Here is a 72,089-nt window from a genome sequence, read left to right on the forward strand (position 1 = left end):
CCCCCTAGTTTGAGTTCTAGCTCAGTTCCCGCTGAGTTCACTAGCAATAAAGTAGTTCCCGCTTGAACCTTCAAGTTGCTTGTCACCTCCTGGTTATTTGCCCAGCCGGACTGCAGCAATATTGGTATTTTCTAAATGTCTTCTGTATACACTAACCAATTAAAATATGGTGTCTTATAAAATTAAGTTACATGTTTTTTTTTTAATTTGCTTTCAAACATTATGTTATAGAGGAAATTTTAATTCAGAGAATTAAAAATGTGTTAAATTTGTCATATTTCTATCAAAAATAGTCAAATAAAATGAAAGTAAATTATTGATCCCACTCATTACAAATGCCAAATTGACAGTAAAAATGAAATGGATCACAGATCAGCATTTGTTCTTGTACTAAGAAATGGTGCATTCAAAATAATTTTGAATATTTTCATTATACAAATATAGAATAAATCATTATTTCTCAACCACAAGTGATATAGAATAATGAGAATCAGTATGTACAATCTTCTTGAGCAGCAGGATAGCAATTCATTGTTAACTAAATATATTAAAATAATGCAGAAGAGAAATTTGAAAATTGTCTAGTCATTCATATGACACATTTTAAGTGTCTTTATCAAAGCACATGACTTACAATAAAGTTTATTCTGTAAAATTAAATAATCAGGAGGAGGCCACTATCTTAAGATTGTCTCTGTATTTGTAGTTCCTTCATAATAAACTACAACTAATTTGTTAGTCATTTTTTTTATAACAAACAGCCAGATTTCAGTCAATCACAAACAGGGGGACTTCAGTGAATCACAGGTTGTTAACTGATCAAACCACACACAAAAGGGAAATGCCTTATCACAACTTGCTCAAAGTAGGTAAATATCTACTTGTAGTCAATCAGGAGATTTCTCTGTTTACTAGCCAGCCTCAGATAATGTGGGCTAATTTTCAGGTCACTGAAGTAAACAGAATATTATAACAAAATAAATCATTCGTTTATTTTTTCCAGTTTATATAAAAATCACATTTACACTATCCTCTAGCTTTTTAAATGTCCGATAGTATTGCATTAAAAATATACATACCTTAATTTAATATTTTTTTATTGCTAAAAACTCATCTGAGTTGTTGGAAACAGGTTGAGTTCTCTGAAGCTTTTCTGGATCTGAATGCTATGGAATCCACTAATTGTTCTTTGCTCCAACAATCCCTGTTAAATTGGATTTGTCTAAAGTTTTATATATTTATACATTATATATATGTATGTATATATATATATATACACACACACATACACACAAATTTAGTATATATATATATATATATATATATATATATATATATATATATATATCAAAGTACACAGCTTGAAGCATAGATATATGCATGCTGTTGTTAACTCACTTCAACAGTTTGAAAGAAGGTTATTCCTTTTTGATAACTCTTTCTTAATACTCTTAGTAAACACCAAGCTGGCAAGGAAGGAATGCGGGGTGCCCTCCACCCAACCATCAACAATAAACTGATTCCCTCAGCCAAACTGTTTACAAGGAACTGAATCCTGGCACCAGCTACCAAAATTTGCTTAGAACTAAATACTTTCTTTTTATTCACCCTTGAGATGACTCTATCCTTTGATAACACTATGATTGCTCCTGTGGAAGAGATGGCCAACATCTTTTTCACATGCTTATATGCATTTACACATATTTGGTGAAATATCCTCCAAATCTTTTTCCCACTTTTTTTCTTTTTCATAATTTTATTAAGGTATAATTGACAATAAATAATATATAGCTTTTAGCATACATGACCTGAAATTTCAAAATGCATATATATTGTGAAATAATCACCAAAAATTTTCATATAGCTTTACCTTACATTCATGTTTTTCTTCTTTTCTTATTATGCTGAGACTTGAGATATGCCATATTATAAACTTCAAGAATGTGGTATTACATTTGTACTCATACTGCTGAACATTAGGACTCCAGAGTGTATTTATACCGTGTGCCTAAAACTGTACACTTGTGTTATATCTATTCTTTTTCCCTCTACTCGTCTCTGACCACCACCACTTTATTTTATGCTACTATAAATTTAATTGTTTTAGATTCCACTTGTAAGTGAGATCAGGAAGCACTTATCTGTGTCTGTTTTTTTTTTTTTTTCTCATATTAGTAATAATAATGAACAGTGCTGGGTAATTGGATTGTACATAAACATTCTCTTTCAATTTGTTTTATTATGCAAAACTCTTTTTCCCTTTTATTTTCTTAATAACTCTATGGGATATTCCATTGCACTCCTTGTTTTAATTCCTTATTTGTGATTATTTAAATTTGATAATATTTTATAGTGCTATGCAAAATATAAAGAGATGTCAATGAAAGGTTTTAATAAAGATATTTCTTGACAGCTATACTTTCAGAAATCTCCAGAATTACCCAAAATTGATGTTTTGATTTCTAGTCCCTTATGAGCTTTCTACACATTCCTTTACCAATTTATTGAAATTGAGCTACATACAGGGCTGTGACATTATACTTGAAAGATCTTGCTTTAGGACATTAGAATGGGGGTGATCATAAAAATATTGTCCATGAAAACATCAGGGAAGCAAAATACTAAATAAGTATATGAGAGAACAAGTAAAACTCACAAGATATTTGGTTATGAGTGAAGAGTTAAGCTTTTTTCACACTTGCTGGTGATTATATTTGCAATAGTGTAACTATACATATACATATGCAAGGAGCCAAGACTCTTGAGCTCATATATGTAGATGATTCCTGAAGATGTTATCTGTGGTGGAGAACTTTGTTTACAGCCTAAGCAGGTTTTTTTAGCCATTTTATATTCCAGTTGGTATAATATAAAATAATTTAAAAGCAATAAATTCATGCTTCTTTTCCTGATTTTTTAACATTATGCAGCACAATTGGGTACACTTTGCTTTCCCACAGAGTTAAAGTTGATAGTACACTAGGTAAAACTTGTGTTGTTAGCTTTGGGAGAATTTCCACTTCATGTAATAATATACTGCTGCCTTTCCTTTCTTATATCTTTCTTCCAGACAATAGGGAGTTTTCTTCCTCCCAGCTCCTTTCTTGTATGTTTTTGGCTGCTCAGTTATTTTTTATTACTATTTCCAACACTAGCCTTATGAAGAGCAAATAGATGGCTAGATGACACACATAAGAAAAACTGAAATACATTCATTTTAATAAACATTCTCTTTCAATTTGTTTTTTGATTTTTTTTTTATAATCCAGAGTGTTTCAAACACACACACACACACACACACACACACACACACACACACACTACACATACATACAGAGATTTGTCAAATCTGCTTTGCTCTATAGTTGCAGAATCACTCAAAATTCTTATATGATAAATAGTCACACACTGCTGGAGTCCAATTTCCAGAAAAAGAAAACCAAGAACACACATGGTATGCACTGAAGATATCTTCTTTGTGATATGTGATATGAGATCCAAGTGTAGGATGGACAGGAAAATTCCTCACTTTCCAGCAAACTGGCAGAGGAAATGTAGAAAAGGCAAGTATAACACAATAGAGTGAAAGGTTGGTTGAAAAGTGACAAAATGATAGGATTTCATAAAATGTGAGATAAAATTTAAATAAGCAGGTGGGTGCTAAAAAGAAAAGGAACTCATTGTAAATACAGAGTTTCAACTTCATAAAGGTATAAAAAATTACAGAGTCACTTCGACGAAAGGCATTGAGTAACTAACAATGATTTGTCACATCTCCCAAACTTGCTTGTTTGTCTGTTTTCTATTTTTCCTATTTTTTTTTTTTTTTGGGGGGGGGGCTGGAATCCCATTTTCAACATGCTTAGTCTGCTAAATCTTTTTGTTGTTGTTCTTGTTTCTACAAATCCATAGTGAGTTATTTCTCTTACAATACTTCTTGACTACCCAGCTTACCTATCATTCCTTAAGCTTATACCTGTTTCAATCATGGTCCTTATTACAATAGGTTAAAACTGGCATTTTATTGTGTATTTATCTCCTTCAATATAAAGTGAGCTTGTGTTCTTTTTATCTTTATAATACTCATTTCAAGTTATGAGTATTGTCTCACATGTGATAAGATGTAACCAATGCTTGCCTTACCGTAGCATGACACAAGGTAACGAGCAATTAATTTTCATAGAACAATTCTTCTTGATGGACAAACTCACTAAAGATGCCAAAGAGACCTAGGTGAAAGTAATTTGGGATCCAAGAAAACCTTATTTCCTTAGGAAACATTGTTGTCAAATACTAATAGATTGTCCATCAGTCTTCATTACTGTGATTATTTGTTTGGTTAGTGTGAAATCATTCATAATTAAACATAAAACATTTTTTCTGATCAAGGTTGTAGACAAAAATAATATTAAATTCCTTGTTGGACTTCATTGTTCTCGTCTTTGTGCAGTTTGCTGTTTTTGCAACAATATTTTACATTTCAAGTAATGAAATGCACTTTTATCTTGTATTGCTGCTCAATGTAATTTGACATTAATCTTATGGATGAGATCTGGAGGTTGCTTTAGTAGACCCAGTAACATAATTACTTACTTTCTTTAATGTCAGGAAACTTCTTTTACACATGGTTAATCACATATGTTGTGTTGATTTTATTGCTTTAAATTTCAGATTATGTCCTTAAATTGTGATTATAAACCAAGAAATAAATTTTATTATGTAAGACACATGATGGTGAGATTGCATAGTTTTAACCTATTAAGTAGGATCAAGTGTAAAAAACATAAAAATATAATTTACATCTCATAGACTAAATACATATCCAGCACTACCATCTTTCATATCATTAACTTTTCAGCAACATTTAGCAACTCTTGATTATCAGCATGCCTACGTTTAATATTCCTGGCTAAGCAGACATATCTTTAATTTACAAAATGTTATTTGTTTACAGGATTGCTTTGATCAAATAAGATTAGTGTTTTGGCTTTTTCCTACACTCACTATATTTACATGTGTTCTGCTCTAGACTTTGGTTTTCTTGTTTTCTCTAGCATTTTTACCCCATGGACTTCAGTGATCCAAATCCAAACCATTTTTTTTTCCATGGGTCAATTTTAATTTCTGTCATTTCCAAAGTGGCTCCAATTGTGAAATGTCAACATGAAAAACAAATATTCAAAAACCAAGGGAGAATTATCCTAAAATATGATAAAATTTAATAGAGGTTGAATGTTCCTTAACTCTATTCAAAGCCATCATGAATACTTTAAAAATTAAGCTGTAAACAGAATGAGGATTTTTAAATGTATTTTATCATTAAAGAGTTGAGAATTCAACATTATTAAAGCAATCTGTATTGCTTATGGAAAATTTAGAAATCCAGATATTCAGAGGGTTAAAATGCCAGCCATATTTTACTTCAATGAGATAATCACTGTTGTGGTGCTTTTATCTAGTCTTATTGTTATTAATATTTTAAAACTAATGTTGATTTTATGTTGCACAAGACATTGCACCTGTAACAGAGAATTATGTAGGCCACTACATAATTATGAAGAATTGAATAATGTTTTATGTGAATTTGACAATGTAAATGAGAGACACAAATTTGAAAGGAAAGAGAAAGAAAGAAAGAAATAGAAACCAGATTTACATAATGCAAGATTTTCTACACATTGTATCAATAACCATTGGCCTCTAAGTAAATATAGATGAGAAATTTGTTTAGACATTTTCTTCAGATGGACTAATGTCCTATGCGCTTATCATTTAATAGGATTCTATATTAAACTGTATGTATTTATTGTAAAATATGCCCTCTACAGAAAAATATATGTGCATTTTATTTTTAAGACAATAAACAACAATCTGTTCTAATACTAGTGAAACACCCACCAGAGCACAATTATAAAAGTATATGTATGAATACAGCATGTAAATTTTTTAAAAAAAATATATGTAGCAATTTAAAGTTTTTTCAAGGCAATATTAGATTATATATAATTTGCATTTTATATAATTATTTTAGATTTTAAGCCTTGTATTTTTTATTTCTCAGCATAATAAAATTTATCCTGACACTGAATCAAAAATCATTCAATATATACTTTAAAGTTGCAGAAATTAGTCAAGTTCCCTTGCAACCAAATGTCCATACATCTTTTTCTCCAACTTAGCTTCTGTGAAGTAAGAGAAACAACCCCTCCGCCGGCCCAATAAAGACAGTAGAGCAGGAATAAATCTAATGCTTATCAAGAAAGTATAAATATTATTTAAGAATACCAAGGTCAAGTATATGGTCTCCAAGAGGAAGCTCTTATGTCCCTGAGTAAGGAAAGGCCTAGAAGAGGGAACAAGTTTTGTTTTTTATTTCTCAGCATAATACAATTTATACTGACTCCACTGTATTAATTTTTTGAATATATTATTTTATATGTATAAAATACTACAAAGTTTTAATAGATACTTAAAAATCATATTGTCTTTTTAAACATAAAGCATATTTTCTAACTGACTGATTTTCAAAATGAAATTGTTGATGCATTTTCTTCCAGTATGTATCATATATATTAATATCAACCTCTCCTTTTTTAAAATTCAGCCAGTAATTTTTCAGTTATCTACTAAGTCCTAAGTTCTATGTTAGGAACTGAATTCAAGGAGTGAACAAAAAAGACATGGTCTCAGACATCAAGAAATTAACAGTATATCATGTATTTGTATATTTTAAAATTATAATTTTGAGAACTTCTAGAGATTTTTACACAGATAGCATAGCAAGAATTTGATGAATGTAATACTTGTCAATGAATCAAAAAGTCATTCAATGTATATCTTAAAGTTGCAGAAATTAGTCAAGTTCCCACAACCAAATGTCCATATATCTTTTTCTGCAAATTAGCTTCTGAAAAGTAAGAGAAATAACCTCTCTGCTCGCCCAATAAAGACTGCAGAGCAGGAATAAATTTAATGCTTATCAAGAAAGTATAGATATTATTTAAGAATACCAAGGTTAAGTGTGTGGTCTCCAAGAGGAAGCTCTTATGTCCTTGTATAAGGAATGGCCTAGAAGAGGCAACAATCTTCTGATTTTTATTTCTCAGCATAATACAATTTATCCAGACTCTAAGGACCTTGCATTTTACAAGTTGGGTGTCTTACACCATGGAGGGGAAATAATTTCACTTATTATTTCTTAGTTTTCTCAAAATAAAACATTAGTCAATTATAAAGAAATTTATAAGTTTTACTGAAATAACGGTACTCTTTGAGGAGAAACTTTTGTGCACTCTTACTAATAAAAAGTAGTATTTATTTCCTTTAAAAACAGCCATTAATAAAAAAAAACCACTATCTGAGTAATTAGATTAATTTCTTAAAGAAGAGTAAATGGAAATCATGTGAACTTCACCAGCCTTTGAGTGCCAGCAAATACTATTCCTTACACAGAAGTGAAGATTTTGTTAAAAGCAAGTATAAGAGCCAGAAAATAATTGTCCCTTGGCAGTGACCACATGGAGTGGATGAAGAGAATACTCAAGAAGCAAAGAAAAAATGAATTTATAATTAAATTTGAGAAATGCAATGTATACAATACACGAGTAAATAATATGTCTTAATGTGCATTGCATACAAAATAGTTACAAATTTAAGAGAAAAAATAGGTATTATGACATACATAAACAAGAAATAAACAGTAAAGGGAATTTTAAGAGTTATAAATTAGGACCAAAATACTTCTCAAAAGAAGGTGAGAATCCTTTGCTTCCTATACTCATTGCCTGACCTAGAAAAGATATGACCCAAATCTGAAAAATTAGAATGTTTAGTCTTATATAAAAGTATCATTTGCTCCATCAAGCTCTCAGAAATAATATAAGATCATGCATCCCTATATCTATAGCAAGTATATACTGGTTGTATAACAGAACCACAGGCATCTAAATATTATTTAAATAATGTAGTACCAAGTCCTTTGCCTTTGCATGCTTTAAAATGTAAGTGAATCCACATATTAGGAAGGATTATTTTCTGAAATCCAGATAAACATAATTCAGTAAAAAATAATTGGTCTTTAGTTAAAAAATAAATTCTGATATTAAATCCAAAAGATATATAAATTATTTTGCTTTACCACTAACAAGTAACATATTATTACATTGTTAGAGATTTTTAAATATAATCTCTTTTTTTCTTTTACTTTTTGGTACTGGGGATTGAAACCAGGGGCACTTAACCACTGAGCCACATCCCCAGTCCTTTTTTGTTTAGAGCCTCACTAAACTGCTGAGCCTGCCTTTGAACTCAGGATCCTTCTGCCTCAGGTATGTGTCACCATGCCCAGCTAAAATAATCTTTAAATGATCACTATAATATTTTCTTCTTTTCTTTTTAAACATTGAAATTTACTTGAAAATGCAAAACTTTACAAGCAATATTAAAGAACATATATAGTTGAATTAAAGTACCTGAATATATTAGATTTATAGACATTGGAATAAAATGGAGAAATATCCACATAAAACAATATAGGCAAAATTAAGAAGGCAATTGAGAGTGTTTAAAGTATATGTTCAACCACAGTCTAACACCTGTGGTAATAATGTTCCTTCTCATTAAAATACAAACTATTAAGGAAAAAAAAAAAAAAAGCATGTTCTACTAAAGAAAAACCAACATAGTTTTTCTCTTTGAGTACTCACTTGTGCCTGAAAATTTTATTGGTTCTCCTTTTATGTCCACATGCCCTTGATAATTCCTTATGTAGGTTTTTATCTTCCTGCATTTATTTCCCTAGGGAAGCAGAGGTAGTTATATAGCTAATGTATCACTTATTATCAAACAATGTAGTGTAGTGATAGTTACATAAAGAATATATTTTGAGTTAAGAACACTAAATATTAGGAATAAATGCCTCAAATATATTTTCTAGTAGGTGAAATCATAATTGTTATTTTTAAATGCTAATGGAGATGACTTCTTTTCTCCATTAAATTAAACCCACTTTGGAATAGGTACAGACAAATTTAAAAAGAATAGAAAACTCATAAAGTGAAAAAAAAAACATTTCTGAACTTAAATTATGGACAAGAAAATGCACACTATATTTCTCAAATTCCACTATGCAAGCTCTGAGAATCACTGCTAAATGGCAAATGTCTGAAGGGCACGACTACTTGTGATTTTCTTCCTTTTCCAGCCACAAAACCTGTGCGAAGTCATGGGCTCATATACAAAACTGTGTACCATAATGTGCAGTCAGGAGATGCTCTGAGGATCTGTCTCCACTTTACAAGAGAAAGAGAGAGTCATTTCTCCTCTGGCTCAAGTTAGAGAGTGCAACTAGTTAAGAGGCACAAGCCAGGAAAGGTATTTTTGTTAATCTTCATTTATCAATCCTTCATTTGGTGTTTGAAAACACCAACCCTGACTAAAAAGTCCTAGAATTGTAAGCAGTAAAATAAAATTTTTTTAAAAAAAAGTCTTACCTCTATCTCTGTTGTGTTTATGACAGAAAATTGTTTTCCAGGAAATAATGGCAGGGATTTGTAGAGCTCAGTATCAGGAGGGCTTTTAAATGGCAATTACAGCGTAACTGCATGGGCTGACAGAGGCAATGCCACATTTACATCAACTGTTACAATGTCTTTACTGCAATTTTGTGTTTGTCTCCCAATGTCACCATCTGCTTCCTGAATTTAGATTTTTTTCATTCAATTTTATGCCATGAATTTAATGCTTAGTACATAATGCTAGACCTTGGCTTCCTAACAACTCTTCAATCTTTTCCAATAAAACTGTTGAAAAATAAATACCTAGCAATGTGTATCCCTTTGGCTAAGGTAGCCACAATGGAAGAAAAAGACCAAGTTGATGTATTTAAATCTGGTTCAACATCCTTAAATCCTAATAATTTTGAAAAGGTCTGAAAGGAAAATTAATCATAATGAACTGGGTAAATTATGTAAAACTCAACATATTGTATGTTGTTTTCAGTCCCTTGTAATTAATTGTAGAGTCAATCTTAACTTCATCATTTTTGTTTTGTGGAACTCAAAACTCTGAGGGCCTGTAGATAAGTAACAGGTGACTGGTGGCTCAAATCTATAGCTGGTTAAACTGAAGTTTTGAAATCTTGTTCAATTTTCCATTTGTTATCCTACCAAGAAGGAGCAAGCGTATACAAATGTTTTACATGGTTGATTCTTTATATATATGTACATAGAGAAATTGATATAGACCACAGAAATAGCCCATAAGGAAGTATCAGATATAAACATTTGTTCTATTTTGAAATCAACTGCACTACCTAGAATTTACTAGCAAAAACCAGGAAGGATTAAGTTGGATAATAATAGCATGGGATTAGCTCTCTTAAATTTTATTATTAATGATGAAGGATTTAATGCCAAAGCCCCTAACATTAATGCTGGAATGATAAAAGCTTTTATTTATACCCCATGTCCCCACTCTTGTTCCAGAAAGTAAGTTCACTTACCCAGTCAGTCACAGCTAAGGGGTGCATGGATACAACCCCTATCTCTACTTATGTACAGATAGGAAAATAAAATTTAAAAAAATGTAATAAATCTCTTAAAGTCAAAGTCCATTTTGTTAATAGGTTTCTAGATTAAGAATTCCTTCCTCCCTCCCTCCCTCCCTCCCTCCCTCTTTCTTTCCTTCCTTCCTTCCTTCCTTCCTTCCTTCCTTCTTTCTTTCTTTCTTTCTTTCTTTCTTTCTTTCTTTCTTTCTTTCTTTCTTTCTTTCTTTCTTTTCTTTCTTTCTTTCTTTTCTGTTTAAACCAGGGATTGAACACAAGGACACTTAAGCACTAAGCCATATCCCCAGCCCAGCCGTTTTTTTTTTTTTTTTTTTTTTTTGTATTTTGTTTTGAGTTGCTTAGAGCCTAGCTAAATTGCTGAAGCAAGCTTTGAACTCATGATCCTCCTGCCTCAGCCTCCCAAGTCACTGGGATTACACACATGCACCACAGTGCCCTGCAAGAATTTCTTTACCTTTGATAACACTAAATTCCTGATCCCTTCCCTGAAGATTATTTCCTGCTACTGATGATGCTAAATTTTTATTGTAAAATGCTCCTTTACCATAAGTTTCAGGGTTATTTTACTGACTCCTTAAACTTTAATGCACTTTGCACCATGCATAGTTGCAAGAGTTGGGGTCTAAGAGAGAACAATGAAGACAAATCTTCCATATCCACAGAGTTTCCCTGTGCATGACAAGTGAGGCAGAGAAAGAAGGAAATAAAACACATATTTATGTTGAGTCAGATCACACTACTTTTGTGAAGAAGAATAAATTTATAAAGGAGTCAAGATCTGATGGAGGGGGTTCGATTTGCATATGTTCCCTGATCCCCATTGGCCTGCTGTGCAGGGAAATGAGAACCTACATAACCGTAGTATTATAGGAGTATATTCCAGGCAGAGACAGAAAGAAGAAAGGAACATTGGGAAAGTGTAGTTTCAGAACAGTGAGGAGGTCAGTGGGGGTTGTATGTAACAGGTATTTGGGAGGAAATGAGTAACAGAAGTAAGGGCAAAATATTTATGATAAAATGTCATGTAGGATTAATTCCCCACTTAGGATCTCTATGAATTTCTTTCCACATGACCAGATCTTCTAAACTCTGCCTAATTTAAGTTTCTGGACTTAAAAGCTCATACTCTTAAGTTTTGCAAGTCAATGACAACTTTTCTTTGAAAGCGAAGGAATTTTAAGTTATACATTGAAATACACACACACATATATACATACATATATATGTATATGTATATATATATGTATATGTATGTGTGTGTATATATATATGTCTGGTTTCAGACAGTGATTTGCTCGTTTTTAATAAACTCTGAGGAGAAATGACCTACTCAAAATAGAAAAGGAATTAAAACAACAAAACTGAGGAATGAAATGAGAGATAGTTTAGAGTGCATATTTTGGAGATCTGCACTGAGAAAATAAGTCTGTTTTATATTTATATAAATGTTACAAAATAATGAGAAAGTAAGAAATAGGAAGTTGAATATGACTCTGTGATTATGATTCTTATGAGCTAGATAGAAGCATAATACATTTATTACAACAGACTTTGAAGAGGGTATCTATCATGCTAAAGTGATGAAGACAAGGTCAAGGGCCTGTAGCTTATCCACAGAATAGCTGAAACCAATATATTTTTTTTAATTTACTGATTATTGAATTGGCAGGTTTTATAAATAAATTTCCCCAATTTTTATAAATTTGTTTAATTTTCATAACTTGATTGAAAACTCAAGACTAACGCTACTTATTTGAAAGATGCAATTCATTAAGTTATAATATTTTAATATATTTGATGTTAAATATATAAGTATTGAATATAAAATATTCCTCAATTCTCATAGAATAATTAGGGTCTCTTCCTTTTTCATTTATTACCTTGTACTCATTGCATATTTCACACTGGGTTATACATAATTTAGAGAGAATGTGTACGTTTTCTTACAATATGATCTTTTTTAAAAAAGGTTTGTTTTGTATATGTATATATATATATATATATATATGTATATATATATATATATACATATATATATATATATATATAAATATATACATAGTAGATACGTTTATAACACACACAAGCATAAACCACATAGTTAGCATCTTATTTCATTCTAAGTGGTATCTCTTGATGGTTTCAAGTCACACAGAAATCTTTGTTGTCCCTTAATGCCCCACTTTCACACTGCACAAATAGATGCACATGCTGAGATTCACTTATTGTATTGCAAGCACTCAATAACAATTTGAGGTTTATGTGCATATCATGCAATACTATTATCATGTTGGTAACAGACTTTCATGGCATTAATATTTTATCAAACATAATTTAAGCCAGTTAATGCAAAAGCCAGTGAAGTAGAGGGGGTACTGAAAGGACTCCTGCATATTAATTAATCAAGCAGGGGCCAAGGACAAGGGTATGGACCACAATAGCCTTTAAGAAGCAAATATAGGAGAGCAAAAGTGAATATTCAGTAAGGTAAGAAAACATCAGGAGGTTTCATACCATAAAAGAACATTATAATTTGAATAGAAGAGAGCTATAGGATATAAGATGCATTGAGAGTCAAGGGAATGAAGTTTTCAATGCTATGAATGGGTAATTTGGAATGGGGAATTTTGTTGATATGTCTATAAACAAATATGTCAATTTTAAGAAAGGCCAGATAGTTTTACAGATTTGGGATTAAAATTGTTAATGTTTCCTAGAAACTTTTAAATTTCAGAAGAATTTAAATTTAAATAAGTATTAGTTTTAACTGAAAACATACAAACAGAATTCCAAATATTAATGGGGTATCATGTGATATTTTGATACACACACACACACACACACATATATATGTATATACATATGTGTATATATATATATATATATATATATATATATATATATATATATATATATGAACTTTAATTTTTTTCATGTGAAGTATACCAAGAGTGAAGACAGACCTAGAGGAATAGAGACTTGAGATGTAGTTGAGTTTTGAAATAGTAACTTGGATTTATGCATGTTGATTTTATATCCTGCCACTTTGCTGAATTCATTTATTAGCTCTAATAGTTTCTTTGTAGAGCCTTTTGGGTCTGCTAGGTATAGAATCATATCATCTGCAAATAGTGATAATTTAAGTTCTTCTTTTCCTATTTTTATGCCTTTAATTTCTTTCGTCTGTCTAATTGCTCTGGCCAGTGTTTCGAGAACTATGTTGAACAGAAGTGGAGAGAGAGGGCATCCCTGTCTTGTTCCAGATTTTAGAGGGAATGCCTTCAGTTTTTCTCCATTCAGAATGATGCTAGCCTTAGGCTTAGCATAGATTGCTTTTACAATATTGAGGTATGTTTCTGTTATCCCTAGTTTTTCTAGAGTTTTCAAAGGCATTCCTGTATATCAGCGACAAATCCTCTGAAATGGAAATGAGGACAACCACTCCATTCACAATATCTTCAAAAAAAAAAATAAAATACTTGGGAATCAACCTAACAAAAGAGGTGAAAGACTTATACAATGAAAACTACAGAACCCTAAGGAGAGAAATAGAAGAAGATCTTAGAAGATGGAAAAATATACCCTGTTCATGGATAGGCAGAACTAACATCATCAAAATGGTGATATTACCAAAAGTTCTCTATAGGTTTAATGCAATGCCAATCAAAATCCCAATAGCATTTCTTGTAGAAATAGAGAAAGCAATCATGAAATTCATATGGAAAAATAAAAGACCCAGAATAGCAAAAACAATGCTAAGCAGGAAGTGTGAATCAGGCGGTATAGCAATACCAGACTTCAAACTATACTACAGAGCAATAGTAACAAAAACAGCATGGTACTGGTACCAAAACAGGCGGGTGGACCAATGGTACAGAATAGAGGACACAGAAACCAATCCACAAAACTACAACTATCTTATATTTGATAAAGGGGCTAAAAGCATGCAATGGAGGAAGGATAGCATCTTCAACAAATGGTGCTGGGAAAACTGGAAATCCATATGCAACAAAATGAACCTGAATCCCTTTCTCTCGCCATGCACAAAAGTGAATTCAAAATGGATCAAGGAGCTTGATATCAAATCAGAGACACGCCGTCTGATAGAAGAAAAAGTTGGCTACGATCTACATACTGTGGGGTCGGGCTCCAAATTCCTCAATAGGACACCCATAGCACAAAAGTTAATAACTAGAATCAACAAATGGGACTTACTCAAACTAAAAAGTTTTTTCTCGGCAAAAGAAACTATAAGAGAGGTAAATAGGGAGCCTACACCCTGGGAACAAATCTTTACTCCTCACACTTCAGATAGAGCCCTAATATCCAGAGTATACAAAGAACTCAAAAAATTAGACAATAAGAGAACAAACAACCCAATCAACAAATGGGCCAAGGACCTGAACAGACACTTCTCAGAGGAGGACATACAGTCAATCAACAAGTACATGAAAAAATGCTCACCATCTCTAGCTGTCAGAGAAATGCAAATCAAAACCACCCAAAGATACCATCTCACTCCAGTAAGATTGGCAGCCATTAGGAAGTCAAACAACAACAAGTGCTGGCGAGGATGTGGGGAAAAGGGTACACTTGTACATTGCTGGTGGGACTGCAGATTGGTGCAGCCAATTTGAAAAGCAGTATGGATATTTCTTGGAAAGCTGGGAATGGAACCACCATTTGACCCAGCTATTCCTCTTCTTGGTCTATTCCCTAAAGACCTAAAAAGAGCATGCTACAGGGACACTGCTACATCGATGTTCATAGCAGCACAATTCACAATAGCAAGACTGTGGAACCAACCTAGATGCCCTTCAATAGATGAATGAATAAAAAAAAAATGTGGCATTTATACACAATGGAGTATTACTCTGCATTAAAAAATGACAAAATCATAGAATTTGCAGGGAAATGGATGGCATTAGAGCAGATTATGCTAAGTGAAGCTAGCCAATCCCTAAAAAACAAATGCCAAATGTCTTCTTTGATATAAGGAGAGTAACTAAGATCAGAGTAGGGACGAAGAGCAGGAGAAGAAGATTAACATTTAACAGGGATGAGAGGTGGGAGGGTAAGGGAGAGAGAAGGGAAATTGCATGGAAATGGAAGGAGACCCTCAGGGTTATACAGTGGAGGCGGTAGAGAGAGAGGAAGGGAGGGGAGGGGAGAGGTGGGGAGGGGGGAGGGTGGAGGATGGGAAAGGCAGGGGAGCACAACAGACACTAGTATGGCAATATGTAAATCAATGGATGTGTAACTGATGTGATTCTGCAATCTGTGTATGGGGTGAAGGTGGGAGTTCATTACCCACTTGAATCAAATATGATTCAAATATGGAATATGATATGTCAAGAAATTTGTAATGTTTTGAACAACCAACAATAAAAAATTAAAAAAAAAAGAAATAGTTACTTGGAAATCTGAAGATCATAATGCGAAAAAAACAAAAACTGTGCAACAATTTTGAAGATTCAGTGTAAATCTGCCAGTTATATGATGCTCTCTGGAAATGCTGAGCATCTTGGATTAGTTTTGAAAGGACTATGCATTATTGCAGGGAACATAGGGACCATAAGGGTCAATTCTATTGCTTATAACATAAGGCATAAAGATAGCACTTATGGTCATTTAATCCCTTATCATTGTCCCTAATGCAATTTTGCACTTGAATGATCTTGAGAGAATAGCTGCTCTTTCCACTAGAGTATGATGCTTTCCTAATGAACACCTGTGATGATATAATAAATGATTCATTGAATTGCCCACACCAGAAATCAAATTCTGATCTATGGGAACTATTTTGCAACCAACCAACCTCTACTAAAATATGCATTGTTGCCTGTCTTGTGGAACTAAAAGAAAACAAATAGTGATTTTTTTAGGGAATTAACTGGATTAGGAATATTAGTGTAATAGTATATTTGCCATTTTATTGCTTGTACTTTCTCTGATTGTCCCTGTGATCTGGGGCAAATTTTGATACATAATCAAGCACATATTTTTTATATATTCACTTTGCACATAGAAGTAGTAAAATGATGTAAAGATGCCAAAATGCAATCATGGTGGATTTATAAAATACTGTGAATCTTTCCCTTATTACGGAAATAGATCTTAATTTTTAATCTTTACAGAGATTCCCTTCTAAGCACATTAAAAATGGAGAGTTTGACCCAGGCAACAAAGGACAGAAACATATGTTTTAAATAATCACACCAGTTTACTCTGATGTGATTGGTGTAGAAATTATACTGTCAGAAATAATACCAAAGTGTTATTTAAAATATTTTATGATTCACCAAACTTTATTATTTGGGTTTTTTTCATGATATTTTAAACCTTATGTAGGTGAGCGAATAAGCCAGAAAGTACATCCAGAGTTATTAATTACTTCCTATAGCACTCCAAACTTATTTATTTATTTCTCAGATGAACAACAGTAATAATTGGATGCTGTATATCTACAGGAACACACATCAGTTCTATTGTTCCAAAGTAACTATATTCACACACACCCCTGCATGGTCTCTACTAAGGGAGAAACAGAAACCCATGCCAATTTATGCAGATAAGCAGAGGACCCAGTGGCCATCAAATGACTAATATATAACAGAAACATGAGGAAACAGGAGAAAGACCAAGGAAGGCATGACTAATTAGAGTGGTAAAAAATTCTTCTGTCATCATTGACCATTCAGACAAAAATAGTCAAGACTGAGAGATCTGCAAACTTTATCTTGCTATTAGGTACTTGGGGACAGAAGAAAGACTGGGAGGTTGTCTGAAAATGAAAAGCAAATCACCCCTCTTAGACAAAGTCCTGCACTATTAAATAATGACTTGGTATAGCATGAATAATTATCAGGAGAGGTACAAAATGAAAGAGAGAGTCAAAATAAAAGGGGAAGTGTTAAAGGTTGAGCAAGATCTCAATGAGTACAAGATACAACAAACACAAAATGAAGATAGCAAAAGATATTTCTAGAATTATGAGATGAGAAAAGCTGCCTTAGAATGAGTTAACCACTTTACTCTTCAAGTGTAGATAGGGCTCAGTGCATTTTAAATAGTAATAGAAAAAAAATCATAGCTTAATCCTATACTACTTACTTCAGGAAAAAAATGGAAATATGATTAGAAAACTGGCCCAAGAAGCATTGAATCAAACCAGATATCATGATCTCCCCAAACGAGAATATCGTAACAAATTATTATTATTATTATTTTTATTTTTTTAATTTTTTTAAAAATTTTTAGAGAGAGAGAGAAAGAGAGAAAATTTTAATATTTATTTTGTTTTAGTTTTCGGCAGACACAACATCTTTGTATGTGGTGCTGAGGATCAAACCTGGGCCGCACGCATGCCAGGCGAGCGCGCTACCGCTTGAGCCACGTCCCCAGCCCTGCTACAAATTATTATAATGATAAAAAAATTAAAACTATTAAAAAGAATACATATCAAAATTAGGAAAAAAAAAAGAAAAGAGAAAAAAATGAGAATTGAGGTGAAAATACACAGGGAAAAAAAAGGAAAACATTTAAAGACAGCTAGGAAACAATTATAAATAACCACAACCAAAGCCTACCATAAATGAAAAGAGGAATGAGGAAACAATTCAATGTAATAAGAAAAACATGACAAAGATGAGGTAAATATTGAACAAAATTATATATACAAAATAGATAAATATCATATATATAATTTTCTGAAGAACAGAAATGATTACCATGAGTGAAAACATAACATCAGCGTAATATAAGAAAAATAATTGAAATTTTAAAAAAAATGTATAATTAATAAAATTTTTGAAGAAAAAATGTTTGAAGGAATTTTTTGAAAGAAAAATCTAGTATATGAGAAAATGGAAATGTATATTGAAGAACAAAGTATACTGTAGTAAAATTACTGGTCTTAAGCAGAAATATGTAAACAATTTAAATAAACATCTAGGTAAAAAAAGCAAAAAATAAAGAAAATCTAATTCATTATTTTTTAATATTTTTTAAAGTTCTTAAATATTGTAAGATTTCTCAAATATCAAAATTATATCATTTAAAAATTTCATTTGGATTTTTTGTATTGTAATCAGTGTTTTCAAAACTTAGATTTCTTATTAAAAACCACCGAAGCATGCATTCATTATCATCTAAAAGATTTATTTTTATTATTGATGTGTTTAATATATAAGTGTCATATTTTAAATCTAAAAGTGATTTATTTTGAAATATTTATAGATATAGGAGTGAGAACCTTTTTCTCTATATTGACTATTTTCACTTAGTGTTTTGAGTTTAACACATTATTGTAAAACATCTCATGTAATGTTTCGACATTGGGAATATACATTTTTAAATATACTATCTAATATTTAAATTAATATCAGTAATATGTTTGTAAAATAACACAGCTTTGCCAAAGACTTTCTCAAATAACCACTCTAAGGAATATATGGTAGAATATGTGTCATTCATCCTTATAGGATTTCATGAGGTCTCTCTAAAATGTATAACAATGTTTAATACAAACATAAATTTAAATATTTTATAAGGGTTATAATTCAAGTGATTGTGACTTTTACTTCTTAAAATCTACATAGAAAAGAAAAAAATCTATTTCTGTTCACTAAAATATAAATATTTAACAGTGGTGGTAGTTGTAATAATTGAGGGAAATTAAAATCAGCAATGGTATGAATATTGATGAAAGTTACTCTTTGTTGGTCTTACTGTCATTGAGATGTTAAATGCAAACTATTGTTATTTTCTAGAATGATTTATATTAGTGAGGATATTGCTTACTTACATGTTACAGGAAACAAACATTTCTTTTGGTCTCTATCTCACTGTATTATGGGCATTAAAGATTATAAAATTTTACTTGGGAATATAAATTAAGATATTAGAATATTTGATGAATTTTTTAAGTGAAAAAAGATCAAAAGGTGATTTAACTGTTGTCTGAGTAGATAAATAACCACTGTGATATTATTTTTCAGGATTTATGTGCTTTTTGATATGAAATTTATTTCATAAGGTTTACATTTTTGAACCGGAGGGTACAAGTTCAGTTCCCACAACCCTCTCTCTTTGTCGTGGATAGTACCACCTTTTCTGAATTGTAGTATTTCTTGGCTTCTGTTGACTTTTCTTTGTAAAATGTAAAAGATAGAATGAAAGCCATTCCCAAATCTGAGTGCTCATGATTCCCTTCTTAAGCACTTCACTCAATATATTAAAATGCCCTTTAGGTTATAACGTTTCCAATGAGCTAGCATTACATCTCCTTCCCATGTCTACCTTTACTCAATATTCCTAATTGACTTTTTGGTTATAAAAATCTAGCCTTGTGCTCTGTCATCACTGTTTCTGGAAATTAGATTGGAAAAGATTTCCATAGCCCTTAAAGTGTACTTAAGAAAGTTAAAGAGCGGTTGTTCAGATGAATGGGATACAGGAGGCCCAAGTGAAGATGAATGTTTATAGGACCCTGATTGCAGACATATATAATATGCATCTTTACATTAGATTAGCAGCTGGTAGAATGGCTGCTTCAAAATATTTTTAAATAAATAAATAATTGGTTGAGGAGAACAGAACTTAATTTTGTCTTATGACATCTGCTAAAATTGTTATCTGGAAGATCGGTAAAGAAACAGTAAAATTGATGTACGGCAGCCTCCAATGTATATGGAAAATAAGCAAAGAAACAACTTATGAAAACAAGCGACTATTAAGAATGGTTAATAATAGGATGTTTTAGATAACTTTTATGTTGCTGTGATCAAAGTACCTGACAAAACAATTTAAAGGAGTGAAAGTTTATTTGGGGCCCACAATTTCAGATGTTCATAGACAGATAACTCCCTTGGTCTGGACCCAAAGTGTGGCCCAGGGAAGGAGCCAGTAGAGGAAAGGTAGGGTCTGGAAGGAGAGACAGAGAATCAAGCATGCCCCAATGACCCACTTCTTCCAGTCCCCTTACCTGCCTACAGAGACCACCCAGCCAGTCCATTCAAAGTAGGATAGACTGATTAGGTCACAATCTCATAATCCAATCATTTTACCTCTGAATATTCCTGCATTAAAGGGAGCTATGAGGGATACCTCATACTCAAATCATAACATAGGATTAAGGGAGGGAAACCCAACCTGGTAGAACATCAAAATGTGCTAAGAGCCAAGTATATGATGCATGGCATTTTTGGTCGAAAGGTGATGCCAGCTAGCCATTGAGATGATATGATTATGTTAAGATTTGCATTCATATGGATATTGGACTCCTGCTGTTCACCTAGGCTGGCTACGGGACTCCTGGAGAGTTCCCATTGGTTGGGGAAGTACAGTAGGAGGGAGTTCCGGGGGAGGAGCTCTCTCTCTGCGGGTCCAGGAGGAGGCCGCGTGGGTGGAAAAAATCTTCCAGGGCGGTACCGGACATTGGCGGCAGTTTCAAAAAATAAACTTTGGAGATGGCGGCGAGGGGAGTGCATTGCCCCCGTGTGCTGCTTCACTGTGTGGGAGTATGACAAGTCAGGACGGCTAAAGGATATCTTGTTAGGAATTTCCAGCAATAGTGGGGTGCTCCGGAACCTGGAGGAAGGATTTCCATCGCACGAGGATCAGCTACGGGAACTCAAACGCGAGAGGTTTGTCGCACGGAGGGTAACACTGCTTATTCAGCAAATCGCCCCTCGGCTAGAATCTGCAGCGTGCGCTGGGATAGAGACGCAGGGTTACAGCGCTGCAGTTTCTGCCAGCCGCGCAAGCACCGTACTCAGGGCTGAATTCTGGGTTCGAGACGGGGGAAGGAAGCGGTCCATCTCGGTTCTCCACACCGGTCAGACCACAGAGGAGGCCAGCAGCCACCATGTTGGTAAACTGACGTCACCACCCCTGTTTTCGACTTACTGCAGCTCATTCAGCCATAGAACAGGTAATTTCAGGCTGCAATTCGCCTGCGGCTTGCAGACAGATTGCTAGGGCTCAGCGCCTGGGTGCTTCTTAGAACCTGATCTTATCAGAGTGAATACCGAGCGCGGGGCGGCCGAGTTCCGGCTCCCAGAACTGAGCCCGCGGGGACTACTTCTTGGAGCTTACATTTATAGGAGCTTACACCGAGCACGGAGTGGCCGAGTTCCGGCTCCCGGAACTTCCCTGGCCCGGGGCTAGGAGCCCGCGGAAACTGCTTCTCGGTCCGGGTCCTGCTGAGGGCCGGTCAGGACTCACCCGGTGCTTTGGTTGCCCGGCAAGGGGAACGAAATGCTGCCATTCGCATAGGATACCAACATGGCAGAGATCTGACGTCTGCAGAAAGCGGCGGAGGAGGGAACTTCATCAATACCAGTGGTGACATAAGCAGTTGGTCTCCTGGTAGGGGGGGTGAGGCACAGTCACCCGAGTCTCCTCAATTTGTCGTCGAGCCAGAGGGAAGGAGCCGGGCCGCCGCCAGCGCCCGGAGCAGGCCCAGCGGCTCACCAGCATGGTGACCGCGTGACCCCAATTGGAGAGGGGGCGGAGCGGAGCCGCCACCCGCAACCGCAAGGTGGGCAGACCCGCGACCCAGTGGTACATGGGCGTGGTAGGAGGGGCAGGGCAGAGCCGCGGTTCGCGCTTGCAAGGTAAACAGACCTGTGTCAGCCTGGCGGGTCAGGCCCAGTGGCCTGCCAGTGTGGTACACACGTCACCCCAACTGGAGTAGGGGCAGAGCAGATCCTTCTCCCACGCCCGGATCAGGCCCTGCCGGTGTGGTGGTCACGTGACCCCAATTGGAGTGGGGGCGGAGCAGAACCGCCACCCGTGCCCGCAGGGTGAGCAGACCAGTGATCAACCTGCAGATCAGGCCAAGGGGTCCGCAGGCGTGGTAGGAGGGGCAGGGCAGATCTGCCGCCCGCGCCTCCAAGGTAGGCAGACCTACAACAGACCTGCGGATCAGGCCCAGGAGCCTGCCGGCGTGGTACAAACACCACCCTAATTGGAGTAGTGGCAGAGTAGAGTCGCCGCCTGTGCCAGGAACAGGCCCAGCGTCCTGCAGGCGGGGTAGCCACGACACCCTAATTGGAGTAGGGGCAGAGCAGAGCCTCCACCCGTGCCTGAAAGGTGGGCAGATCTGCAACCGACCAGCGGGACAGGCCCAGTGGCCTGCCGATACGACAGACACGTCACCCCATTTGCAGTAGGGGCAGAGTAGAGCCGCCGCCCGCGCCTGCAGGGTAGGCAAACCTGCAACCGACCGGCGGATCAGGCCCGGTGGCCTGCCGGCGTGGTACACTCGTCACCCCAATTGGAGTAGGGGCAGAACAGAGCCGCCGCCAGCTCCCAGAACAGGCCCAGTGACCTGCCGGCATGGTAGCCACGACACCCCAATTGGAATAAGGAGAGAGCAGAGCCACTGCCCGCACCTGCAGGAAAGATACGCAAGCAGTATGAAAAGACAAGGAAAGAAAGGACCACAAGCAATGCAGGTCAACGCAACTTTAGAAGAGGTAACAGCTGCAGCAGATGGAATGTCAGATAAAGAATTCAGGATATACATGCTTCAGATGATCTGGAGTATCAAGGAAGACATTAAACAGCAAAATCAGACAATGAAAGATCACTTTGACAACGAATTACGCAAACAAATCCAGGAAGCAAAGGATCAACTATACAGGGAGATAGAGGTTATAAAAAACAAACAAACAGAAATCCTAGAAATGCAGGAAGCAATAAACCAACTTAAAAACTCAATGGAGAATACTACCAGCAGAGTAGAACACTTAGAAGATACAACATCAGACAATGAAGACAAAGTATTTCAACTGGAAAAGAACATAAACAGCTCAGCAAGACTGTTAAGAAACCATGAGCAGAACATCCAAGAAATATGGGATAACATTAAGAGACCAAACTTAAGAGTCATTGGGATACAGGTAGGTACAGAGCTCCAAACCAAAGGAATGAGAAGTCTATTCAATGAAATAATACAAGAAAACTTCCCAGACTTGAAGAATGAGACAGAACCCCAAATCCTAGAAGCCTACAGGACGCCAAATGTGCAAAATCATAAGAGATCCACACCTAGACACATTATAATGAAGATGCCCAACATACAGAATAAGGAGAGAATTTTAAAAGCTACAAGAGAAAGGAAGCAGATTACATTTAGGGGTAAGCCAATCAGGATAACAGCTGATCTGTCAACACAGACTCTGAAAGCTAGAAGATCCTGGAATAACATATTTCAAACACTGAAAGAAAATGGGTTCCAACCAAGAATTGTATATCCAGCGAAATTAAGCTTCAGGATGGAGGATGAAATTAAAACCTTCCACGATAAACAAAAGTTTAAAGAATTCGCAGCTAGAAAACCATCTCTTCAAAACATCCTCGCCAAAGCATTACAGGAAGAGGAAATGGAAAATAACAATGAAAACCAACAGTGGGAGGTAGGACAGTAAAGGGGGGGGGATAATCAAAGAGGAAAACAAACCATGTTTAGTAACAGAAATAAACAAATATGGCTGGAAGAACAACCCATATCTCAATAATAACCCTAAATGTTAATGGCTTAAACTCACCAATTAAGAGACACAGGCTAGTAGAATGGATCACAAAACAAGACCCAACAATATGCTGCCTACAGGAGACGCATTTGATAGGAAAAGACATACATAGGCTGAAGGTGAAAGGTTGGGAAAAATCATATCACTCATATGGACTTCGGAAACAAGCAGGAGTGTCCATACTCATATCAAATAAAATAGATTTCAAGCCAAAGTTAATCAAAAGAGATAAAGAGGGACACTACATACTGCTTAAGGGAACCATACACCAACAAGACATAACAATCATAAATATTTATGCCCCAAACAATGGTGCAGCTATGTTCGTCAAACAAACTCTTCTCAAGTTCAAGAGTCTAATAGATCACCATACCATAATCATGGGAGACTTCAACACACCTCTCTCGCCACTGGACAGATCTTCCAAACAAAAGTTGAATAAGGAAACTATAGAACTCAATAACACTATTAATAACCTAGACCTAATTGACATATATAGAATATACCACCCAACATCAAGCAGTTACACTTTTTTCTCAGCAGCACATGGATCCTTCTCAAAAATAGATCATATATTATGTCACAGGGCAACTCTTAGACAATATAAAGGAGTAGAGATAATACCATGCATCTTATCTGATCATAATGGAATGAAACTGAAAATCAACGATAAAAGAAGGAAGGAAAAAGCATACATCACTTGGAGAATGAACAATAGGTTACTGAATGATCAATGGGTTATAGAAGACATCAAGAAGGAAATTAAAAAATTCTTAGAGATAAATGAAAACACAGACACAACATATCGGAATCTATGGGACACATTGAAAGCAGTTCTAAGAGGAAAATTCATTGCTTGGAGTTCATTCCTTAAAAAAAGAAAAAACCAACAAATAAATGATCTCATACTTCATCTCAAAATCCTTGAAAAAGAAGAGCAAAACAACAGCAAAAGAAGTAGAAGGCAAGAAATAATTAAAATCAGAGCTGAAATTAATGAAATCGAAACAAAAGAAACAATTGAAAAAAATTGACAAAACTAAAAGTTGGTTCTTTGAAAAAATAAACAAAATCGACAGACCCTTAGCGATGCTAGCGAAGAGAAGAAGAGAGAGAACTCAAATTACTAGCATACGGGATGAAAAAGGCAATATCACAACAGACACTTCAGATATACAGAAGATAATCAAAAACTATTTTGAATCCTTATACTCCAACAAATTAGAAGATAGTGAAGGCATAGATAAATTTCTTAAGTCATATGATCTGCCCAGATTGAGTCAGGAGGATATAGAAAACCTAAACAGACCAGTATCAATTGAGGAAATAGAAGAAACCATAAAAAGACTACCAACTAAGAAAAGCCCAGGTCCAGATGGGTATACAGCAGAATTTTACAAAACCTTTAAAGAAGAACTAATACCAATACTTTCCAAGCTACTTCAGGAAATAGAAAAGGAGGGAGAACTTCCAAATTCATTCTATGAGGCCAACATCACCCTGATACCTAAACCAGACAAAGACACTTCAAAGAAAGAAAACTACAGACCAATATCTCTAATGAACCTAGATGCAAAAATCCTCAATAAAATTCTGGCGAATCGGATACAAAAACATATCAAAAAAATTGTGCACCATGATCAAGTAGGATTCATCCCTGGGATGCAAGGCTGGTTCAATATACGGAAATCAATAAATGTTATTCACCACATCTATAGACTTAAAAATAAGAACCATATGATCATCTCGATAGATGCGGAAAAAGCATTTGACAAAGTACAGCATTCCTTTATGTTCAAAACTCTAGAAAAACTAGGGATAACAGGAACATACCTCAATATTGTAAAAGCAATCTATGCTAAGCCTCAGGCTAGCATCATTCTGAATGGAGAAAAACTGAAGGCATTCCCTCTAAAATCTGGAACTAGACAGGGATGCCCTCTCTCTCCACTTCTGTTCAACATAGTTCTCGAAACACTGGCCAGAGCAATTAGACAGATGAAAGAAATTAAAGGCATCAAAATAGGAAAAGAAGAACTTAAATTATCACTATTTGCAGATGACATGATTCTATACCTAGCAGACCCAAAAGGGTCTACAAAGAAACTATTAGAGCTAATAAATGAATTCAGCAAAGTGGCAGGATATAAAATCAACACGCATAAATCAAAGGCATTCCTGTATATCAGCGACAAATCCTCTGAAATGGAAATGAGGACAACCACTCCATTCACAATATCTTCAAAAAAAATAAAATACTTGGGAATCAACCTAACAAAAGAGGTGAAAGACTTATACAATGAAAACTACAGAACCCTAAAGAGAGAAATAGAAGAAGATCTTAGAAGATGGAAAAATATACCCTGTTCATGGATAGGCAGAACTAACATCATCAAAATGGCGATATTACCAAAAGTTCTCTATAGGTTTAATGCAATGCCAATCAAAATCCCAACGGCATTTCTTGTAGAAATAGAGAAAGCAATCATGAAATTCATATGGAAAAATAAAAGACCCAGAATAGCAAAAACAATGCTAAGCAGGAAGTGTGAATCAGGCGGTATAGCGATACCAGACTTCAAACTATACTACAGAGCAATAGTAACAAAAACAGCATGGTACTGGTACCAAAACAGGCGGGTGGACCAATGGTACAGAATAGAGGACACAGAAACCAATCCACAAAACTACAACTATCTTATATTTGATAAAGGGTCTAAAAGCATGCAATGGAGGAAGGATAGCATCTTCAACAAATGGTGCTGGGAAAATTGGAAATCCATATGCAACAAAATGAAACTGAATCCCTTTCTCTCACCATGCACAAAAGTGAATTCAAAATGGATCAAGGAGCTTGATATCAAATCAGAGACACGCCGTCTGATAGAAGAAAAAGTTGGCTACGATCTACATACTGTGGGGTCGGGCTCCAAATTCCTCAATAGGACACCCATAGCACAAAAGTTAATAACTAGAATCAACAAATGGGACTTACTCAAACTAAAAAGTTTTTTCTCAGCAAAAGAAACAATAAGAGAGGTAAATAGGGAGCCTACACCCTGGGAACAAATCTTTACTCCTCACACTTCAGATAGAGCCCTAATATCCAGAGTATACAAAGAACTCAAAAAATTAGACAATAAGAAAACAAACAACCCAATCAACAAATGGGCCAAGGACCTGAACAGACACTTCTCAGAGGAGGACATACAGTCAATCAACAAGTACATGAAAAAATGCTCAACATCTCTAGCTGTCAGAGAATTGCAAATCAAAACCACCCTAAGATACCATCTCACTCCAGTAAGATTGGCAGCCATTGGGAAGTCAAACAACAACAAGTGCTGGCGAGGATGTGGGGAAAAGGGTACACTTGTACATTGCTGGTGGGACTGCAGATTGGTGCAGCCAATTTGGAAAGCAGTATGGAGATTTCTTGGAAAGCTGGGAATGGAGCCACCATTTGACCCAGCTATTCCCCTTCTTGGTCTATTCCCTAAAGACCTAAAAAGAGCATGCTACAGGGACACTGCTACATCGATGTTCATAGCAGCACAGTTCACAATAGCAAGACTGTGGAACCAACCTAGATGCCCTTCAATAGACGAATGGATAAAAAAATGTGGCATTTATACACAATGGAGTATTACTCTGCATTAAAAAATGACAAAATCATAGAATTTACAGGGAAATGGATGGCATTAGAGCAGATTATTCTAAGTGAAGCTAGCCAATCCCTAAAAAACAAATGTCAAATGTCTTCTTTGATATAAGGAGAGTAACTAAGAACAGTGTAGGGACGAAGAACAGGAGAAGAAGATTAACATTTAACAGGGATGAGAGGTGGGAGGGAAAGGGAGAGATAAGGAAAATTGCATGGTAATGGAAGGAGACCCTCAGGGTTATACAGTGGAGGAGGTAGAGAGAGAGGAGGGGAGGGGAGGGGAGAGGTGGGGAGGGGGGAGGGGGGAGGATGGGAAAGGCAGTGGAGCACAACAGACACTAGTATGGCAATTTGTAAATCAATGGATGTGTAACTGATGTGATTCTGCAATCTGTGTATGGGGTGAAGGTGGGAGTTCATAACCCACTTGAATCAAAGTGTGGAATATGATATGTCAAGAAATTTGTAATGTTTTGAACAACCCACAATAAAAAATTAAAAAAAAAAAAATAAACTTTGTTCCTGCTTGAGTGGCTCGTGATTTTGTGCCCAGCCAGACTGCCGCAAAAATGTATACAAAATGCCCAAGTAAAAACCAACTGAAATGGAGCCATTCGTCAGGATAGAAGGAGAGCATAAAGAACTAAGTCAGAATCCAGAGAGGCAGAGAAGTTCAAGCAATGAGTAGAGATTGAATCATTTATCTAGGCAGGTCTTATGTACATGGTGTGAGTTTGTCTCATTTCTAAGCTTCTGCTCATATTCTCTATCCACATTCTGAGCAAGCAAGAGGTGTGTTCTTGGTCATGACACTCAGGTCTATCTTCTGAGACTTCTCTTATTATCAGAGGTTAAGAAAAGTTGTAGACATTAATTCCTGTCTTAACCCCAATACTCATAACCATGCATGATCATCTGCCTTGATATACACAACGTTAGTATTCTTGTACCTTGTGCACCACTTATATCTCTGTGACATTAACTTTCATTCAACTGCTCATGTCCTACACAGAAGACTTTGCATCAATTCCGAACTCGTTTCTTCCTCCAAATTCTGCCAAGTTCTGAAAGCTATCCACTCTGTAATTCATAGAACTTTATTAGCCTGATTTTCTACAATTTCTAACTCTGCTCTGAATGTTCATTTCACCTATTTGTTCCAATAGAAATCTGACTTTTCATAAGGTCTACAAACTCTCTGCATCACCTCAAATAAAACTATTTTTCCACCATAAATTATTAATTATCCTTTCCATTCATTCTTGTTTTTCCAGTATTTTTCTTAAATATTCAGTTTTTAAATTTTAATCTCATGCTATCTAATTCTTTTACTATTATACCATGTTACTTCTTTCATCTACCAACCTATAGGCCTTTAACCTTTAGTCTTTTAAAAATACCTTAATTTTGCTTTTTTCTGAGTCTCTCCATGTAATCAACATTTTAACATTCTAGTTCTCTTTGAATGTCTATTTTCTAATCATCTTACACAACACCCTACCTTAGCCACCACTTTCTTGGACACACTGGGAATTGTCATAGTTTTCATTTCTTCACCCTCACTTTCTGAAGAACATCTCCTGCCACCACAGGGAGGCATACTAATTGCCAACTCTCATATTCTTTTACACCCTTGGACTTCAAATTCACTATTAGCATTTATTTACTATCTCTTAATATCTTCTCTCCATATCCAGATTAAATTAAGCATTCAATTATTATGACCAACCTCTTTTGATATTTTCAGGTACCCTGAAATTCTCTGACTTCTTTGTGCTCCCATAACACGTGCAGGGCACTACTTGACTATGAGATATCTTCACTAAAGCACATGAACGTGCTGAAGTCCTGCCCAGTACCCACATGTTTAAATGGTCCAACTTTAAATTTTCAAAAAATGCACTGCAAATGGGACTTATACCACTGTCTGGCTATCATACTGTGTTTCTCTAACCATTCAATTTTCCACTTTTTAAGATACATTTTTATTCTATGTTTCCGTACTGACAGCTTTCCAACCATTTCACACTCAGCTGACAGTGTTGATTTCTATGTTATAGAAAACTGGAGCAATCATAAAAACGGGAAACAACTGTACACATATTTAAATGGCTAAAATCCAGTGATCTGCTGATAATAGCAGATATTTGAAAGGATGTAGTGCAATAGGAAGTTACATCCATTGCTTCATTGCTGTAGGGATGCAGAATAATACTGCCATTTTGGAAGACAGTTTGGCAGTTTGTTTTAAAGCTAAACAGTCTTACCATATGATCCAGTAGCCCAATGACTGGGAAATGTATGTCCCCACATAAAACTGCAGGTGAACATCTATAACAGCTTTACTCATAATTGCTTGAAATTGCAACTAAGACAACTCTCAATAGATGAATGGGAAAACCATTCAGGGTATATCCATACAATGTAATATTATTCAGTGATAAAGAGAAATGAGCAATGGAGACATAAAAAGGTGTGAAGGAAATTTAAAAAGCATATTTTCAATAAAAAGAAGACTGTCTGAAAAGACTGCGTATTGTATACTTCCTACTATAAGTAAGAGCTAAAATATAAAGCAGTAAGAAAATTAGTGGTTGTCATAGATCTGAGGAAAAGGAGCAAAGGATTAATAGGTAATTTCACAGCTGTGAAATTATTCTGTATTATATTGTAATAGTGGACACATGACATTTTGCAGTTGTCAAAACCCATAAAATTTTACAAGAGTGAAATTAAATACATTCAAATAAAAGATCATTTAGGCAATTGAGAGGCCTATAAAAATAAAGATTATGATAGAATAATCTAATGATCTTACAAGAGTAGGAACCCCTTTCACTGAAGTGGTAGCAGGCAAGGGGTGGACCAAAATAACTTTGGAATGAATGGTGTCTGTAAAAGTGTAATTCAAAAGGAACTGCATGTTAAGCCCTATATACTGTTCATACAGTCATTTCCCCCATTGATACTACTTAGCAATTCTGATATTGTGATACATGTATACTGAAATTAATCAAAACAAGTTCATGGCGTAAAATGGAGTAACACTTTTCTGTTATTGTTGGGGGTGAAGGTAACCAGGGATTGAACTCAGGGACACTCTATCACTGGATCACATCCCCAGCCCTACTTTGTATTTTGATTTAGAGACTGGATCTCAAAGAGTTGCTTGGTACCCCAGTTTTCCTGAGGCTGGCTTTGAACTTGTGCTCCTTCTGCCTCAGCCTCCTGAGCCTCTGGTATTATAATGTAAGCTACCATACCCCACCAAGTTTCCCACTTTTTGAGCAGAAATTTACAGTTCTGGAAATTTAGAAAGCTAGAATGGCCCATATGACAATGGAATAAATATGGAGCTGAATACAAATTGTCTACCTTATTATTATGGAGTGTGTGTGTGTGTGTGTGTGTGTGTGTAACTAGGGATTCAACCAAGAGGACCTCTGCCACTCAGCTGCAACCCCAGCCCTTTATTTTGGTTTTTAACTTTTTTATTTCAGTTGTAGATGGACACAATACCTTTATTTTGTTTATTTGTTTTTAAAATGTGGTATTGAGTATTGAACCCAGTGCCTCACACATGCTAGGTGAACGCTCTACCACTGAGCCACAACCCAGCACTTTTTTGTATTTTGATTTTAGACATGTTCTTGCTAAATTGCTGAGTCTGGCTTCAGAAGTGCCATCCTCCTGCTTTTCAGATAGAATGATTACATACAGAAATACGTATGCACATAAGTGCATGTAAATGAGTATATGCATTTAGACACGTATATATATTTAATCTGCCAGCTGAGAAGGCAAAAAGAAAAAAAAAAGGACATTTAAGTTGCAACAAACACATGTAGCAGCCTGGTCTTTGCTTCTATTATCCTTCTAAAAATAAACCAGGGAAATGAGCAATGGAGCCATGAAAACGTGTGAAGGAAACTTGAAAAGCATATTTTCAATAAAAACGGAAAAGTGGTTGACTCTAGGACAGGGACAGAGAATGTTCAAGGTGAACCTTGAAGCTTCTACTCAAAAAAAGTAAGGAGATAAATAAAGAGCCACACCCGCACACCACCACCACACACACACACACACACACACAAAATGAAGCAAATTTTAAAAATTAGAATACATTGATTGGGACATGTCAAGTGTGGGTTTAACATAGTGACAAAAAGTCTGTGGAAGGGGGGGAATGACAGGAACTTAACAATAGAAAACCTGACAAATATTAGTTCAACTGGGTGGTCAGTGTCAACATCAAATCAAAAATAACGCAGACGGTGTGCACTTATGACGTGATCTGATGAGAAATACACTGCATGCCCTTCCTCTCTAAAATCCACAACCCATGACTAATGATTAATGTTATGTGTGAAATCATCCAGACCATAGGTGCCCAGTAATTTGGTTAAGCATTATTTTACTACTAACTGTGAAGGTGTATTTGGATGACAGTAGCATTTAAATCAATAAACTATATAAAAAAGATGACCATTCCCAATCACAAAAAGTCTGAACGAGATAAAAGAAATGAGGAAAAAAAAAAAAAAACCCTTCAACTCGGCATGTGTTTAGTTGAGAAATCAATCTTCTTCTGCCCTTTGACATGAGCCCACACTCAACTCATACCTTAAGCTTCCCAGGGATTGTTCTTCTCTATCTTCATAAATTCCAGGGTCAATTTTTTTCTCTGTTTCTCTCTACAGAGGTATATCTAAACATAAGTTGATATGATTCTGGAACAGAAAAAAAATAGGTTAAATACTTAGGAAGTCTAGATTTAATAGACTTAAAATAATGAATTATAGACACAATAATGTATCATATGGATTAGTTAACAAACATATCACATTAATGGAAGATATAAAAATGAGGAAAACTACTTCTGGAGGTTGGTGCATCAAAAATATCTCTACTATATGTTTAGTTTTTTACAAATCTAAAATAAGTGAATTTGTAAAAAAAATAAGTCTATTAATAAGTGAAATGATCTCCAATAATATCCCATGACTATTCACGTGCACCCACTTACTCTGCTTTCTCTTTTGCTATTATAAATTAACTATCCATGTTTCTAGCTGTGGACGAACCTAATTTACTCAAGCAATAGATTTCATACTTTCTGAACTATTTCAGCACACTGTTTCAATGATCCTCTTCTTCCCCAAATATCATCAAATAATCACTCTCTAAACCATCCAAAATATGTTCAGCTTCAAGGGCTTTGCTTGTAATATTATTCTATAAAATAATAAAATGAGCAATGGAGCCATGAAAATAATAGATGAATCTAGGATTGAGAAGGAACATGTACAAGATGAACCTGGAAACTTTTATGCCTTAAAGTCATGAAGAGAAGTGAATATAAAGGCTGGGATTGTGGCTCAGTGGTAGAGTGTTTGACTAGCATGTGTGAGGCACTGGGTTTGCTTTTCTGCAAGGGATATGAATAAACAAAATAAAGTCCATTGACAACTGAAAATATTTTTTTAAAAAGTGAATATGAGATGTTTTATCTAGAAACAATCACAAACAAAATACTAATTCCCAACCAGCTACTACTGTACTTTTTTGATCCTCTACATAGCATAATATCCCAGATTTGTCTATGGATAATGTTACCATTTATTCCCAAGTATTCTATCATAACACATTCTGACGGTTGGTTTCCCTTCTACAGCCAACTATTTTCTGTGTGTGTATTTTCTCAATTACTTATTTACTTTTAATTGACATAAGTAATTGTATATATTTACAGAGTGCAGTATAATATTATGTACACCTAATGTACACATAATGGACTAATGAAATTTAGCCAACAATTAATAACAGGATCTTCACTGATGTCTACAATATTACATATGAAAGGAAATATCAGTCCTCACCTTAATCATCCTAGTAATACTATTTGACACATTTTGTCACTTCTTCTTTGATATACTTTCACTTAAATCCTATTATGTTGTATTGATCTTACCTACCTTTCAATCTTATTGTTCATTCCTTTTCAATTTCCACTATGATTTATTTTCCTGCTTCTCTTAATCCTCCAGAGCCCAAGATATCAGCCTTAAGAGTTATTTTGTTCTTTTTATAGGTTCTTTCCATCTGAGAATTTGTAACTCCAAGTATCGTTTATAGTTTGCTCACTTTTAACTTTCTTATTTATAGGCCAGCCCACTCATCTGAAAACAAGGTACATTCTGAACTCTCCTTTGGATGTCTAATTGTTACTTGGAATTTGGGACAGGAGCAATGTCAACATCTCTTCAGAATTTACTGTAAACCCATTTCTCAAGTTCCATCTAAGAACTAGAGAATTGAACATTTGTGTTTAAGAATGTTTCAGGATGATTACATACATGGAAAGTCTGAGGAATATCTATTTAATTGATAGCTCAAATTTAGCAAATTTAAACTAAATTTCTGATCTTCTCACTCATGGAGACTCAATTAGTTTAAGTCTTCCCCCCATTTCAGTTACAGGAAACATTTTGATTAGTTTTTGAGGCCAACTAAGTTAAATGGTTCATACCTCCCTGTTCTTTGTTTCATTTTTTTTCTCTAAAAATCCATTGGAAAATTCCCTTGGCTCTTCCACTGAAATATACCCAGCATCTGTACTCTCACACAACTCTCATGCTTCTGTTCTCTCCAGAGCCTCCATAACCTATCCCCAAGGTTAGAGCCTCTTAACTGATGTCCCTCCTAGACCCACAGTACTCTGAACAGATGAGTGAGATTCTTTTCATATAAATCAGGTCACATTTCTTCTTTGTCTGTAAACCTCAAATATTTATCTATTTCACAGAGGGTAGAATCCATACTCCTGATAGGGGCATTCTATTCGGATTACAGATTCAAACCTGTATTTTGTTATACAATTAACTGAGGGTACATCATTGTCACTGTACCTGTTGTTTGTTATCTATCCCAGAATTGTTGTTCCCATTAGATCTTAGTAGTTCTGTTTCAAATGATGGAACCCTGTACTGCCACATAGCCACTTAGCCAATTCCTTCACCTCCTTCAATCTCTTGTTCAAATGTCTTTATGGCATCTGCCTTGACAATTTTATATTCTCTATAAGTTAGAATGCTCAATGCTTGCTGTCTCTTCTTCTCAGATGTTAGCTCCCTTTTGGGTAAAGGCCCTTGTCTATTGTGTTCAAGAATCTATCCAAAGTGCATACTAACAGTGGCAGGGATAGAGGGTGTTTCTAGCATTTGTTGAACGGATGGATGGAATATTTTAAAAAGAGGAGTTTAGTCAAATTTGGATGTAGATGGAAATATTTCAATGAATCAATAAGGTAAAAGCCAGAGTGCAGCTTTTCAGAGGTGTAGATGACAATGGAAAGCGAGATGGGACACGTTTTCTAAAATCTTTTTCTTGTTTAGTTTGTTCCCTTAAGTGGGGTGTATTTTTGATTCTTCAGGCAAAATTCAAAATGAGGGAATAGAAAGAGAAAGTTTAAACAAATAACGGACTTATGAGATACTTGAAGTAGTTGAGTACTCAAAAGAATAGTAGAGGATGAATCTGACAATGATGGGTTTGACATAAGTTGAGACAAAGATGATATTTCCAAAAGTACTGGAAAAAAGCATGAATGGATGATGAATGCATGGAGAATTATTTTGATTGATGGTGACATGAATGTTTATAAAATATCTACCAGTGACTTTTCTTAGTGTACATTTTTTTTTCTATAATCAAACACCACAAAATGGGTGTCTTGTAAAGAATAAAGGTTGATTTTAGCTCATGATTCTGAAAAAATGGAGGCACATGATCTAGGGCTCACATCTGGTTAGAGTCTCCTTACATTGGGGAATACAGAATCCCATAAGTGGGGGACATTGCTGGGTGAGTTGGAAACAGACAGGAGAGAAAAGATTGAACTGAATTTTATATCAGACCAACTCTCAAGATAAACCATCAACTCATTAACCCATTAACAAATTAATAGATAACACAGACTGAATCATCTCTTAAAGTTATCTACCTGTCACAGTTCTTAATACTTCACATTTGGGATTAAATTTCAAGATGAGTTTTGGTAGGGACATTCAAACTGTAGCAAAATTTATGTAACAGCTGTTGGAAATAATCAAACTTTTTTTTTAATTTGAGGGAGTATATGAATAAAAATAACACTTCATATATAAGAGAGTTGGGAAAGACAAAGATGGAGAAAAATATATTAATAAGGAAGCAAGTCAGAAACTGTGCTAATTAGTCACAAGAGGACTAAAGAAAAATAGAAGAAATGGAAATAAAGAGGACAATAGCAAAGTTTTCACTTTGATATGTGGATTTCCTATGTTCTAAGTTATGTGCAGTGCCAAAAATATTTTCTGTACTCAATAAATGTTGAACCATATCAACGAAGAATGATATGCAGTAAGAAAGAAGACTCCAGCTTGGAGCAAATTGAGGTATTTGTAGTACTGTTAATTAACTCCTTTTTTATGAATAATTTTCCTATAATACTCTACTTTTCTTGTTAAGGAAATAGCACCTCCATTCATCAAATATATATTTCATGTCAGAAAGCCACCCTACTAAGAAACAGGCTGATAAAACAGGTCTGTAAAATCAATCTCAAAATTAAAGTATGCAATGCCTTTCATGGTTCTGTGGACTAGTGAATAATACATTCATAAGTGTAGACAGATGTTGAATTACATAGGCATTTAGAGTAGGAACAATAACGCTTTTGCCTCGAGTGCTTAAAAATGGGTTTTTGGAACAAGCAAGATTTAAGCTAGCTAGAGCATGAAGAGGAGAGTAGAATTTAGAGAGGGAGAAGTAGAGGAGCAAAGCAGTTTTACATTAAAGGGTAATGGTGTGACAAAAGAATAGTAGGGGGAACGGCAGCAAAAAAATTATGTATAAAGTAGCAGAGCTGCACGGAAGCACATTTTCAACAGAGGGAAAGAAACGGAAGGCAAATAATCTGGAGAACAAATTATTTTTAGTGCCTTGAACTCAAACTTGAGATGTTTAGCATCTTCCTTGGAAGTAAGGCTCCACTGAAGGTTTGACAGGAAAGGTTATGAACAAAGCATGATCTTAGAACAACCAAAGAAGACATTGGATGGTAGAGGGTGCAATGGACTCAGTGAAACAAGACACCTTAGTGGTGTGGATCGGAGAGAATGAGATTAACATAAGAACTGGTTGTGGTTTAGGTAAGAAAATAAATAAGGAGGCCCTGGGAACAAGTGCTTGGTGACTGCTTAGATAAGGTGTGTGAGGTTTTGGACAGAAAGATGGAGATGACCGTTATAAAACTGGTGTTCTTACTGCTTACCATTGGCAATCAACAATTAGCTTTTTTTATTTCTGCATTTAATAGGTTAAAATGGATAATCGCTGATAAATGCATGTTTCCTTGAAATAAAAGTATCCTATCAAAAAACTACTTACATTTAATTTTAAACATTTTCAATATCTTCCACACAATTACAATGATTTTGAAACTGAAGAGACAAGTTTCCCATTCAGGTAGATTTAGTTACATAAAATTATTTTTAAAATACAGGAAAACCCAGTAGTATGAATGAAATAAATCACCTCTGCAACTTGTAACACAATATTGAAAACACATTGAAGCTTTTGAAAGGCATTGTATATATTAAAAGTGACCTTTTAGATGATATCTCTGTATAGTTAAATGAGATAAAGGAAATTCATGTCACATCATTTCAGAAAAGATTAATCAATTGTGATGAGTAACCACTGAGGGGAATGAGTCTAGGTATTATGTACAATATAAAACGTTTTATTTCAATCAGGATTATTATATCCTACAAAAAATATAACATTTGAATTATTACCATAGAGAAAAATAAAGGAAGAGTCCTCATTTAATTGGGACTGAATGATATTAAAGATTTATGTGAAACCAGTGTAGACAGGGCCTGGAGCAATATTTTGCTGCTAAATTGAAGTTAAATTATACTGGAGGCAATAGAATGTATAACAAATTGAACAAAATAATGCTATTTGATCTCTGTGGTCTGTTAAAACAGCTTTGTGTAGTTGTGATCAAAATGCCAGATAAAAACAACTTAGAAGAGGGAGAATTTACTGGGGCTTTGGTTTCATATGTCTCAGTCCACAGCCAGCCAGCTCCATTGCATAGAGCCCAAGGTGAAGCAGAACACCATGGTCGAAGTATGTGGAGGAAGAAAGTTTTCAGGATGACACAGCTAGAAAACATAGAGCAAGAGAGAGAGCACTCCCTTCACCAGGGACAGAGTATAAACCCCAAAGGCAATACCCCAGTGACCTACTTCCTCCAGCCTCACTGTACCTGCCTATTGTTGCCTCCTAGTTAAGACATCTGTGGATTCATCCACTGATGAGATTACAGCTCTCATAACCTAATGATTTTATCTCTAAACATCCTTGCATTGTCTTAACATGAGCTTTTGGGGAACACTTTATATCCAAATGGTAACTGTCACCATGCACTAAACTTTTGGCATTGCAAGAAATACTTTCTCTTATAAAAAATTACTATTATTTGTGGTGCTGGGGATTGAACCAGGGTCTCCTGCATGTGAGGTAAGCACTTTACCAGCTGAGCTATATCCCCAGCCCCATCCATGTTATTTTTAAAAAGGATTTTGTTCTCAATTATGACTGAATAGTTTTCCAAGGTCTATGTGTATTACATTTTCTTTATGCATTCATCATTGATGGACATTTAGATTAATTCCATATCTTAGCGATTGTGGATAACACTTTAATAGGTATGAGAATGCAGATCTTTACAACACACCAGATTTGGGATTGTTAGGTCATATAGTGGGTCTATTTTTAAGTTTTTTATTATTTAAAATTTTAAGGAACTTCTATAGTATTTGTCATATGTCTGTATTAATTTATCTTCTGACAAACAGTGTATAAAACTTTCTTTTTCTCCACATTATCACCAGCATTTAGTATTTTGTCTTTTGGATAATAGTCAATCTTACTGAAGTTAGGTGATATATAATTGTACTTTTAATTTGTATTTATTTGGTGGTTTAGTGATGTTGAAATTTTTTTTCACATGTGCCAGCTGGACATTTGTTTTTCTTCTTTTGAGAAATATATATTTGAGTTTTTTACTCATTTTTAACTAAGGTTATTTGTTTTCTTGTTATTGAGTTGCTTGATTTCCTTTTAAATTTTGGATGTGAACCCCTTGGTAGATGAACAGATTTTCTTCCATTCTGTAGGATGTATCTTCTATTGGTTTGATTATTTTCTTTGGTGAACAGAAGGATTTTAGTTTGATGCAATCCCATTTGCCTACTTTGTGTTTTGTCACCTGTGCTTTTGAAGCAATATCCAAAAATAATTCTGGAGACAAGTGTCATGAAATAGTTCCCCATCTTTTTTACAGTAGTTTCATAGTTTTATGTCTTAAAATTTAAACTTTATTTCTTTTTGAGTTGATTTTATATATGAGAAGTACTGAGTCTAATTATATTCTGCAGCATGTGGATATGCAGTTTATCCAGGACCATTTATTAAAAAGACTGTGTTCATCCCATTGTGTGTTCCTGTCACTTTTATTGAAAATCACTTGACTGTAAATATGTGGGTTTATTTTAGTCTCTATCCGAAGAATAATTTTTGTGAGAACTAACTACACCTTAAAACTGATAATTATTTTTTAGTATATTTTATTTTTATGTTTATATATATATATATATATGACATATATTTGCATGTATTTATATATTTTATATTTTATCCATAGATGGGAGTTAATGTATAATAAATATAATATACTTTTATTTGTTTTCATAGTGAGATCAAAAATTGGTTTTTATTCAAGTTAATTTGTTTTAAAATTTTATTTCATGTATTTTATTGTGAATTAATTGGACCACATTTCAAGTGAAATTATTATACTTTGAGACACATATACCAAATATACTAGAAATGTTATTTTTTACTTTCTTATATGAGCATGAAAAAATAAACATAAAAGGGATTAAGAAATTTTACTTAACTTTCCAATGTGACTATTCTAATTCAAACTACCTTATTTGAATAAGAGCTGCATTTCACTTCCTTTGAAGTAATTTTTTAGACAGTAGAATTTATTTGATAAGGTATCCATCCCCTCATGTGGTCTACACTTATTACTCACTACATGAGACACTAATGTTTGGAATCTACCTCTGGGGTACCGGTGTGGAAGAGCATTGGTCTGTCTATGTTTGCTTACTTCTGTCATTTCTGCTTCTGGTTGTGCTCCTCTGTACTTTGCCATGATGATCATATGTATGAAGCTCTATTTTCTTTTGAACCTTTGGGTTCAAGTTAGTTTAGGCAAAAAGATGTACCAAGGAGAGTTTGGGGGGGGGGGTGGCATGAAAAGGTATTTGACAGTAAGTGTTAAAATAAATGTTAGTACAGACATTCAGATTTGTTGTTGCTTTATACTGTTTTTATTTTTTTCTCAAAGTTTATTGATGATTGTGCACATTTAATTTGTTTTAATAATTCACTTACTGTTTGATTTTTTTTTTTTTAACTTTTCAATTCCACATCAGTTACATTGGAGCAAATTCCCTTCCACATGAAATGATGTTGATTTTGATTTATGGTACATTCTTAGTAATGGGGAACAGTAGCCTAGTCAAAATGGATATTTTCTCAGCATAAAACACCTGTTTTGGCTACAATTCTGTCCTTTTTTGTACAAGAACACTTTATAGACTTGTTTTAAATTTTTATTTAAAAAAAATAAAGAAAGTCCGAGGACACTTGTTACAGTTCATCCATGGAAGTTACCTAAACCAATTTCATCTCACTTTGAACAACCTGTACGTTAAAATGTGAAATAGATGTGTGGACCATATCTTCATGATTATTAAGATGATTAAATGACTTGACATATGCAAGTGTTTGGGGAAAATGTCAAATGTATAAGTTCTCTACAAATGTTTGCCATAATTACTAATAGGTAGCACTTTAAAATATTCAAATGATTTATATTATAGGAACTGTCTCTGAGTTTAATTCAATTAAGTAAGAAACCATATTAAAAAAATTGCAACCTGTATATTGGAGAATTGAAATCACACTCACAATAATTGATTGGTGTAAAAAAGGAATCACTATAAGAATAAAAAAAAATGTACTAAGACTAATGGATAATGAAATTCTACATATAAAAATTTCAGTGATACAGCAACTGTGCTGCAAAATAAAAGTTGGTAGCAGCAAGTGCCTATATTAGAAAAAGAATAAGACAAAAATTAAAATAATTGACTATCAAACTTACATAGAAAAAATAATAGAATAAATCCACATAAAATAAGTAATAAATTAAAATTTCCAAGAGCATAAATTAATGAAATATAAAACAAAGATAAAACAGGGCAAATAATGATAAATGAGACAGAACTATAAAAAGATTGATGAAGAAAACATTTTTCCTCATATATACTATTATTTTTAAGTGTAAAAATTAGACAGTATATCTTATGCACTATTATTTTACAATGTCAAGTATTAGACAGATGAATTCACCCCCTAAGCTCAAATAAATAAGTAGTAGGTGAAATGCATCCCTGTAGAATTTTTTTGATTGTGTAACCTATAATAAAAGGTCACAACACATAATAAAAGGTTAATATGGAGTCTTATTAATAATAGATTGGTTCAAAATGTTACATTTAACAGGATGTTAGGCTAAAAATAAACCTCTTCTATTAATATGTAATGCTCATCAATACAGGGAAAACATGAAGTAGCAGAAGTGTATTTTTAATTTAGTTCTTAAACTAATTGCAGTGTTCCTACTCTCTTGATCAAATTTCCATTTTATTACTTACATTTCACCTTCTTTTTTTTCACATTGTCAGTAAAAGCCTTTCACTTTTGCCTTAGGCCCTTGTGTAGCTGCATTTTATGTCCAGTTTAAGAAAAAAACATGGCCAATAAAAATAAGCAATTTATTGAAAGAACAAATAGCTACTGTATACACTTTAAGCAGAGTTAATAAAATGTTTTATTGATATAATTTATATGTGCCATCTAAAACAGGGTAAAAATATTTTCTTGATGCTTGCCAATACTGCAAAAATTTATATCTCTTTGGGGAAATCAAACACATTCAAATCACCTTCCAAACTGTCATCATGATCTTTTTATCCTGGGAGTAATTGGAATAAATTTATTTTCAGAAAAAAAAAAAGATTCATTGTATGATCAAGTACATTTAGCTAGGAGATTTTGAAAAAAAGCCTTGTTTGGTTTGCACATTTCATGTGAACTTTTATCAGTTCCTTCTCCTGTTATTTATTGAGGCTGAAAAAATGGCATTACTGTCAACATAAAGCTTATACAGAGGACCTGGGAGAGATTCACACAATGAAGGCACTAGAATGGAATTTAAAATACGGAAAAAAAATATATATCCATGTGCTCATCTCTGTGTGTGTGTGTCTTGGTGATAATGGTATATGACACATTGGGTTTTGTCTCTAAAAATCAAAGAATGCATTGAACAGGTTATCCAAAGTTGAGAAGTACTGAAGCAGAAGCCAGGAGAAGATTTTATTTTTATGTGGGGTATAATTCTCAGTTTTATTTTACTACTAATTTCAAAGATTATATTATTAAAATGTATATATTTTATAATGAGTGAGTTTCATACAAAGCCATGGAGAAATACTTAGATGTTTTTAACACAGTATCCATAATGACAAAGAAAAGTAATTACATGTGTCTTCCTCTCTGTAATGGTTTGGCATCACAGTCATGAGGTTTAAGAATGTTGTGTGCTTTATCTTAAAAATGTAGGAAAGGCTCATTTTAATACATAGGATTGTTTGGGGAAAAAAAGACTATCATGTATGCTTGCTTCACTCTTAATCATTTTTTGACAAATATTTTCTTCTATATATTTCCATTTATTTTGAGTAAATATCTGAGTACAGAATTCTGCTCTGTGTTTTATTAGAATTAATTATATTTTGCTGATGGATGGCTACACAAATTTTCTTTTAACAATCAGAGCAATGTACCTTATTGTCTGTTCAAGCCATGAATTGCAAATCAAAATATAAATTTTGGTGATTTCTCATTGTATAAAACTACTGATAAGGGCAGTATTGGTTGTAGTCTCAAAAATTAAGTCACTCTCACCATTATGATTTATGATTAATTAGGAAGCCCCAATTCTATATCCTTAAAATTATCATCTTTCCAGATAGTGAAACATATTATTTGTATGTTTTACCCTAATATTCACTGGAGCAAATAAACTTGGGTCAATTATTTAACAATGTGAAAGTAAATTTAACTGACTTTATCCATGTTTTAACTTTTCTGTCATACCAGATCTACTTGTCAGTTTTCTCGAAATATATCCATATTTTCTGATTTTCATTCTCAGGTATTTTCCTAGTAAATCTTTATTGCAATTCAAACGAGTTTTTTGGCCTCATCTTTCTACCTGCTTTCATTCTGCTCCACTCTTCCAGCCTCACTTAATCATATATATAAATGCTATCTTCAGAACTTCCAGTAACCATTGTAATATTTCACCTTAATCCTCTAACCCATCCACTTGGGATATTATAAATGTTATTTATCTTAAAAAGCATATCAGCTCTATTGCTTAGTATTATTTATCCCTATTTAGTTGTGGTGCATGACAGGAAAAGCTTTTTCTCTAGGATTACATTACAATAAGAATAAATAGTCATTGCATAAACCATATATTTTGGTCTATATGTACCAAATTTTATAATGATTCAGTTTATATTCTTATGACTTGTTAAAGTCCATATGCAGAAAAAAAAATAACTAAGTTATAATGAATTTTTCTAAAGTGAGAATCAAAGTAAATATATCCAAAATAAAATTGCATGTCTTATGCATACTGAGGCTGTTCTACCTTGTAGGGATAATTTTCCTTCTAAGTGCCCCCTTTTCATTTGTCATATGAAATTGAAGAATTATTTTCTGTATAAATGTAGCAAGGTTTGTATAATGATTTATAAAAAATATAACTTCTTAAATATTTAGAATAATTTAATTTCAATTTTGTGAATGGTGGACAAATTCAAATTTTGACATGTTGAAACTAACAACTTTAAATAAAATTGACAAGTGCTTCCAAGTCATTATTATAACTGTTCTGACCTGCCAACAGGCATAGAGAAGTGCCATATGTCAACACCTTTCATTTATTTTCAGAACTATAAAGAAAATTATGAGAATAGTCATAAATATAGCAGACTATAAAGAAGTGTAAGAAATCAACTATATATTTTTAAAGCATTGATGAATTTCAAGTATAAATTATTTTTTTGTTAGGTTTTTCCCCCTCCAGAAAAAATTGAAATAAAGTGGGAACAGCCCCAGTGGTCTTTACTAATTTGTAGTGTTCTAATGAATATTTGTAGTGGCACCTTTAATCATAATTAACCTTCAATGTTGAAATATTTCACTTTGGAAGAGGACTTTAGAATTGAGAACTCAACAGTATAATTTTCAAAAGGATTCAATTTAATTAATTTGCTGGGCCAAGATTTTTTCCTAGATAACTTTTTTTGAACAACCCAGGGGCCCTCTATCACCAAGCTACAACCCCAGTTCTTTTAATTTTTTTTTTATTTTGAGACAGGGTCTCAGCAAGTTGCCCAGGCTGTCTAGACATTCTTTAAATCACAACATTCCATAAATTGATTTTTTAGTTTCTATTTTCTCCCCACCCCTACTCTTTTGTCTTTCTCTTGCAGTTTATGGATTGAGTGGATTGTTTTTTCATTTAGGCAAGGAGGTCTATTGGGATGTGAAGATTTAAAAACATATTTTTATTTCTTCAACAAGAAGTTATAAAAGATGTTGAAGATCCAATCCATTTTTGGCAATTAATTTTATGACTTTTAATCATGACAAACAATAGCCTAAAACTATGGTTCCAGCATAAGGTATAACATCTTGGAAGACAGAACCAGGAGTCTTTATGAACATGTCATCATTGTCCCTCAAACACTCATGTGGTACTCCAACATTACCTCATGTGTTTGCATACATAAACACTCATATTTCTTAATCTACAATGATATTAATAATGGAAGCAGAGCTAGTGAAAACATAAGCACAATATTAGAGCACTTAAAGCTATACAGGTTAAAGGGAATAGTAGTTCCTTTTTCCTGTGAAGATGTGAGTGTTCCATTATCTATTGAATTTCCAAAGGCAAATTCTGCTTGGTGATTTCATAGGAGAAGTCAGGAATGATGAGGAGTATAAGTTAACAGGATTGTAGAAGGCTAAAATGGAGTAGGGGTTAAATCCATTGCAGTTTACAAAAAGTGTTATATGCTGCTGTAGACTAAAGCATATGAGGATTCCTTTATGCAGTGCTTAACCTCTTTCGGAGTGGATTTGCATTGTGTTCCTTTAGGTAGCTACATTAAAATTTCCTTCTTTGCATAGGTCACAGAGACATTGTCTGTGAGAAATGCAAGGTACAACTACCAAGCAGCAGCTACCTCTGTTTGTGTTGCAAAGTTAAGCAGATGTGTTCCACGCACATTTTGAGACAGGGTCTCAGCAAGTTGCCCAGAGACACTGTACTGCACAAAAACTATGTATCAAATCCCACGATTATATTGGGGAAAAAATCCATGAAAAACCCTCACTGTATTTATATATGTGTCTGAAAACAACTATACCCACACACATACTCTAATGATTCTACTTCTTTAATGAAACTTTATCCTGCAGATCTTATCAAAATTGCTTTATTATTTCAATATATACACTTGTCTAAAAACTAAGTTTGTAAAGACCTTATGGTCTAATGTTAAATTTATTTTCATTAAATTACCATACACTACTTTTAAATGACATAAAATTAGAATAACTTAAATCCTTGCATTACATTTGAATAAATAATCTGAATTTGAGAAAATGCTACCTACCCAACCCATTATAGCAGTTTTGTTTATGAATATGATGAGAGCCACCATTCATAGCTAAATACTATCTTCAGTATCATTTCATGAAGTAATTCAGACAGACTAGAATACAGAATTTAAATGACTTGGTTCTAAATGCAAGATAAATTCATTATCACTTGGTAGTCATTAACCTACTCTTAATGGACCAAAATTTCTTCCTTGCAAATTATACAAAATTTGTGTTTTAAAAAATATCTGGAAAGTGTCTTTGACCGTAAGATTTTTAATAAATATGAATATTTTTTTGCAATCTCAAAATTCGGTGTCAGGAATTTGAGCTCTATATATTTAATTTTATTTTTATTTTTAAAAATTGACACATAATATTTGTATATCTTAAGGTATAATGTGATATTTTGATTCATGCGTATGCAGGAAAGTGATAAAATCAGGGTAAGTAGTGTATGCATAAACTTTTACCATTTCTTTACGTTTAACTTGCATTGTTTTCTGTTGTATATTCGCTTATTTGCATTCATACAATTTTTCCCATTCCTGTCCGGTGTTCATACACTGATAATTTCCTCTGACCAATGTTGTACTCAATTTTCAAAGCTAACATTATCGAGTCTACCAACTATCCATTTATACTGTGTATGTAAGGAGAGTACAGATGATCTGAGACACTTACACATAATCATTTCCTGGAATAATTCCAATATTATAACTTCTATTTTTTGTAGCTATATACAAATAAATCCCTCAATACTACCATTGTATTTTTACTGTTGTCAGGTCTTACTAGTTTTGTCTTCATTGTCAAATGTATGTGTGTGGTCCTGGGGATCTAACCCCAGTCTCACATTTATTAGGCAGTTTTTTTCTTGCTTAGACTGTATTTCTGACATTTCATGTTTGATATGTTCATCTTTCCTTCCACGATCTAGAGTTTGACCTATTTATGAATGTGTTAAAAATTCCAAAATGGGTAAAAATGAGTATTAAAAAAATAGCTGATTCCATTTACCACTTGATATTTTCAAATAAGTAAAATCTGTATATAAGACTGTAGGTAATTCAGGAAGGCATAGCACTGTTGTTTGTAGCAAAGCAAACTGATAGTTTGTTCTCTCTGATTAAAATGCTTGAACATAACTTTAACTACCCTATCCTCTGCAAGCTCCCCTCTGCAGATTCAGGGAATTCACTTTGCTTTAATGTTAACATTAGTTCTATTGTTTCAGACATAAGACAATGATATACACATCCAGCTCTAATTAAGGTATCAGACAGAGTCATTGAAAACATTTTGTATAATCCAAAGGATACAATTTATAAAGTCATTTCAAATTCCCAATCACCTGGGCAGAATCAGTAAAATACTTAGAGGGAAGTGTTTCTTTAAAACAAGTAGAATAATAAAAGGGGTATAGTCAAGCAACTACATTTTTTAAAAAATAGCTATTAGAAAGGTTGTATTTACACTCCCACCTCAGAAAATTGCGATTTAAGAACTTAGAACAATGACTGCTGTAAGTTTTTAGCCACTACTCGTTGAGTTAGTAACAAGTATTAGGCAGAGTGCTATATAATTTACATTTGTTATTTCTTTTAATGCTGGTAAACATAACTCTAAACATCAAGAGCACCAATAAACTGAATGGAATAAATTCTATTAGAAAGATGAGTGGTGTCAGAGGACAGGTGGATGGATATGTGGCCTTTGGTTTTCTAAATATTCATACCACATTTTGTGATTCATTTCCAGCCTTTTATTGGTTGTTTCTCTCTTTCACTGTTTTTTTTTTCTTTGTTTGCTTGTTTGTTTTGTGGTCTTTTTTCATCAACTTTCTTCCTTTTAGATAATTAAATTTTACAGAAGTAAAAAAGGCAACCTAAATTTTACATAAGTAAAAAAATCCATTTTACCTAAATTAAATGCTACATCATTTATTTACTTTGTATTTTTAAAAAGCACCTTAGCTGCCCATTATGTACAGGAAGTATTATTATTCCTACTTTATAGAGGGAATAAAAAGAAATGTTTTTATTGGTTCAACATCACATGGATATATGTACATATACGTAATCACTGTTTGGTACTCAAGCATTTTGAAATTTTATTAAAAGAATTTATATAAACTTCCCTTTCAGTTTGCTTATATCCCCAGAAAATTCTAACTCGAAAGGGAAATTTGTTTTTGTTATATAATTTATCAACACAATACAGAACTAATAAATATCATATACAGCCTGTGGGAATTTCATCAAATTAAAGAATGCCACAAAACATCTGTTTCATGTTTCAAATATAAACTAGGGTTTGAAAATCATTATTTTTAGAGGCAGACTTTAAAATTTTGCATTGATTTTTTCATGTGCGATTGTGAACAACCAGCAAGAAATAATTTTAGTAAAGCAGATATACTGGGTTTGACTTAAAACTGTGTTCCGTATAGGAGCATTTTTGAATATGTTTACTTATTATTCACATTTAACTTATAACCTATTTTATACAAATACTATTTTTCAAGTTATAAGATTATTAGTACTCACACTTAGCTTATAACTGTACTATACAAATAACATTTTTCATGTTATAAGATTATTAAATAATAAAATCAGTGAGTCATAATTTTTTGAGCAAATGCACAGACACATTGTAGTTAATGTCTATCTGCAAAGAAAAATAGGAAATAAACATATTAGTCTACAAAATAATACTAATTATAGTCCATAATAAATGGATTGAACCACAATGTTTATTTGTATTTAGAATTCTTCTATTTATCCATTTTGTTTCATATATGTTAACCACATTTCATTTCTTTAAGAAAAAAAATATAGCTTTCTGGAATTCAGTGAGAACTTTGAGAACATCTTAGCAATTAAAGTATTATCCAAATTGTTTGAATTCTAGTTTCTCATTTAGTGATAACGAACAATGTGCAATAAAAATTCATATATATATATATATATATATATATATATATATATATATATATATATTCATTTATTTAATTGCAATTTAACTTTTCTTATATTTAGGTTATTAGGATTTCCTTTAGTGCAAGGATAATGACATAACCTTAGTAGTATTCAATTATAACATGTAGACAATTAATGGAGGTAAGCTATTAATTTGCTAAAATCTAATTCATTCAATGAAAGTAATATTCAAATATAAGCACCTTAAGGTGAAACAAAACACATTTATATATAGTTGTGTTTCATTACTTTATTTAATTATATACATTAATATACTAATTATCCTTGTGGCTTTCTCCAGATGGAATTCTCTGAAACAGTTAACTAAAATAATTTTGGATTTGAAATACCTTTTTTTATGATAAGATATTTTGAATCCTTTTTTCTATCTAATTGTAACAAGATTGAGAATAAAAGGAATGTACACAAATTAATATTTTTTATTTTTTCTTTAAAATTGGGAGTGTATTTAATTTAATTTCCCATGATATTAAGCATTTTTCCATATAAAAGTTAAATATTAAAATAGGCCCTAATACCACCATCATTTATGTTTTATTTAGCCTAAAATTATTTTCATTTCTATTTTAAAAATGACACTTTTTAAGTAACATCTCCCAACTCAAATCCATATAAATCAACAAAGAAAATATTAAGAATATTAATATTAATGTTTTCTTATCACTATGAATATGGTGTTTACAAATAACATAAAACATAAAGAGAGAGTACAGCCATTTAGTTAAATGTTTGGAGGTGTCCTCTGTACTTATATGTTTTATAACATTTATTTGGCTAGTAATCTTAAGAATCTCTTCCAATGTGGAAAGGGATATTGACCTTCAAGATCTAACCCATTTCTTATTAATAATCGAAAAAATAAGATAATCAAGTAGCAAATATTGCCTAATACCTACAATATTAAAACATTTATATCATTTATAATTTATTAGCATTTAAATATCCTATCATTATTTATTAAAATGTTAATATTTTGAGCAAAGAAAACTCCTTAATTTTAAATATATTTATAGAAAGTCATGATTTAAATTTCATATTCTCACAATTTATGTAGAAATATTGTTGGCATATTTTTACAGTTAAAATTCTTTATGGTATGTAAAATGTAAAATATATGAAGATTTACATTGTTTCGCACAATTAATATATCAAAAATGCAGAATGAATGAAAGGATAAGATGCTCTACCCCATTCATCAAACTACTCTTTTAAAAATAATTTTTAAGTGAAACTATTACTTTCAAAATTAATTCAAAAATTTTGATAGCAGAATATTAACTAGACAGTTAAGAAACTAGAATATATTAATATACTGTAAGAAACTAGAAACTTCAGCCATGACTAATTTCACCTACAACTACTAAGTCAGGAAAACGAGGTTGGGGAAATCTGACTCATTTCATGTATCTGGATATGAGTCATGCTGAATTGCTTTTTAGATTTTTATTATTTTTAGTTGAAAGATAAAGTTGTGTGTATATATTAAGTGGAAGTTGATATTATGAAATATTTATACTGTGTGGAGTGATTAAATCTAGCTATTTAACATATGCATTACCTCACATTGTATCAATTTTGGGGTGAGTAATGTCCCAAATATGTAAGAGACTCAACTGGAAACAAATGACCTAATTAAAATACTGGGAAAGAACCTGAATAGACATTTCCCAAAAGCAGTTATAAAAATGACCATCAGATATATGAAAATATGCTCAAAATCACTAATCATCATGAAAATGCAAATTAAAACCACAATGTAATATCACCTCATACTATTAAAATGACTATTATCAAAAAGACAAAATATAGCAAGTATTGGCAGGGAAAGGGAGAAAATGGAAACTTTTTTACATTTCTGGTTGGTACAGGACAGGTAATATCAAAAATATTATGGAGGTCCCTTCAAGAATTCAAAATAAATAATCATATGAACCAACAATGTCCCTACTGGCATATACCTGAAGGAAATGAAAATACTATGTCAGATAACTGTATTCCTATATTTATTGCACTAATCTCCATAATAGCCAAGATATGGAAAAAATACAAGTGTTTATTAACTGATCAATGGGCAAAGAAAATATGGTATGTATATACAAAGGAATACTAGTTAGCCAAATAAAAGAAGAATATTTAGTCTTTTGTGACAACATAGAGGAACCCAGTGGACATTATGTAATGTCATACAGTTAGACAAGTACCACATGATATCACTGATATGTATAATTTAAAAAATAAAATTTCCTTGAAATAGACAGTGATGGTGCTTACTAGGGACTGGGGTGGTTTCAGGGAGGGTTTGGGGAGATGTTGGTCAAAGGATATAAATTTCAGTTAGAGAGGAAGAATGATTATAAGATATCTATACTTCAACATGGTGACTATAGTTAACAATAGATTGTTGAAAAATCTTGAGAGTTGCATGTAAAATTTCCTCAATACAAAATGATAACAATGGGGGTCATGCTGAAAATTGATGGAAGCATTTCTTTTTGCCTTAAGATAGGTCTCTGAACAAGGTGACAGACTCTCTGATAGCTGAAATGCAGATGAAGGTCATTGCTATCATTCAGTGAACACCTTTAGAATTTAAAGGACCAATATGTCATAGGAAAAAGAATGTTAAATTTAGGTGTCTGAAAACTCAGATCATAAACTTAACAAATATTGAATTTGGAAAAATTTGGTATATATCTGAGGATCAGCTACCTCATATAACAATATTAGGATTTTATATGGGTTTTTGGGAAGTCTTCATTAAATAATATGTGAATTGTCTGAGACATAACAGTTATTCTTAAAATGTTATTATACTTAATTCAAAATTTTAACATTTTTATGATGAAACACTGAGCTATATTTTAATGTTAAGAAAATCATTTTATCATATTTAGAATATAATAATAAAATATATTTAATCTACATTCTTATATTTCCCAAATATCATTGCAGTGTGAGTCCAGGCGATGGACATGTGAAAAGGACTAGCCTCTCTAGCCTCTTATAAATGTCTATCTTCTTTAATGTCTATCTTCCTTAATCGATGATCATTCATATAAAAAACATTACATCATTCATATTGGAGATGTAACAATGGAAAGGCAAAACTATGCTGTGAGTTTTGGACACATCTTTAATTTGACAGCAGTTACCTAACTAGAAAGGAAGTTATTTACAATTGCAGCAATTGCTGTGGGTTAAAATGACATTGAAAATCCTACCTGTTGGCAAAACTTCATTGGCCTCAGTGTTACCATGTCACTGTAAACAACCCTGCTGGGATCAACTGTCATACCCCCGAGATAAATTGTTGTCTATAATATCACAAAAAAAGTAATGAGAAGAAAATATTTCCTGCTAGAAGAAGACTTTTCTAATCACTGTACCGAACTAAGTCTGCTGACAAGTACACTGTGGGAAGTTGCATGGAAACTGCACATCAGCAAAATCTCTTGGCAGGAAGTGGCTGGACATGTAGAAGTGCAATCACTGTCTTATTTATTTGCCACTCTTGGGAACACTAATATGAAAGTGACTAATATGGCATAATAGTTCCCAGAACCAATTAATTAATCATAGCATGCCATTAATAGATACACTCCTTGGAGGAAATATTTCATGCTCAGGGAAATTAAACCATTTTATTATGATAAAGTTTCCCCAGTCAAAAGTGTTTCAACTTTACATTCTCACACTATTAACTGGGTGGGTATTTCCTAAGTGATGAATTTGTATTCCTAACAGATACAGATGATTTGGGGGGGAGACAAATAAGTTCTTATGTGAAGTGAAATCAGACAATGGTTCTGTTTTTCTTTTTGTACTTGCCTTAACTGAAAATATATAGTGCACAGATCTCTTTTCTTAGATGAGATAAGTGAAGTTCAGAAAACTTAAGGAATTTTTAAACTGTAGCAGAGCAAACAGGATGTAATGTTTTGTTGATAGTACAAGTATTTAACTTAAAATCTCTTTAAATCACACAATTTTCTCTATGTTTTCTTGATTATCAGACTTAAGAAATCAAATTTTAAAATTATGTAGGTTGCATTTGGCTACATGATCAAAGATAGTAAATAAGGACACATTCAAATGACTTTGGTATGCTTCATCAGGGTAATTTTTAAGGACTATATTCTGAAACATATAGGCTTTAAAATGCTTAATGCATTTTCTGAACATGGATTTGATAAACATATTTAAGAGTTTAGTGTTCTCTCTGCAAAAATTATAGCTATGTGAAGTAATGCATATGCTAGTAAGATTCAGTAATTCCATAATGTATATGTACTTGGAATCATCATGTTGTACATGAAACATACATACAATTTTGTCAGTTAAAATAGAAAATTATGTGTTAGGTAAAAATTACAATAAAATTAGGTAAAAGCAAAGCAGTTACAAAAGAGCGCAGGCATTGCAATCCCAATACTTTTTAAGAATATACTTATATGTGTATTTATATCTTTAAACTAAAAGACTGAGCTGGCAAGGTGGCACATGCCTGTAATCCCAGCAGCCTGGGTGGCTGAGACAGAATAATCACAAGTTCAAAGCCATACTCAGCAACTGCAAGGCGCTAAGCAACTCAGTGAGACCCTGTATCTAAATAAAACACAAAATAGGGCTAGGATTGTGGCTTAGTGTTCTAGTACTCCTGAGTTCAACCCCAGCACAAAACAAAACAAAAAAATAATAAATACATTTTTTGGCAATGACTGCATCTTTTTTTTACCTTTATTTTATTTATTTTTTATGTGGTGCTGAGGATCGAACCCAGTGCCTCACACATGCTAGGTGAGTGCTCTACCAATGAGCCAGAACCCCATCCCTATAATTGTGTTTATATATGATCATGGAATGCTTTTAATTTTCTTCTTTAATACATTTTAATAATAATTGAATATTTCTTTTTCTTTTATAAATTTCTCAAATTTCCAAAGAGAAAATTATGACAAATTCAACTTTCTTTCTGAACCTAATTAAATATCTGCTTTCTATTTCCAATAAATGGGGAGGAGGTCCCATAATGTAGTTGAAAGGTTTGAAGTTTGGTCCACTAGTTTATAGCTTTTCTTTATTACAAAACTGTTGGTCATTTTTCCTTCATTAGGTTTATGAATAAAAATATCATGTTTTCTTAAAACCATACAGACACACAGTGAAAGCTTTTCAAGAGTTGGGCTTAATCCACACTATTTCAATTATTTGATAGAAATATTAAATATTCATACAAGTCTAGAAAGTACTCTAGAATTATTTTTTGTTTTCTCTTTCCTGGGACATGTGTCATCATGATGCAATCAATTTTTCCCTATGCATAGTGAAATATGTCACTACTCCAGATAGTGTCCATTATTCCCAGCTTCACTCATGAGGTAACATTTTAAAGCTAAAAATTGCTTACTTTTTAGGGTTTTTTTTTCTGTTCTTACCTTCGAAATGAGCATGTTTTCTTATTTTTCTGTGAAACTCACACTACAGATGATGAAGGGTCCTGGTCATTTGTTTCCAATCTATCCTTTGAAAATACTAAATTAGACATAATTATTTTATTCTTAGGTTTTTTAAAAACTATTTATTAACTTCTATTTATTAATTTCCTTAATCTTTAATCTGAGCTTTCCTAATACTTTATGGTGTCAATGTTCTAAATGAACATTACAACCTTTAAATACACAATAGAAGTACTAATTCTCTTGGATTTTCTTTTATGGCTATTTGGATATATCTTAGTTTTCCCACTGGTAGTTAGTTGTGAAACTTTATGAACACAATTACTGACACAAATTCCATTATCTTACCATTTAGGTAGCCTTGCATTCCTGTGTGTGTGTGCGTGTGTGTGTGTGTGTGTGCCTGTGTGCATACCCATATGCATGTGTGTTTGTGTGAATATGAAATTTTTTTGCTTGGAGACAAATCTCTTGTTTTCAGTACAAATTTACTAAGTTATAGTATCTTACCAGCTCGATCCTCTCTTTTAACTTAGTCTATAACATTTTGTGGAGGCTCCACTTCTCTCAAATCAATACCTGTGACCAGTAGATTCAAATGTTCCCTAGTAAATGCTGAAAACTGAAAATAGTTTGCAGAATAATTCTAAAACACCACTGTGATAAAATCCATAGAATAGAGGAAGGAGAAATTCTGAATATGGAACTAAACTTGGTTTTAGAAGTGTATTATTATTCTTTGGACAGGAACTAGAGTAGCTAAATAAATGATCCTATCTCAATTCCTTGGAATCCTACCTAGAGGGACAATATAACTTATTGTCTGAATAGGACACTTTGAGATTCAGAAAATCAATGTTATTAACTATGTCACATTGCAGGCATATATGCAAGTCTTTCATACTGTCTTTGAACATAATGTCATTCTATTGACACTTTAACAGTAAACCACAGTTAAACCACGAGCTCAGTTTCAAAGTTTCAGACTTACTATTGCATAGTTTTGTTCACCAGGCACATGCTGACTATTTTTTATAAAATTTAATCTAACAAAATGGCAAAAAAATTGATACTTGTCCTTTCAGGGAGCACAGTTCGTAAGTTGACTGTAACAAAATGTTAATTTTCTTTTCAAAATGATTAAATGTCGAGCAAACAAATAATAAAATCACAATAATATATTAGGAATAAGAATATTGAACCTATACAGGAGAAGAATTTAATGTTATTTACAATATGAAAATTGAACTGATACAATAATGACATTCATAATATTGTACTTATAGGATTTTTAAATAAACTATTCAAAATGGGATAATAATTAGTACCTTACATAAACAAGCAACATGTATTTATTTGTAGTTATCTATGGTTATAAACAGTCCAAATATTAACAAATATGTATATATAAATTAATCCTGATTGTTCGTATTTTGACAAACATAGCCATTAATGACTAAAAGTCTTGGAGACCAATTCTGATCAATTGTTGCTAATTTTGTATTAGGGTTTTTCCTGAGAGCCAAAACCAATAAGAGAAAAATAACACAAATACACACATACAGAATATAAGTATATACACAATGACAGAGATCGATTCACTGACTTGAAGACTGGGAGCTGGAAGGATTACTTCTCACTCCTATTAGTCACTTTACTGCCTCTCAATCATTTATATTGCCATGCAAATAGAAGAGCCTTGCTGATAAGTGCTGCCATTATCTTAATGCGGGAGTAAAGAATGAAGCAAATTGCATTGTTTCTCTAACTTCTGCCTAAAAGCTAAATATAGAAAAGCACATCATTGTATTGAGAAAGCAAGTCACATAGCAAGGTGACTGGCTGCAATGGCTAGTAAACTCATATCCTACACTTCAAAGTATAGGAGCAGTTCCAATCAGTACTTTCAGATGTGTTATTTGTCCTTGTCCTTTTCACAAATTTGAGCATGCTTTCTACTCACTGGATTTCCTCTCCACAAATTATGGAACTAGTACTGCCCATTGATGCACAGCTCAAAACGTGTTGACTCTGACCATCTTCCCCTGAATGTTTGTTTTCTATGTATGTTCATATGTATGTGTGTGTATGCATACATATTTTTTTTTGCTTTCTGCATTCTGTAATCTTTTATAATCTTTGTCTCTCTTCATGCATTCCTTTTTTTTTTTATCATAACCCCTCTTTCATTCCTAAACAGAACAAAAATTGCTCATTCATTGATTGAACTGGGTCTTCTCTAATTATTCTATCCCAAGAATGGATTTAATTTTTTATTTTTTTAATTTTTTTAAAGAGAGAGTGAGAGAGAGAGAGAATTCTTAATATTTATTTTTTAGTTTTCGGCAGACACAACATCTTTGTTTGTATGTGGTGCTGAGGATCGAACCCGGGCCGCACGCATGCCCGGTGAGAGCACTACTGCTTGAGCCACATCTCCAGCCCTGGTTTTAATTTTTTTTTAAAAAAATATTTTTTAGTTGTAGATGGACACAATACCTTTATTTTATTTATTTATTTATTTTTATGTGGTGCTGAGCATCAAACCCAATAACTTACATGTATAAGGCAACACTCTTCCATTGAGCTACAACCCCAGCCCTTGGATTTAATTTTTGACTGTTGTGTCTCCAATCATTTATTGGCTCCACTAATAGATTATGTAATCCTCAAAACCAGGGCCAATATTTTGTTTGTTCATTGCATATTTGCTTCATCAGCTTTATAATCAGTGCAATGTTCTGCGACTGATGCAGTGTCTGAAATGTGGAACATAATAAATGTTTGTTTGAATTTAACTGTATTTCAGGAAACATCTTTCAAATTATTGTAGATTAGCTATGGTCAAGTTATTACTTTTGTATCAGATTTTCTGTACTTCATGGGAGCTTATCTACTATATGATCATTTTCTATTTTCGTATAAGACCAAACATTAGAAAATTAGAATATATATTACAATGTTATTTTTGTTTATATATAATATCTTAATGATCAGAATGATTATGAAATATTAACCATTATGTCATGATAGATGGTAGACACTATAGTTAGAATTACTATGCATATGAAAAAATTCTTTATGGTCAGAATATTTATGTATTTCAATGACTCATTTTATTTAATGTGATAGCTTTCTTTTTTAGTGATAATTGTATTTTCATGGTCATTTCTGCTTTTTCTTGTAACTAACACTGAAGTAAATCAGCCTTTTCTTCACCAGTCAAAACAAAACTTCAAAGAAAAACTGAGATGTGAAATTTGGCTCAAGGAAAAATTGATTTTTGTGGAGAGAATTCATAGCATACAACTATGCAACATTTTATACATAGGTGCCATTCTGATATTTCTCCAGAATTATGTCTTTTTCAACTCCCTTCTCTCTTTCTCCAGGATTCTCCTGGTCTCTGATGGGAAGAACATTTCATAATGGTCAAGAAGGTTTAGGAGTAACAGACCAGTGTTGGAATTCTGGAGCTGCCACTTGCTCTGAATAAGTTGTTTGACCGCTATTAACCCTCATAATGAAATTTACACCAGAATATTAAAATGACAAGTAAAGAAAATGTTTGCAATGTGTTTGGTATAGCACCTAGCTCACCCTACGGATTGTAACAAGTGACAAAAGGTAGACTGAGAACAACAGAAAGGAGAAATTCTTTGCTGATTTCACACAACTTCTGTTTCCATCATCCTTACTTAAATGATATGAAACATACAATGTACTAAAAATGAGTTTTTAGATAAGATCCCAGGTTACCTTGTGACCAACTTGCCATCCCTAGTTCCTCTGCTACAGTTGCAACAGACAGCTTTCTAAAGTAAGCACTCAAAATCCTGGCTCCCATCTTTCTTCTAGATTCTCTTCCTTCTGAGGTTATTATCATATTTCTTTTCTAGGAGCATCCCAGAAAATACACTAGCCTTCATAATTATCTTTTTAACCTGATTTATATGTGAAGGTGATTTCGGTCAGTGCATTAACTAGTAGGATATTTCAGGGACCATTTATATTCACGTGCACTCATTAGTAGATGTGGCTGTAACAAGTGGTTTACTAAACAGGCTCATGCAAAATTTTTAGGTGCTTCAGTGTTATTGTTAATCAGTGCTGATTTTACACATTCCTGCATAATGTTCTGCAATTTTTTTACTGTCATGAAGAAATGCAAATAAGTTAGCATACACAAAATTTTAAAGACTTTTATGATGCTTCTAAGCTTTGGAAAAAACATTTCTTGAATTTTTAGCCAGTTTAGAAACTATTTGGTAGGCAAAGCATATGATGCCTTTTATAATGATGTAATGTCTTTTAAGAATAAATGATAAACAAACACAAATGCTCATCAGTTTTCAAACTGTGATTTTCTATGCATTTATAAGCAGCCCATGAAAGACTATAAGGGATACCTTGGAGCAGAACTTCAAGATGATTTTGACATTAGACATTCCTATTAGACATTCCTATAAATAAATGACCAAAAGGATGAGTGTACTTCCATTACCTTTATTAACTATTTTCTTGATATCAAATACTCTTTCATTTAGATGAGTATTGCAGTTCTAGTAATCTACAGAATAATCTTGAAATAAAGATTTGGGAAAACCTGCCCTTTTTTTTTATAGGTCCAGGTACTGATCTTGCAGAGATTGGGGAGTAAACATTGGATTCAAAACTAGGAAGTTTTGCTGGGCATGGTGGTGTACTCCTGTAATCCTAGAAACTTAGGGGGCTGAGGCAGGAGGATCACGAGTTCAAAGCCAGCCTCGGCAATAACAAAGTGCTAAGCAACTCAGTGAGTTGCAACCCTGTCTATAAATAAAATGCAAGAAATAAGGCTGGGGATGTGGCTCAGTGATTGAATGTCCCTGAATTCAATCTCTGGTAACTGCTCACCACTGCCACCGCCCCCCCCCAAAAAAAAAAAATCCCTAGTTTCATGGAATATACATTATAGTGGAAGACTAAAGCAATAAACTACATATTAGGAAAATATACAGTATGTCAGATGGTTCTATAGGGCAAGTTGAAGTAGGGAAATCAAATTGGGATAGCTTAGGGAGGCAAAATGGGATTATAGGTCTAAGGAAAGCATGAGTTTAATGAAATATTTGGGAAAAAATATGAATAAAGTAAATCAGTGAGATGTGATTATCTACAAAAAGAGCATTGCATTAATTGGACAAAATTTTAAGACAACTTCTCTAGAAGACTTGCAAAAGAGGAAGTCTGGAATGAGCAAATGAAGAGAAAATCTTAAGAGGAGGGGCAGAGAGGTAAACAGACATGGGCTGTTTCATATGGTGTGGGATCCTAGGAGTCACTCTGAGGATCTTGGATTTAATATTGATCAAGAATAAAATCCAGAAGGGAGTACTGAGCAGAAGACTCTCATAATCACTTTGTTGTAATTGATGAGGTGGGCTGCTGTGAAAGTATGAAATATGAAATAATCCAAGTGAGAGATGGCAGTGGTTTGATGCACAAAGAGTTGCTAATTTCTAGATAATTTTGCATTAATAAGATTTTGCAAAAGATTGATTGTTGGATGCTGAAGAATGTGGACCATTCATGACTCTAAAGCTATTAGATACAACAACTGGAAAGGTGGATTTACCTTTAGTAAAATGGGGGGTGATGTAAATGAAGATTTCTGACAGTTTCATACATATTAAATTTAAGGGATTCGTTAAATATTTAATTTTTATGTTGAGTAGAAGTTTGGATATATGAATATGGAAATCTGGGGAGAGATTTGGCCTGGAGATTTAAAAAAATGAAAATTATTGTCAGACCCTTTTCCATACTTATTCAGATTCATGAATATAGACAAAAATCTGACAGAGTAGTTGGGCTTAACTGAGGCTGCAGTTTTTGCAATACAGTTTAACAGAGCAAGATAAAGACAAAGACAAAAGTGTTGAAGTTGTGTAAGGGATTGTGGGAAGTAAAAAGTTGATAGAAACCGTACATCAGTGTCCCTATTGTGCTTTGTTGCCAACTATATTATTTGGGTGGATAACAAAATCTCAGCATATCAAACAGAAAAGATAATCAAATAGCATTGCATTTTCACTGATTAAAAAGAAACTATATTTAAAATTGTTGCCTCATATAAAAAAGTTAAAGAAATACAAGTAAATTATAATAATTATGCTTAAATCTTCAGAAAACGATTTTATAATTATTCCCTATCAGCACATTTTTATAGCTTTTGAAAGTTATGAATAATAGTTACACCCACCAAAGGTTTTGGAAGTGATGGAACTGAGACTTAAAAATGAGAAAGGAGATAAACAATTTGGTTTTCCCAAGAACTTAATTGTTCTGTTTAATAACTGGAAGAGTACAGGCAGAGAATGAGAGCATTTTACAAGAATTCTTGAATTTACAGAGAACAATCTGAGTTATAAAATGACGTGTGGCTTACCCATCTCTTCCAGATCTTACTTATGAGTCTTGCCCTTATCAAGTCAGTTTTCTAACATGAAATATTTTATGGGATTTCTCAGTAGGATATTAGTTTCTTCTAAGAAACAAGTTTAGATCCACATAATACAATACTATCAAGAATTTCTATTAATATTTTTTCCTCCTTAGTTATTTTTAAAGAAGACTTAGAGGTGTAAAGATTATATAAATACAAACAATTTGCATCCATGTCTCCAATGAAGGATGTATATTTTATCTGGATCATTTTGTCAAGAATACAGAAAGACAAATTTCAAAAGGAAAAGGTATTTTTAGTCTGAGGGGAATGGATTTTGAACTATAGTCTTTCATCCACCTGATAACTCTATTGTTTCCCAAATATTTTAGAATGTCTTTGATAACTTTTTAAGCTTCATATCTGATGTATTTGATTTGTAAAAATAATAGTATTATATCTAGGAAGATATAAAATATTATATTATATTATAGATATATTCAATTCAAAATTTGAGTTGTAGGTCTGTTGATTTTTTCATTTTATTTTTTCATTACTGAAATGCATATTAACAAAGGCATGCAAAATTTTTGATTCCTGTGAAGCAAAGCACAGTAATCAATTTTCAAGTTGTGTTCTAAATTTCCATTTAAACAATCTACTGTAATGCCATCACACCTTTGAAAAAAATGTAAGGGCTTGTAAATAGTTTTGAAATTATTACAATTATTTAAGAGTAATAATAAGTCAGACAACAAAAATTTCTCCAATTAATTAATATGTAGTCAGCAATTAGAGAAAGAGGAGAAATATTTTCTGGTGACATTATTCTGTTAGGATTGCCACTTGTCTCTCTAAACACCCTCTTCCAGTAAAATGACCTCATGGCAATTCCTATGAAGTGCTAGCCATCCTTTACTGTCAAATACTCTGGCAAGTTAATAGAATATTATATTGAGTAGGTCAATTCCATATAAAGAAAAATACATATAAAATAAAGCTGTACTTTTTCTTTTCATCTATGAACTTGGAAGATATTAAAGCAAGAAAAGTAACTTCCCAAAACACAAATTGCCATCTAATGGGGGAAAAAAGCCAATTAGTATAATACTCCGTCTGGGGGAAAAGAGAAAAGCCTAATTTAGTAATCTTCAAAAGACGATTTTCAACAGGTTTCTAATTAATCACTGCAAACTTCTCATTAATGAGTTCCTATTTCAGTTCAGGGGAAGGTAGTTAAACATATTTAGCCACAGAAATAATTAAACTTGAAAGTCCAAGATGAAATTTTCTGCAATAATGTTATTATTGTTGTAATTGTGACAATGGCAAGTTGTCAGTTCATTTAGACTATGAAAACAATTTTTCTTAAAATGATTTTCATTTTTCCATAGTAAACACCATTATAGTAAAAATCATTAATGTAATATAATATAGATCAACTCAATTGTATACAATTCTCATTTAAAGAAATGTCTGATTTCCATAAGTAATAACAGATGTCATAAATTTATTTTCTAAGAATTAATCAGAATGTACAAAATTTTCCTAGTGATTAAAAATCTAATATGTAAGCATAAATATGGACCTAGTTCCTATGCGGAAGAGAAGGATTCTAATAAAAAAATAACGATCAACTATCATTTTCATATCAATGTCTGAGTACTTCACAAATTATAGGATTTTCTACTTCTGTAGTAAATAGTGTCCATATTTGAATTTTTTCAGATAATATCATGAAAAAGTACTATCAAAATATATCTTTTCTCTTAAAAAATATATCTATGAAAGTTCATCTATATTGAGAAACATTTTGTACATGTCTGTGAATAACATATTTATGTCATTTAATAGTTTTTGATTATAATTTAACTTACACTTGAAGTAATATAAATAATTAATACCCAAAGAAGTAAGAGACTAAATATTTACATGTTAAACAAATCATAGTGTATATCAGAATGAAGAATTTAAAGCAAACCTTAAGGAAATAATAAAATAAAGAGAATATACCAAATGCTAACAAAGCTTGAATTACTATAAGAACATTCTCATTATCTAAGTTTATATAGCTCAAATTTATATACATCTTTTTGCATAACGTGATTCTTTTCTTTCTCAGAGTTACTTTATCTTACTTCAGTAATTACATAATTTCTTATGTGATTACTTTTGTGATTTTATAATTATACTTGGAAACATACACTATTTGTGTAAATTAGGGTGGCTTCTCAGGCCACAGGTCAGAGCAGGATCTCTAGTTAATCCCTCATGCTCTCACTTGGCAAAACTACTAGTTTCTATCACTAACTTTCTTCTCATTCTGACTACTTCAGAGTTATTATCATCCACAGATAATATCTATGTGATTCTCCTAAAGTATGTGAACGGCAAAATTTTACAACTGCCGCAAAAATTTGAATGTGAAATTAATATTATAAGATCTCTTACAATTAATTAAGAGCTATTATTCACTGTATATACTAAAGTCTCAACTAAAATTTTTATTCTTAAATATAGTTACAGATTTCTGAAAGACAACAAAGGGATATATACTTAATATTGATTTTGACTCAAATTATATGATCAGTTTTGGCAGAAACACCAATATATCAATCTCTAATAACAGTACGGAAATTTATAATTCTATGAATAGGGCTGCAAAAACAAATATCCTCAAGTAAACTGTTTCATCAGTAACTGAAAATTCTGTGGTAGTACTACAAATGTGGTAGTACGTTGCATATATTTAACTATGGTGAAATAATTTAAAGAAAAGTGCTGGTAGAGACATAGAGTCAAATTTTCCTGATTAAGGATTCTATGTCTGATTGAGTTTTCTATTTTTAATTTCATGAGAAAGTAGGAATCTCTTTAAATCTTTTAATAAATATTACTTTGACACGACAGTATATATGAGCTGTTCAGAATAAAGTTCACTCAAATTTGCAAATAAGAACAAAAATGGTAGCAGAATTAAGTTAAAATTTAAATGTTGTATAAAACGTAAAAAAACAAACCATATTGTTTAATTACACTTCGTTAAAACAGCCTTGAGAATATTGATCCTTTGTATTTAGCACCACCAGATCTCAAAGAACTCAGTTTTACAAAGTTGATCGAATACTGAATTATGTCCACTTACCAGAGTTATGAAATTAGTTGATGTGGTAATGCAGTGTATTATAGTTCTCCGGTAGAACAGAACTGATAGAATAAATATGAAATTAAAAATACATTTAATTATATGAATTTATACATAATTTATTAGATTGATATACATAATCAGAGTTTGGATAGCACAACAGTGCCTATCTGTAGGCTGGAGAGCTGGAAAAACAGAAACTGCTCAGTTAAAATATCTGGAAGCCTCAGAACAAGAGGGACTATGATGCAACCCTAGCTGAAGGCTGAAAGCCTGGCTGCTCCCTAGAGATTCATTGGTGCAAGTCTGCATTGAAAGGCTGAAGAATCTGTATCCAAAGTCCGTAGGAAAAAAGACAGCAGCAAAAACAAATGCACCGGCTCAAAAAGAGTCAAGCTTGTGTGTGTTTGAGCTTCCCCATTCTGCTCTTTGTTCCTCCTGGGACCCCAGTAGGGAGGCTTGCCCTGGGCTCAGGTTGATGATCCATGTGCCAATCTTCTCTGTAAATGCCCCCACATACATACCCAGAAGAGGGTTTTACCAATTTTCTGAGCATCTCTCCAGTTCACTTAAGTAGACAAGCAAGGCTGGTTATCTCATGAAGTATTAAAGACCAAATGAAATAAGGAATTATTTCTTATTACTAAGTAATTTATCAAATATCTAGATCAATTTCTAGATGATTTAGTTGGTTAGAGAAATATGAATGAAAAATAAAAATATGATAAACTTTTGGTAAAAATCAATACCATAAATCAATTTTAAAGGATGATGAATATGTTTTATACTATAGAAAACGCTTTTGTAAATTGTAAAGAACGTTTATATGTCAGGTGATAATTATGTAAAAATATTTTTAGAAATTGAACTTGATTCAGTTGTCACCAAATATTCTAGAAATGCTTATCTTTGGTGAGAAAAGTACAAATGACTTTTCCATTATATTTCCATGTACTGACTACTGTCATAGGCAGAACTCTAATATGGTACCTAGTACATTTTGCCACCTCCTGAAATGTTCTGCCTATATAACCTCTGGGACTATAAACTTTTTGAATTTTATTTCCAACGTTAAATTATGTTAGATGACACAATTGATTTTGAATTCTCTAATTGTTAAAAGAAAAAAAAAAGAGTCAATCTGAGATTCAAAACTTTGAGAAAGCTTTGACACCCCATGGTTGGCTTGAAAGTGGAAGAATCCACTTGGCAAGGAACGCAGAAGAACTTTAGGGACTGAGAATTGTCCTCTGCTGACAGATAGCCAAGAAAAGACTATTTTTACTATCACAAGGAAGAGAATTTTTCAAACAAGAATGTCTTTAGCCCAGATTTTTTCCTCAGACCCTCCAGAAAAAAAAATGCAGTCTAACTAATACCTTCATTTATTTTAGGTTTATGATATTTTCAACTGATAATTCAGCCTTACCACACTGGACAGACAGATGATTAATTTGTATGGAGTAAGTATGTAATTACTTAAGTTTGTGGTCATTTTTTCAGCATTACTAGAAAACTTATACTACTTTATGTTTAAAAATAGAGATATTTCTCTTCTAATTGATAAAAGCATTTTTAACTTAATGCTTACATAAACAATCCAATTCTAACATCTAATAAATAAAATTATAATTTCACAAATAAAGATTACATATATATATATGTGTGTGTATATATATATATATATATATATATATATATATACACACATACATATATATATGGAGAGAGAGAGAGAGAGACTGTCCTGCCAAACACATAAGCACATTTCTTTATTATTTTTTGTCCTCAGTTAGCAAGTAAAGTTTTCCTCAGGTCTAATAACATGCAATTTTGTACTTGATACAAGCAGCATAAATAGATATCAATTAAGCAGTGCTTTCTAAGGTAAAAGAAACAAATAATTCAAGAAAAATTTCTTGTAGGAGTTGAAACACGATCACCAATTAACTTCTAAGGATTAAAATTTTATCTTTATTTTGCAGGAGTACAAAAACAAATCACAATTGTCTTCTAAAATAATAAACAGAACTTGCTAAAACTTCAGATAAGGATATCACCATGCATTGATAAGAAATTAATCAAAAGATAAGGAAAAATATGCATTTCAGGTGTCTGTAAAATAAAAGCTATCAAATGAGATAGACATTGGTAACTCAAAGATCAACAATCACTCAGAGCAAATCTGTGAGATATTTCAAAAGAATAATTTATTCTGAACAACTGTTGTTCAACATAATATATAATTTGTCATCATCACATGTCTCACAATCTGATGCTATTCTAGCTTTTTAATCATAAAATATTTCCTAAGAAGGTGAAATTGTCTTAGTAAGCAGTGAAACAGTCTAGATTAGATTATTTTAAAATGTGGATGTGATAGTGACATAAATTCAGTAATGGTAAAAAAAACTATAAATTAACACATTCATATATACTCATTGTTTGAGAACTTAGAGCATACAAACATAGGACTAAAGAGACTGTTTTATATTTCATGTCATATAGTAAACTTTAAAAACTACCAAAAGTAATCAAAAACTGTGATCTCTGCAACACACACACATATATATATATATATATATATATATATATATATATACACACACACACACACACACATATACATATATTTATTTATTTATTTATTTTTTGGTTAGGGGGTGTACTGGGAATTGATCTCAGGGGAGTTTGTTGCTAAGCACCTCACCATTGCTGAGACTGTCTTTGAACTTGCGATCCTCCTGCCTCAGTCTCCCAAGCCACTGGGATTACAGGCATGTGCCACTGTGCCCGGCTGACTCATATATTTATAAGGGGATGATCCTTCGAAGATAATTTGCACTTAAACAAAGAGTCTATGTGTAATTTACATAAAACACATACACATGTAGATTAAACCTATAATTGTTCATTACTATATAGTATCCATCATATAAAATATTAGAAAAAAAGATTTATGAAGATAAGAAATTAATTTCATATTATATAATTCACATACCTTCCATATTAAACATTTTTACACAATGCTAAAATATTTTATTTTTATACAAATAATATTGTCAAAAATAACCTCATATGATAATTTGCATGAAATTTATGTTTTCTTTATTTCAAAATATAATTCTACTGCATATTTTCTAGGTTACATAAGGCAATCACACCTATGGTTAATTGGTATTTAATCTTTACAGGTAATTAAGTTATGTTAATTTGTTTTAGAATAGTAAAAACAAACAAAAAATGTATACACATATGTATGTATGTCAGTGTTACTACTGCAACATCTAAACCTGGTATTGATAAAATTGTTAAAATTTCAGTAAACAGTAAAATGCATCTATATCTTTCAATAAGCATTTAAGGACATTGACTAAGAGCTAGATAATGTTTCATATTACAATATTGTATTGTTTTGATTTGTCTTTTACTTATTAAACCAAAATATGGAGGTACAAATCAAAAGGTTGCCATTATGTTTACTGTGAATCTTTAGACAAGAGACATAAATCATTCTGAGTCTGTTTTCATACTGTCTTAAATGATGTCATGTATGTAGAAGTCCTTTGTGAACAAAAAACACATATGGACATTAGGTATGTTGCCACCCGCACAACAGTTAATTCAGGAAACTGGATGAGGGGCAATGGGTGAGTAAAAAAAACAGACACACTAATAGAAAAAAGTTGGGACCCAGTGAGCACTACACCCAGGTGGCATTCAATGACCACGAGTCAGCTCCACACATTTATTATATTGGTTATACCATTAAAAGGATTTATTGTGAGAAAGATTCTTCAAATCACTCAAAGTGAAGTGTAACCTTCTGTGCCAACTAATTATAATTATCAGCTTATGCGAATAACGTTCTACCCTCCGGGCAGCTGGCATTTGAGGCCAAGACCTGAGCATCCCCTTGATTGGCACAGAACCCCCTTTTGAACAGGGCATCACCATAGCATCTGGGCAGTCTTCCCTCAGGTCCTTTGAACCGAGGAATTCCCAAGAGAGATATCACCTCTGTCCCTGGGCAGTTCAAGGACCTGTTATTCAGTTACCTCCTGGCAAGATGAGCTACTACTTCAAAACCATCAACACATTTTGTATACACCCACTTTCTTGTGTATTCTTAGACACTAAGTCAAAGATAGTGTAATATTTGAAATTTTCCCAAAGTACTCTGTGGACAGAAGTCTGATGGAGTTACTTCTCCACATATACACATTATATTCTCCATCTACACAATATGCTTTCTGTGTATATTGTTCTCTTCTCTGAAATATTTTGACCTCAGAAATATTATTAAAAATTGAACTGTGGTGACCTTAGTGAAACAGATTCTGCAGATTAGGCTTTTGAAGTATATCTGAGAAGTGTACTTTATGACACAAAGAACTTGCTATTTTCTTTAAAAAGACAAATCGAAATGTCTCCTGATACTGTGTTCTACGTTGAAGACAAAATACTGTCAAATATAATTGAATGATTACTTAAGGAAGTTCAGAGTATTATGCTGTTGCTTGTAGGAAAAGGATTATTGACACCTATTTTAATATTCTAAAATAAGTAGAAGTGTCTTTGTCCTGTAGACATTCCAGGGACCAAGTACAATATTGCATTTTTGTTTACTTCATTAACACCATTGGAGCTTATTAGTCTGGCTACCTGAATAGATAATAGAACAGAAAATGACTATAAGGAATATAGGAGTAAAGTTCTTTAAAGATATTAAAATTATCAATGCAAGGTTTTGTAAGATTTACATTGGCCAATATTTTGTATAAAACAAAAGTTTTGATCTTCAGCCCAAATATGCATTTTTATGGAATGTATTTTTACAGTGTTGATTCAGGGCTTATTTATTTATTTATTTGCTAGCATTCAGAATTGAGTTTAGTTTATTTACCTTATAACTATATTAGAACAGAAAAGATGCTAGTAGGGTATCCTATTCAAAATCTTAAACAGCATGTAGTAAAAATGTTTTATGATTTTATTTATTAGACTAGATTATGCACATTTTGCCATGACAGTTGTATGATGAAACATGAAATTGATTTGGTCTTGTGATACATATATACTAAAATTTCTATTAAAAATCAGCAATAATTTTTAAGTTTTTCAAAGAAATAATGTATTTTTATGAAGATTGAAAGACTCTGATCTTGATAAGAAGAGAAGTAGGGTAGTATATTTTACTAAATTAGCAACAGTATCAAAATAAAATCTGGTAAATATAACTTAAATTATTAATAAATATTAAATGACTATAGATATTTTATATATATATATATATATATATATATATATATATATATATATATATGTTGTAAAATTTTTTTATCGCTATAGCAAATACATTGAAACTATTGGTGACCATTTAGCACTGAACTGATTACTTTAATGTTCTCAAATGTAATAATATAGAGATAAAGTATTTGGTAGGGAATATGTACATTATAAGTATTTCTTTGTAAGTTTTCTACAGAGTCCACTCCTTTAATGATGCCTTTTGATTCAACCACAGAGAGACTATGACACAAGATGTTATTAAACAAAATGATATAATGTTCCACATGATATGCACTATCACCTCAAAAAACTCAATCACAGTAGAAGGTCAATTTTGAGCAGAAGTGGGATACACCTCCATTATGCTCAGAAGATTTGTAACAAATGATTTTTTGATCATCATGTTCTTTTACACCCAGAACATGACAAGACTTGGCGCAATGGTATTATAGCCTGTTTTGGCTCAAAATCATGTATTGTGCATATTGCTTTGCCTCACCCCATTCTGTAGAAAACTTACAAAGAAACACTTTTATATTTTATGAAGAGCATATATTGAAGATAAACAGTGGACTTTAAAGTATTAGATAATTTCTCATTTTGATTCCTATTTTTAATATCACATTTATTTGGGAAACATGTGAGACAATAGTCTGAGTCCTTAAAGAAGTTTCCCTTTGTCTATTGCAGTTGATTTGACATACATGACTAATAACATATAGGTGGGAAAGGATTATAACAAATTGGAAGAAATCATACCTTTCAAAAATTTATATGTATATGGAGAAAGATTATGCAAATTAAGCTACATTGCAAGTATTTCTATGCTTTTATAATAGTATTTAAACTCACTTTTGTCTTTTAGTTTCTCAAATAATGACTGCAAATCACTTAGTATAGCCATAGGTGTTTTGTTGCTAATTTCATTAAAATGTAAAGCACAGTAGGAGGCTATTACACAATATGATAAAGGATTATTGGATGGGAAAAATTTTACCTTTCAAGTTTTTCATGTTCTGGAAGTAAAAATAATAATTAAAAATTCATTAAATAATGATTGTAATCTTAGGAAGCAGTCATCTTGCTTCAGTAATTATTTTTCATTCTTTGTTAAGAACATATTAAACATTTTATGAAATTTAAATAATTAGAAAAATTAGCATTTCAGAAAGTTTTGCACAGTTGTATAAGTACCAGATTATCTGGTATTTTAAAATATTTGGAGAAAATTTATTATATATGTAAGTAACTCAAATGAAGCTGGTTTGAGCTTAGTTCACTCCCTATTTTTTTTTAACTGTTCAATCAAAGGTGGCATCTGAATTGCCATTAACCTGCTTATTTGTATATCCTTTGTATATAGAGAAGTTGTCACACTGTCATACTTAAAGAAGGTGAATGCCATTGAAGAGCAAAATACTTTTCAATATTACAAATGCATATAAGAGACAAAATAGTACTAGATTTTATTTACTTTTTTTTTTTTTTGCTGAAAACAGAATGGTTAACAAAGTGTTGGATAATAATACCATGGTAATAAAAAGGAGAACAAGATCTAAAATAGTACTAACCTTTTGCTGAGCACTATCTTGGTTTCTTGCCTCACCCACATATCAGATATATTAATAAGAAACTGGAATGCAGTATCCTGAAAGAGAAAGAAAAGTGGGAATTCATTTTCCATAGAAAAATCATGAAGAAAGCACACCAATAGGGCAAAGGAGGCCTTAACCTTAAGGGGAAAAATAAACACAATGTAAAATGTTTAAACTGTCTAACATGCTTTCATTTTTATAAACAAAAACAAAACAACCAAAGACAACTAGAGAAATTTGTAAAGACCTTCTATAATATATGGGTAACAGAAAAAAAATGAATAAATAAACATCTAAAATTAAGAAACAACAGCATAACAGTACTCATACCCATTTTTTATTTTTAATAGAAGTACCCAAAGGAATGGAAAAGGTTATTTGAATGAAGGAATGAAAGGAAAAAAAATACTTATCAAAGGCAATTACGTGATAGTAGAGGGAACTGTGACCAAACACAGAGCAGGCCCAGCGGCCTGCTGAGGGACAGAGCCGCCCCCCACCCCCGTCGCCTGCCAGGTAGGGGAAGGGTGACCACCAACAGAAAAGGCCCAGTGGCCCGCGGCGGGACAGAGCTTCCAATCACTCCTGCAAGGTAGGCGGGCCTGCGACCCACCGGCAGAAGAGGAGCAGCCGCCTGCTGAGAGGCTGAGCCGCCCCCTCCCCCTGCGCCAGCATAGTAGAGGGAATTGTGACCAAACACAGAGCAGGCCCAGCGGCCTGCTGAGGGGCAGAGCCGCCCCCCACCCCCCGCGCCTGCCAGGTAGGGGAACTGTGACCACCAAGAGAAAAGGCCCAGTGGCCCGCGGCGGGACAGAGCTTCCAATCACTCCTGCAAGGTAGGCGGGCCTGCGACCCACCGGCAGAAGAGGAGCAGCGGCCTGCTGAGAGGCAGAGCCGCCCCCTCCCCCCCTGCGCCTGCAAGGTAGTCGGAACTGTGACCACTATCAGAACAGGTCAGACCTGCAACCGAGAGACAGAACAGGCCCAGTGGCCTGAGGAAGGGTAGAGCCGCCCCCCCCCCAGCGACTGCAAAGTAGGCAGACCTGCGACCCACTGGCAGTACAGCCCCAGAGGCCTGCAGAGGGGCAGTGCCGCTGCCTGCGCCTGCAAAGTAGGCAGAACTGCGACCACCGACAGAACAAGCCTAGCGGCCCGCAGAGGGACAGAGCCGCCGCCCGCGCCTGCAAGGTCGGCGGACCTGCTACCGACTGGCAGAGCAGGCCCAGCGGCCTGCCGGCGTGGTAGGCACATTGCCCCAATTGGAGGAGGGGCAGAGCCGCCGCCCACGCCTGCGAGGGAGACTTTGCAACTATACAAGACCAATATAAATATATAGGGGGAAAATTCAATAGCACAACAGTTTCACCAAGTAGAAAGGAACGCAAACAGTATGCAGAGACAAGGAAAGAAAGGACCACAAGCATTGCAGATCAACTCAACGTTAGAAGAGGTAATAGCTGCAG

Source organism: Marmota flaviventris, chromosome 12, assembly GCF_047511675.1.
Source record: "Marmota flaviventris isolate mMarFla1 chromosome 12, mMarFla1.hap1, whole genome shotgun sequence".
Taxonomy (NCBI): Eukaryota; Metazoa; Chordata; class Mammalia; order Rodentia; family Sciuridae; genus Marmota; species Marmota flaviventris.